Raw genomic sequence first — 72,089 nt, 5'->3', positions numbered from 1 at the left:
ATTAAAGTTTCAACATCATTAGTCATCAAGGAAATGCCAAAAAACCCCATCAGGGTAGGGTGCCTGGGTGGCTCAGTTGGTTGGGAGACTGCCTTTGGCTCAGGTCATGATCCTGGAGTCTCAGGATGGAGTCCCTTTTTGGGCTCCCAGCTCCAGGGGGAGTCTGCGTCTCCCTCTGACCTTCTCCCCTCTCATGTTGTCTCTCACTCTCTCTCTCCCTCAAATACATAAATAAATTCTTTAAAAAAAAAATCAGGGCATTATGGAGTGCTAGGGAGAAATCAGCCTTCTCATGCACTACTAGAGGAAGGAGAGGAGTACCAATTTGTACCACCTCTTTGGAAAAATGGTAACAATGATTACACATACTCTGTTTGTCATGTTGTTTTGTAGTAAACTTTTTAAATAGTCACCAAATAAGTAGCCATTTATTCTTAAGCCAACTTCTAGATGTTTTATGGTTTCATTGCACTCCAAGCTTTTTTCCCCCCTTCTGGTTGCATTTTTTTTTTAAAGATTTTATTTATTTATTTGACAGACAGAGATCACAAGTAGGCAGAGAGGCAGGCAGAGAGAGAGGGGAGGGGTAAGCAGGCTCCCTGCTGAGCAGAGAGCCCGATGTGGGGCTCGATCCCAGGACCCTGGGATCACAACCCAAGCCAAAGGCAGAGGCTTTAACTCACTGAGCCACCCAGGCACCCCCTGATTGCATTTTCTAATTGGTTATTACTGCACTATAGGTGAGCTTTATTTTCTGTTGGTCATGTGTGATTTTCAATTATGTTTTAGGTGAAAACTCTTAGAACCTCAATTAGTATCTGTTCTATGTTTTCATTTCCCACCCTTATTTCTATCATTGCTTTGGCAAGGATCTCAACTAACATGTATGAATAATAGTGAGCACAATTGAAATATCTTGTGCCTAACAATTTAATGATAAGATTTCTAATATTATATTGAAAACTATGCATTTTGTTTTTGGTAAGTACTCTTTCAGGTTAAGGAAGTTTTCTTCCTAATTTTCTAAGAAATTTTTATTAAGACTGAGTAATAAACTTGATAGAATTCTTTTTTGCATGTCTTTGGGTGATTAGCATATTTTATTATACATAATTTTTATATGTAATTTGTCTTATATATTTCCATGCCTTAATGTTGAAAATATTTTCATTTATGTTATTCTTTAATATATATTTCTGTATTTTATTTGGAAGTTATTCACTTGTGTGTGTCTTTCGTATCTGTGTTTTTCTACCCTTCTGGTACTTCTGACTTGTTTGTTTTAGGATGAAGATAATGCTAGGTTTTAAAATGAGTTGAGAAGTTTCTCCTCTTTTTCTGTTCTCCATATCAGAACTATCTTTTTCATTGATCTTGAAGAGCTTGCCCACAAAATGATCTGGACTCATTCTTTCTTAGGGGGGTGCATCCTGTCTGGGGCACCTGGCAAGCTTAGTTGGTGAAGCATGGAACTTGATCATGGGGTTTTAAGTTGGAACCTCATGTTGGGTTTACTTTAAAATCCTTCACAAAAACTTAAGAATATACTTTAAAATCCTTCACAAAAACTTAAGAATATCTAAAAGAATAATTTTTTAATGTACATCTTATGTGCCTTAGACTATTATTTGATTTTATTTATTTTAAGATTTTATTTATTTATTTGACAGAGAGATAGAGAGAGCACAAGTAGGCAGAGCGGCAGGCAGAGGGAGAGGGAGAAGCAGGCTCTCGACTGAGCAGGAAGCCCCATGCAGGTTTCCATTCCAGGGATCGTGACCTGAGCTGAAGGCAGCCACTTAACCAACTGAGCCACCCAGGCACCCTATTATTTTTAAAAGACTTTTAGACTTATGAACTTTTTTGGGGTCATTTATGGTAGTGTACATTGGGAGGCCATGACGTTCTTTCTAGGACTTCAAATTGACATATGTATTTCAAATTAATAGTTTCTTTTTTTATATATGCAGTTAGATTCCTATCTATATTACTTACCATGATATTGATATATTTTCTTCTTTTGATCAGATTTACCAAAGTTTATCTTCTTTTAAACAGTTTTGTTGTCTTTTCACTGATCTAGAATTTTGTCTTAATGATCTAGACTGAAGTATTTTTTATTTTATTTTATTTTATTATTATTTTTTAAAAAAGATTTTATTTATTTATTTGACAGAGAGAGAGATCACAAGTAGGCAGAGAGACAGGCAGAGAGGGGGAAACAGGCTCCCTGCTGAGCAGAAAGCCCGATGTGAGGCTCGATCCCAAGACCCTGAGATCATGACCCAAGCCCAAGGCAAAGGCTTAAACCACTGAGCCACCCAGGTACCCCTGAAGTGTGTGTGTGTGTGTGTGTGTGTTTTAATTACACAACACTCACAGATATTCTTTGTACTTTCTAAAATGATGCGTGATCCTTATCTGTACACATCCACTTGATATAGTAACTGCTTACCAGTGAAAGATCTATTTTCTAAATTTACCTTAGACTCTTTAAAAGTCTATAAAAGCTCAGATGTAACTATGACTTGAGGCCGTCTTCACCTCATGCCAGCATGAGGTCCCTGGCCGGACCTAGTCCAGTAATACCAGGTCACAATTATTACTGGTAGATGTCTGCTATTTGCTGCTTCTCTCCATTCTTTAATAATTAAACAGAATTACCCAAATCCAATATTCTATTGTCCACTGAGGGTGTCCCATCTTTGTTAGAATTACTTTGCTTCCATGTATTGTTTGGCCTTTTGAATATCAGAGGAGACCTTGGGGCACCAAGGTGGCTCAGTCGGTTACATGTCCTCCTTCAGCTCAGGCTGTGATCCCAGGGATCAAGCCCCTGTTGGGCTCCCTGCTCAGCAGCCATCTGCTTCTCCCTCTGCCCTCTCCTCCCTGCCCATCCTCTCTCTCTCTCTAAAGATCTTTAAAAGAATATCAAGAGACCTTAAATAAAGAGATCTTAAATAAAGATTTAAAGATAAAGAGATCTTAAATAAAGGATTCAGGACTACAGGTAGTTTCTGTGTATCTGTAACAATAAAGCCAACATTTCAAGGGCTATTTGCTTATTGTCTTGACCCAGCTCATCAAATTGGAATGGCTTTGTATGAATAAACTCTATAATATAAAATATTTTGCTTCAATAATCCTCTCAACATGTTTGCTCATTCAGCCCTATTAGGAAAATACTTTTAGAAAAACAATGTTTCAAAAGATTCACTCAGATATACAGTCAAAGCACGCTATACATCAGCCACACCACTCCTCCCTCCCCAACCCTCCGCCGCACGCTCTCCCCACCACTGGTGGCTTAAAGTGCCACAAGCCACTGACTGACTAACAAATGGAAAAAAAAAATCCATTCTAATTAGCAGATATTTTCCTTTTTGGAAATAAAAGCAATGTCCCTATAACTGGCAGTAGCCCTACTCAAACTGAGATGTGCGTAGACTTTTACTTCACCTAGAAATGAAGTTGCCATGTCCTTGATGGTTTCAAGTCTCAGAGCAAACATTGATCAGAAGCCTGCAGTCATTCTGGTGCTCACTTCCTGATTTACAGCTTTCAGAAACAGAGGGATTATCCCATAATGAGGATGCTTGAAGTTATGCTGTATTGATAATTTTGCTCCTTAGAGAGCATGCATAAAAATACTGTGCAAAAAGTTGTATACATGGGTCTTCTACCATTCCTGTCTTTTTCTCCGCTTTATACTCTGTCTCACCTTCAGTCAATTTTGCAGAAATAGATGAGGCAGCCTGGGCTGCTCATCTTCACTGGCTCTAAACAGACACCGTAGCTCTACGCTGCAAAAATAAGCTACCTTTTCCTCTTTTGTTCTCTTTGGATCTCTGTGATTGCTGAAGTTGAGCTGATTTTAGTGAAAGAGGGGGGAAAAGCCACCCTCTGCTCTGCTTTGCAAACTGCCATTCATTTCAGGAAATAACTCTCTGCCTGTTGGCTGGAGATCCAGCTGCTTGTCATGTTAGACCATGTGGCTTCGACTGCTGGGTCCAGCTGCACAGCCAAGATCAGTGCCCTAAGGACTGAGCACAAAAATGCTGTGATCCCTGGCGGTGACAGGGTCTCTGCTAACAAGCCTCTAGACATTCAAGATGAAATGTCATCACCCCAGCACAGCTATCACGGAAGGATGAAACAAAGCATCTAAAGACCTTTAATAGCATCCGAGTCTGGGAAATAAGTGAGGCATCCCAGGTGTAGTTCCTCATTCTCTGGAGTTGATGTCAATTCTGTGAACAACTGTAACCCCTTCTTTATCACCTCTATTCTCAATACTCAGAGATGAAAAGATAACTTGTAATAACACGTTTTTTCCCATGATGGGGCATAAAACATTTTTAGAGCTCACTGCTAGTTGTCCTCCATTAATAATTATTAAGTGCCTATTCTGTGTAAGTCCCTCTGCTAGAAGTTGAAATAGACAAATTAATAGAGTCCCTGCCTTAATGGTGTAGTTGGTAAGGATCAGTCCATTTTTAGTTTAGCTGAGCCTATGCAGGCCTTCAACCAATGACAGGTGTTTTTCTAAGAGGGGAATTTCAATGCAGATGCAGGGAAAAGAAAGCCATGTGCAGGTGAATGCAAGGATTGGGATGAGGCATCTATAAACCAGAGGGCGCCAAGGATTTCCAGCAACACAAGAAACTGGGAAAGAGGCACAAGACAGACTCGTTCTTAGCCTCTGGCAGGAACAAACCCTCCTGACCCCTTGATTTCAGGCCTCCAGAACTTTAAGACCAGAAGTTCCTGTTTTTAGCCACTCAGTATCTGGTAATTTGTTACTGAAGCCAGAAGGGAAGTTCCCTAATTCATCTCATCTACAATTCCTGGGATAGGTTATAAAGAGAAGCTTTCAGACGGAGTATAGTCCAAAGGCGTTGGAGTAAGAGACGGAATGCTGGACGCAGTCAGTACGTAGCACTCAACTGTGATGTATTCCTTCAAAGCTCTATTAAGGTCATTCTGTTTTATAACAAGTAAGAGCCAAGATCTCTTTCTGTAACCACCTCTATAGGTCGTGCCACCTGGAGCTGGTTTGTAAGCAGAGCACTGGAAAGTCCCCTGTCAGTTGGAATATTCTCTGGGTCAGTTCCTTGGTTAGAACAGGTAACAAGACAGCCTTAGCTTCTTCCTGGCTGGGGCAAAAAATGTCACATGTGTCATCAGTGGTCTTAAGGCTTGGTCAGGGATGAAAGCCCAGGCACTAGAAAATGATATTATCCTGGATTATGGATATGGCTCAATTTTTTTTACTGGATCCAGCAATATTTGGCACTATATAGTGTGTGACCATAAGCAATGAGTGTGTTTTAAAAACACGCCAGAGCGAATACATCCTGAGTGCTGTCCATCAAAAACAGTTACATTGGCTCCACACACCTCGCCATTGTCCCCACTACCCTGAGCATTACTAGAACTCCTCTTTTGCAATTTTCTTCAGATCTGGTTAATGAGCCACACCAGAGAATCAGCCTCGTAAATTTATAGTCCCCCATAATTTTGACCATTAAGAATGTCATTGTGCTTGATGGATCTTACCCATCCCATCCATCAGAATTGACTTTGAATAACTTTTGACCATTTCCCCAAATAAAATCCACCATCCATGGAGAAATATTTGCCTCCGGTGAGCACATTCGAAAGAATGATAGCTTCTAAAAATCCTTCCAAAAGAATGCTGTGCATAGTGCCTTGCAGATGGTTGGCACCCAATAAATATTTGCAGATTTGCTTTAAATGAACTGTGTGAGTTCTGAAGACAACACCAAGGGAGTAATTCCAGAAACAGTAAAACAAGTAGCTTTGTAACATGAATTATAGGAAGGAGATACTCAATTATATATTTAAATTGTAATCCATGTTAAAAATAAGTAGTCTTACTTTATTGCCATATTGATAGAAAGCCTATCTTCCTAACCATTAGGAGATACAATTTTATGGGTTTTCCAAATGACAAGCACAGAACACATGTACAGCTGTACTTATGATTAAGTTTTGCTTTCATTTAGTTTTTATTTTCTTGGATAATAAATGGCATAGTCAGACATGATTTCAGAAAAATTTTACTTTTTGTTCCATTTTGTTGTCTGACACCATCAATTCGTTTTCTTGTCAAACTGTAACTGTGAATCCAGAGGTTACATTGGTAAAAGCAGCAGGAAAGAGGTTAGGCTGATACAAAGACTAAAACCGCTAGCACTGGGGTAACTAATGCACAGGTTCCATGAATTGTTTCTTCACGCCAAGAACTCTGTTGGATAAGGTTCAGAGAGGAAAGAATGGATTATTACTGAGGGATTAGACAACAAGTGTGACTGGATTGTCAACAGAAAAAGCGACAGAAGATAAGTGTTTCCCTGATTTAGTGTGTGATAATGTAGGTTTTCTTTTAGTAGACTTCTTGCTTAAGCTGACTTCTTGGCTGTTTCTTCTAACAGACATAAAAGGACAGATTGAAGCAAAACCACAATTTTTTTTTAAAAGCAAACATGAGATATTAGGCTTTCAAAGGGGCTCAAGTTATAGGTGTATAAGATGATGCAGTTACTTTGGGAAACAGTCTGGAGAGTTTTCAAAAGGTTAATCATAATTACTGTAGGACCCAGCAATTCCACACCTAGATATATATCAAAAAAAAAAGAAAAGAAAAGAAAAGAAAGAAAACATCTATCCATATAAAAAAATGTGTACATGAATGTTCATAGCATTATTCATAAGGCCAAAAAAAAGGGAATCAGCCTAAATGTCCCTTACCTGTGAATGGAAAATGAAAAGTGACATAAGGATACAATAGAGTATTATTTGGTAATAAAAAATGAAGTCTTGATCCATGCTACAACATGGATGAATCTGGAAAATGCTATGCTAAAAGAAAATAGTCCAGAAGGACCATAGGTGATTCCATTTATAGGAAATGTCAAAGTAGGCAAATCTATAGGGACAGAAAAGAAATTAATGACTTCCAGAGCCTGGGGAAAGAGCAGGAGATGGGGGAGTGACTGTTAATTGTTAGAGTTTCTTTTTGGGGTGATGAAAATATTTTAAAGTAGAACTGGTGATGGTTGTATTACTCTACGTATACACTAAAAATCATCAAATTGCACACTTTAAATTGGGTGAATTGCGTGGTATGTAAATTTTATCTCAAAGTTGTTAAAAGTTGACGCAAATCTTTTTGAAGGACTCAAGCCCTGTGTTCAAAGAACTTTCTCCCTAGGTACTATTACTTCTCCCAGGAAAGAGATAAGGAATGAGATTGAACTTTTGCTATCTGAACAAACTCCAGCTTCTACTACATACCCAGCAATAAAATGGGTTTAGTCAAATTTGAGGTAGAAATGTTATAGCTGCTTTGTCATTTTGTTTGTTTTTCTTTTTGTTTGTTTTGTTTTTTGTTTTTCCAGAGCATATCATACGTACCATGAGTCGATAGATAGGCATTGACATGTGATGTCTTGCAAGCAAAATTAGCTTTTAGGAGACCATAGTAGCTTCTGGTGTTTTAATGTCTCCGATGTCTCAAAAGTTAAGGCCATCACACTCAGGATTTCAGGAACATTCAATCTTTTTTTTTCCCCCCAAATATTTTATTTATTTATTTATTTGACAGAGAGAGAGGCACAGTGAGAGAGGGAACACAAGTAGGAGAGGCGGGAAAAGGAGAAGCAGGCTTCCTGCGGAGCAGGGACCTTGATGTGGGCCTTGATCCCAGGACCCTGAGATCATGACCTGAGCCAAAAGCAGAGGCTTAACCCACTGAGCCACCCAGGTGCCCCTCAGGAACATTCAATCTTATATATATCCTCAAATTCTGGTCTTGCCCTACCTTATTTAGGAAGTCAAATCTGATATCATTTCTTCGTTAAATTCTCTGTTATTTGGCATTTATTTGTGCCAAGGACTTACCTAATTTTATGTGGATTCTCTCATTTGATCCTTATAGCAGCACACTGTATAATCCCAAGGGAACACCACAGAAAATGGATACAATGACTCAATAATTCTTATATTTCATTATCCCAGTGGCTCAGTGAGTTCCACAGCCTTATTCAGGATGACATAACCAGTAAACAGTGTAGCACACTGTGAGCGTTGGCCCACTTGGCTCAGAAACTGTCCCAGGTGAGACTCCTAGCTGAGAGTTAGTGGAAGAAGTTGGTTAGTATAGTGGAGACCATGACCATATAACATAGACACGAGGCAGTATGGCTCTGTTTGCAAATACTATTTGTATCACTTAATTTTGTGGACTGTGATCCGTTATGCTTTTTTGCCTCACTTTTCTTGCCTGTAAGAGCAGTATGTTAATTTTATATATTTTGGGGTTTTAAATAAGATCCTTCTAAAGAGGTTAATACAATGTCTGGTATGCTCTACAGCTATCAACAAGTGTCATCTCTTCAGGTGCCTATGAGTTTAGGGCAATTATATCACTGATTTTGTCCACACCTCGGAAGCAACAGTCGAGTGGCAGGACTGTCCAATGATTTTAGCTGTTTTAATGATAGAATTGGATCTCACAATCATTGATGGATTCGTAAAGAATGAGTCATTAATATTTTACTTACCTAAATTAGCTACAAAAACATCAGTGCACTGATCAAGTATGTCTATTTGTAAGTTCCCTTACTCTTGAACGTCCAATAGTGTGTTGAAGAACAAATAATCTGTGCTCTAAAGAGCTGCAGGGGGTGCCTGGGTGACTCAGTGGGTTAAAGCCTCTTCCTTCAGCTCAGGTCATGATCCCAGGGTCCTGGGATAGAGCTCCACATCAGGCTCTCTGCTCAGCAGGAAGTCTGCTTTCCCCTCTCTCTCTGCCTGCCTCTCTGCCTACTTGTGATCTCTGTCTGTCAAATAAATAAATAAAAAATTTAAAAAAAAAAAAAAAGAGCTGCAGGCCTGGAGCTTATTTTGTCTCCATTTAGTTGTGAGCAGGCATGGAATGTTTAGTTATTTCAATTCCCCAGCACAGAACACTTGTATTTGAGAAAAACGTATTTGAGAAACAACCTATCAATATCAATATGTACTTATCAATATGTACTTAAATATATATATAAATAATAAACAAAAATAATATCTAAATAATAATAAATAATATAGAATATATATTTTATATATAATACATAAATAATATATGAATTATATATAAGGCCAAAAAACAACAACAAAAACAAGCTGTGGAGCAGGTGATTTCTCATAAACAGTAACGGTGGAACAGAGAAAAAGGAGGACACGGTGAATTCTTGTTTGTCACTTAAGAAAGAATGGAAATGAAGAGCCAGTTGTTTTCAATCTCTGTATTTATAATTATGAACTAGAGAATAAAAAAATATAGAGAACACAAGGAGAAACCCCAGGTGGTGGTGGTTAGCTAAGAAGGGGAAAGATAGCTGAGCAGCCAGATTCTGTTCCCTGGGAGAAGATCGTGACCTTGAGACCAAGTGAGCAGGGACACTTACAAGGAGAGAGAGTCCAACTCAATTATATGCACTGACCATTTCAAACCACAGAATTGTTTTCTCATAATTAACAAAAAGCTAAGGTTCAAAAACATGTTGCTTTTAATACAACATCTATGTTATATAATATAGGACATAAGGTATGGTTAAATATATGCATGATGTATTTAGTACAACTTTGAGTTAGTACAAATATATCAAGGAAATCAACTACTTTGAATTGAAAAAAAAAATATCAAAGCTTACCTGAAAATGGAAAAAATATGCAAAGCCAGAAAGACTGTATCATCTCACCACGTGCTGTGCAGTACAGCAAATCACTTTTCTATTGTTACAGGGTTGATTTCGAGGTTGATTATTTACAAACATGATTTAGAACAATTTCACTGCTTGGATTTGTCTGAAGGAGAAATCTGTAAACTTTAAACTCCTTGAGGTCAAGATGAGGTCTTATTTATCTTGTATTCTATTATCAGGCACATAATAGGCCCAAATAGCAGTTTTAAGGATGAATTTAGGGTGACAAACTCAGCTATACCTTTTTTTTTTTTTTTTTAATTAATTTAGGGTTAATAGACTAGCTCTGCTTGAGAGAGCCATGGGAATGTCAGTGGGTTGATGCTGTTTACTGTTCCATGAGGAGCACTTTCCCCCTTTACCTTTCAGAAGAGGGATTAGTCCAAGGATAATAGTCCATCTAGTTGGGGTGCTTGGGTGGCTCAGTGGATTAAGCCTCTACCTTCTGCTCAGGTCATGGTCTTGGGGTCCTGGGATCGAGCCCCGCATTGGGCTCTCTCCTCAGCAGGGAACCTGCTTCCTACCCGCCTCTCTGCCTGCTGCTCTGCCTACTTGTGATCTCTCTCTCTGTCAAAAAAAAAAAAATAGTAATAATAATAATATTCCATCTAGTCTGAGACATCTTGTGTTATAGAGTGAATTACCAAAAACAAAAAAAAAAGAAAAAGAAAAAGAAGTTTGAGATTCACTCGAGTTTCCTCCCTTGACTGTCCAATGACTTGCATGTCCATGGAAGAAAAAAACTAAGTGAATCGCTGAATCATGGAGCCCTTAGCCACATCTGCTTCGAGAGGTGGCTTTCCAGATAAGAGAATATGGCACAGCACACCTAACACACGGATCCAAGTCCTAGCTCTGCTGCTCCAACTGCTATGGGTCTTGGACGATTTATTTCACTTCAAGGAAGGCTTTAGTTTTCTGCATTGGTCAAATGGGGTGAGGGAGAGAGCAGAGATGACGTTGTGGGTTTTGACAACCAGACCACAGAGACCTTTGGTAGATTCTAAGCAATGTATCAGGATATTACATCAGACTGCTCAACAGCTTTTTATTTCTAGTCCCCACACTGTGGTGGTTAATTTGTCGATGCATATACCGCATGGCTTTAGCTGTATGAATTTGCCCTATTTGGAATTTGGCAAATCCTGTTATTCTGAGTCTTGGGCTGGACGAGCCTCCCCCTAAGCTCGCCTCCCCAGGCTCCAGTCATCTTTGTCCTTACCTTTGTGGTGTTGCCTCAATTTTCCCAGACTTCCTGACAATCCTCTGCTCTTTGGTTTGGTGGTTTCTACCGAATTCACAAGTTAACTTTGGTACTGCAACAGGACAATTTCTAGCTCTAAAATGTTATGATTCTCAGTGACACAGCTCCTTGTGAAAGGAAATTATTTTTTAAGTCTTTTTATTTAGAACTAAATGCACTTATCCTTAAAACTATACTAAACACAATCAAATTGTTAGTGATTCAGAGGCATCCGGGATCTTACAGTGACTTCTAGTCATTATTCTGCATATCAGTTTTCATTGTATGCAAGTGTGAAGGCATTTTGATTATTGGAGTGTACTGCAAATTGGCCTATATCCTTATAGTAAATTGGTGTCACTGTTAGCTGGCATTTTGTCTAGCCTTTATATACTTAGGACTACGGTGGGAAAAGACAAACAAATGAAATGCCCAAATTCTGAGACCCCCCAAAGACAACCACCAGAGTCCAGAGTCAAAGCCAAACAGCAAGGGTCATTTATTACGAATTCCAACCCAGACTCCGAGGGCCCGAGCTCTTGATCACAACACCTTTTATACACTATTTTTGGTGAGGCAGGGACTTAGCATGCATCATAGTATCTTGTAACAAATCGCCACGTACCACGGGAAAATCATAAAACAACTCTATAATATGACTGGCGCGCTACAGAGCGGGAAAAGGCTGGGAACAGATTATTGGTTAGGGCAAAGGGCTGTCGTTCTTCAAACTGCTTGGTTGGTGCCGCTAGGGTATGTGTTGCCTCAGGATTGGCTGGGGTCTCCCTGTCAAGCCACGGGGCGCCAGATGGTTATTATCTCTTGCACCCAGAGCCAGGTGGGGGTGTCCGGGAGCAGTCATTCTGTCATGTCCAATTCCGGGTGGGGGTTTCCCTGGAGGCAGATGGCTGTTATCTCTTGGCCCAGAGCCAAGTGGGGGGGCCCGGGAGCGGTCATTCTTTCAGGTTCAATTCTGGGTGGGGCATGTGCGGTTACAGAGTGTCTATAAAAAGTCTGCTGGTATTTTTCCATCTCCTCATGGGTTAGCAAGCGAAGGTACAGAAGCAGAAATAGCGGTTAGGTGTATAATGGTCATAATTTTATTCCCTAAGCTTCTCACAAACAAACAAAAACAAAAAAACAAGGACTATTCTGTATTGCCTGCTCTTGCCTTGAATTTTTCTACTGACTCTATCAAGTGCTATAGAGGGTTCACCTCTTACCTTTAAATTGCTTAATTATGCAGATACAATTTTTGCTAATTTCATCTCTACACTGATTTTCTTCTTCATCACTTAGTTAATATTAGTTTCTCTACTATTTTAATCTACTGACATCCATGGAGTAAGCCAAATGAAATGAGAACGTGAGACATAGGAGTGCACATGCATTTCTTCATCATACAGGGGGTAAATTAAATGTTGTCTCTCTAGGCTTTTGTATACCCTACATTGAATAGAAAAGAGATATTTTCAGTTTACTTGAAACAAACTATAAATAGATACACTATAAGACAATGATGGTTCTAGATGTAAGAAGAAGAGAGTCACTTTATTGTGTTAAAGGACAGTAAAGGACAGTAGAAACGTTATCTTCCCCCAGTCTGTCCCCTACAAATCTACCAGATGACAGGTGTTCCCACCCCCAGACCTACTTGCTTTGTTAAAACACTATATTCAGAACATCTCTATGTTTATGCAGACTCACTCCTCGGGAGAGTGAGACTCACTCCTTAGGAGAATAGGGCACATTTACATACAACCCAAGTGAACACATTTTTGCAATTTCCTTTGTCAGGTTATTTAACTCCCTCCTGAGTGAGAGGACAGGTTAAGTCTTAAGGAAAAGTAAAGACAGAAGACTGATATACCTTGAGGTGAAATAAGAGAGAAAGGACACAAGGGAATATTTAAATTATGAAATACAGAGCAACAGAAGTTGGTCATTGTAGTTTTACTCAGGCTGAAGGACAGCCGTTTGAGTTTTATGCAAGAAAGAGGAACAGAAGATAGGACTGGAACATATGATGATGGACTGGGATATGTGAGGAAATGAAGGGTGGGTGGTCCCAACAGGTCAAGGCCAGGTGGAGTCCAAGGAGAGGCTTAGAATGCAGAATGATCCCAAGCAACCAATGGAAGGAGCCAATAGAGTGAACTTGCTTATAAAGTTTTGCATCATTCCTGCAGAGCAGGAGTTCAGTGGCTACCTTCTCGGGGGCTGCCCAGCTAAGCTTAGGGACTTGGGGCAGGGCAGGGGTGGGGTGGGGGTTTCACCTGGCAGACAGTGACAGAGACTGCCAAGGCCATACATACCACTGTAGTTACCCCTGTAGTGTCAGGTGCACCTCAGACTGTGCCTTGGAAACCTCATTCTGTACCCGAACTATCTAAATATTTCTAATACGTGTCTATCATTTGGGCATCCAAGCTTCGCTTTTGGGATTTACTTTCCTCTTTGCAAACAACAGGCCACTTTAAGATCCTTACAGGACCTGCAAGCCTCCCCATTTTTTGTGGATTTTAGCAAACACAGCCTAAAGTGGCATGTTCATACATTCCGGCCGTCTTCTCTGCTGATGGAAACTTCTGTGGCAGCGTGCAAATAGCTCAGCGGGTGATTTGAGGGTGGATGTGGGATTTCTGCTGCACTGCCATAGGGAGATTTCTCAGGAGCGTCTTCCCTGTCAGTACCCAGGAACATCAAGTAGTGCCTCATGGCAGCCAGACTGACACTTACTGCGTCCTCGCCTGTTTGTGCTTCCATTCAGATAGGGTTTTGGTGTCAGCATCAGGATCGTGCGAGGATAAAGGGGAAGCTATCTGAACTGTCACCTTCTCGTGGGTTCCTGAAAGGGCAGCAGCAATTTTGGTTTGGGAAGTAGAGGATATGGAGCATTTGGGGAGAGAAGACCCTAGCTAAGAGAGAAATTGTGGTGAGCTTATCCTTTGTCCCGGCCAGCTCAGCCGGGTAAACCTTATAGTGAGTGCACTTTGGGAGAGAGATGGTGCAGCCCAGCATAAAATCGCATCTTTGGGCAGAAAAAGGAGAAGGAAAGCCATATGAGAAGGATACCTGGTTAAGAAAAAAACACGAAAAAGATTCAGAACGAATCATTTAATATAGAGTACAATCTCGGTGGTAATTTAAGTGTGATGGTATTGCCTATAGAGTACATTTCAAGTTAGTGATGGATTGCTCTGATTTTTACAAATAGTTTTAGTTCTAAGGAAAGTGGTAGCCAGAATGAATTTGGAAGACCAGAGTAGGAAAGCCTGCTGGATATTTACCAAAATCATTTCTTTTTTTTTTTCTTGAGCTCTTACCTTAGTTGCATTTCTCCACCTCCCACATGTAGCCATGTGACTTCTAGTAAATGAAATAGAGTCCATTTGAGTAATGTACTCTATGAGTAACATAGTGTCCCTCCCAGCCAAGCCTCCAGCTAGCTGTTACAGTAGTAACATGAGTAACCCAGTGCCACCTCCCAGCCAAGCCTCCAGCTAACTGCCTCTAGGGAGGCTGATGCTTTTTCCTCCTTCTAATTGGCTGGAAAGGGGTCATTTTCTCATTCTTCCTCCAGCCTTGGAAGCCACAGTTTGGAAGACAACCCCTGTCCCTGGGATTCATCGCTTGGAAGAAAGTGCCCACTGATTAGGAACACATGGTTTGGACTTCACGTAAACATTCTAGAAATAAGTTTTTCTTGGGTTTGAAACTTTATGCATTTTGGAGTTTGTTATGGCAGTTTAAAGAAGATAGCTTTAACTAATGCAAACAATTCTCAAAAATTTTCATGTGGAAAGTCACTCCTTTTTCTTGCACTTTTGGCTCTGTCTGATCTAGCCATAGGCACTATCTAAGATAAAATACAGCTTCACCACAGTCATACAAAATAAGATTTGACCAAATAAGCCACTAAAATGAAATATTTTTTTCTTTCTGATATGAGCAAACTCACGATCTTAATGAACGTGCACCTAAGGCTATAATTCTCTAGGTTACAGTGACGTGAATGTTTGGTAACCATCTAGATAATGCCAGTAAGTTTTTTCCTTATCCTGCATTCCTCAGGGGGGAATGTACTTTATTCCTTAATATGGAGCTCCAGAAGAATAAGGGAAAAATACATTTTGCTTTTGAAATCATTTGTCTACTAACCACACTTGTTCTTAACATATTGTAGAGGGACGCTCCTTCGGGTGTTCAGCTGCTCTGGATCCTGCCAGCTTACAGTCTTGGCCACTCAGGTGAAATGTTTAGGGAGGACAGTCCTTCCCTAGGAAATCAGTGATAGGAGGCAAGTGACTGAACACTGGTCAGAGACAATAGAGAGTAATCTCTACAGTGACCAAATGCTTTGGGACCTTTTGGAAAACAAGCAAGGGTCCAGAGAAACAATGTTGGCTGGAACTAGTGAAATCATGAGAAGAGCCAGTGGCTGTCTTAGAAGCTCAAAGGGAGGGAAGACATGAAGAACCGAGGAGAAGGACTTTTCTTGAAGGTTCTTGTCCAGCTTTAGACATGCAGAGACTTCTAGGCATGTTATGAAACCTCCAAGATTTAGGGCCCAGGGAGTGAACGTCCAGGGGTGAGGTGTGGCAATGGCTTCATGCCCCTTGACTCTTCAGAAAGAGACTTTCTCTCACTTTCACAGCCAAGGAGATCTCAAAGAGTTAGGACCATTCTCTCCTTTCAGTGCTTTGTCTGTAGTCTGTTTTCAAATACCTTCCTTCCCCAAAGTACTCTTAAGGCATGGCAGAGTTCCATATAGTTATATGTGTGAGTGTGTGTGTGTGTGTGTGTGTGTGTGTGTGTGTGTATGAAAGCTGATACTGATTCAAAGGAAAAACACATAAAAAAATAAGAAAGGAAAGAAACATCTGTGTTTCTGATGCCATTAAAACTCAGAGTTCTATAAACTTGAATGCTTGGTGCACCTCTGTTTTTCCTTCCTGGGGTAACTGGCCCAAAGGTTGCTTCCCTTGAGCCTGTCAGGCCTTCAGAAGGTGCTACCCACTGATCTGCTGACAGGCAGGGGCAAGAGGAAGGGCCCCACTTAAACATTGCTTCTGTAAAGCCCTTTTCTCATTTATAGAGTCTTCTTTATTCTAAGTGCAAATTGCAAGGCTTCTAATTTTCAGGAGCTACTATGTGCTGAGTCATCTAACTATTACCAATTTCCAAAATTTTCTTTTTGACCAGATAATGTTACAGGAAAAAAATATCTCAGTTAGGAAACGCTGGCTAAGGTTTCCTTTGTAGACCTGGATATGATCCTTTTTTCATAAATATTTCTTTGATGTATAAAAGAGTTTCTATTTGGTGGGAATTATATGTATTAAATAGAGCTTATCAGTGGAATAATTCTATTGCTTTATGTCAATGACTTTGTTTTCTGTTTCTTTACTGGACTTTTAAGTTCATATTTAAAAAGATTCAGCAATGCATATGTGCTTTCACTAAAACTCTTTAGGTTCTCTTATTAGCTTGTGGGTCACATGCTTGCATATTTATTTCCTCTAGCAATTTTATTTCACTGGAACCTTGGGTCCAGAAGGTGCAAGTCCTCAGATTGTTGCTACATGCTAGACTGTGGGAGCGTGGGCCTCCAGGTTGTCATCAGTTTGTAGATGCTGGAGGAAGCTGCATGGCTGCCCACTCCCCCTTCAAAATTCCCTCTACTACCAAGGCCACCCCTTCCCGGTCTCAGAGTTTGGGGAGGGGGGAGACACACTTTTTAAGATTTCATTTGAGAGAGAGCAAGTAGAGGAGGAGCAGAGGGAGGGGAGAGAGAGAATCTCAAGCAGACTCCATGCTGAGCACAGAGCCCCACACGGGGCTTGATCTCATGATGCTGAGATCGTGACTTGAGCTGAAATCAAGAGTTGGACACTTAACTGACTGTGCTGCCCAGGCGCCTTGGTGGGAGGGAAGTCTTGTACACCTCTTGGAGGCCAGGGAGACCACCCATCTCATCGATCATCAGAGACTACCCATCTGTCTCATCAGAGACACTCATCTTGTCCAGCCAAGCTCTCCCCAGCACAGTCATTTTGATCCATCACTATCTAGAGCTTACCTCTGGCCCCAGCTGTGAGTGTTCTGGCCCAGTTCTTTCCACTTAGACTTTGGAGGAGCAGGAGGGCCCACCCACAAGCATCCAGGTCCTTCTCAGACACCTATTCAGAAGTCATCCTGATGGTAGAAGGCAGAGGGCCACATTTAATCTCCCCTTCCGCAGCTCCATTTTCTGCCTTGTTGCCACACCCTTTTTTTGGACAATTGGCTGGACAGACTCTAAACCATTTGATAACCTTAACCTCCACAGCACTGAACTTGTGCCCTGTTGTTACCGGGAAGGTCATCCTGGGTGCAGAATGGATCATTTCACTCTTCCTCTCTCCAGGCTCCTATCCTGCCATAATTCAGAGTATCACTTACAGTTCTTTAAGTCGTAAAGCAAATTTCTCACCTTCACGAGACTCACTAGGGAAAGACTATAGTGATGACTATGGCTTTTCAGGGACTTCTGAATATGTAGAGTCCATTGGTAAGCTTAAATTTCTCTTTGTTCTGACAAAGGAAAGAGGGATTCTCTAAGGGGGTGAAATTGTTCCAAGTTCTCTCTCCCTCTCTCTCTCTCTCTTTCTCTGTGTGTGTGTGTGTGTGTGTGTATGCTTAAAACACTACAGAACCTCTTGCTTATGTCATGCAGGGATGAAAAATTCTTTTCCTGATCATAATATTACTCCAGAATGTCATTTGATAATACAGGAAGTTCATAAGCCATTAGGATAATGATTTCTAACATTACTTGTCAGTAAAATATGGAAATCATTTCTTGTTACCCATTTGTACTAATTTTATCTTACATTTATTTAGTCAGCAGCAGAGACATTCAGAGGTGATTGTGTCCTACCGATTAATTCCCAGATCTAACAGATCACGAGATAAATAGTAATATTTTCTTACCAGTGCATTTTTGCAGAAATGAAGATTTGTGTCTTAGCTGATTCACTGAGGTGGTCTCATAAATGTGAGGGAAATGACCCCACCTTTTTTTGCCACTGGCCTGTCCATTCTTAACCCCGAGATACTCAGGCACCACCAGAGCATCCAATGAATTGACAGAAGCTTCTGTCAGAGTCTCCTATAACTCACTCACTCTCCCCCGCCTCCCATGCTGCTCTCCTCCAGACCCTGCCTCTGTTCCCCTTCACTACTCACTCTGGGCTTAGAATTTACCTTTGGCTCCAGATGCCCCCCAGTGGTGTCTGACTCACTGCCCCGTGTCTTAGGGTGCAGATTTCCCATTGTCCTTCCTCCAGAGTTAGGAGTTAGTCCGTTAGGTCAAGTCCCTCTGTTTCATTTACTCACAGTTCTTCTAGCCAGATATTGTAAACTAATTTGAGTTGATACATGGTGGTTTATGCAAGGTGTTAACCCTCTCAATAGTATTTGCATTTTGATGGCTTCAATAGAGCAAATCCTGGGATTATGGGAAGCATTAGTGACTGGTGTGAATGTGTTTGTGTGTGGAGAAGCAGACAGGGAAGGAGACAGGCATTTAGAAAGTCTTTTGCAAATCTCTCAATCTCTACATTGTTCTCCTTCTTGAAGAGTTTGGACTTTCCCATTGGTAGTGTTTTCAGGCACTAAAAATTCATCATCTTAATGTGGTGGGGTTCCCCCTGCCTTTGGAGTAATAATAATTATACTGTAATGATTTTAACTTTACACAGTTCTTAAACATCATTATCTCATTTTATTTACCACCTCTATATAGTAACAGGGAAAGATGAGACTCTACCCCAGGGCTGAGAGTTGAAAGGTTTTTGAGGTGGGAGTCCATGAATAAGAATGCAGTCCCGGGGGGAGGAGTCAAGATGGCGGAGAAGTAGCAAGCTGAGACTGCTTCAGCTAGCCGGAGATCAGCTAGATAGCTTATCTAAAGATTGCAAACACCTGAAAATCCATCGGCAGATCGAAGAGAAGAAAAACAGCAATTCTGGAAACAGAAAAACAACCACTTTCTGAAAGGTAGGACTGGCGGAGAAGTGAATCCAAAGCGACGGGAAGATAGACCCCGGGGGGAGGGGCTGGCTCCCGGCAAGCGGCGGAGCAACCGTGCACAAAATCAGGACTTTTAAAAGTCTGTTCCGCTGAGGGACATCGCTCCAGAGGCTAAACCGGGGCGAAGCCCACACGGGGTCAGCGTGGCCTCAGGTCCCGCAGGGTCACAGAAGGATCGGGGGTGTCTGAGTGTCGCAGAGCTTGCGGGTATTGGAACGGGAAAGCCGGCTACAGAGACAGAGCCGACAGTAAGCTCACAGCTCCGTGTTACCTTGAACCGGTCGCAGGCTCGGTGAGCTTGGAGCGCGGCCGGAGGTCAGGCAGACGGGAGTAACTGGGCGCGGTTCTCTGAGCGCGCACTGAGGAGTGCGGCCCTGGGCTCTCGGCTCCTCCGGGCCGGAGACCAGGAGGCCGCCATTTGTATTCCCGTCCTCTGGAACTCTACGGAAAGCGCTCAGGGAACAAAAGCTCCTGAAAGCAAACCTGAGCAGATTACTCACCCCGGCCCCGGGTAAGGGCGGTGTAATTCCGCCTGGGGCAAAGACACTTGAGAATCACTACAACAGGCCCCTCCCCCAGAAGATCAACAAGAAATCCAGCCAAGACCAAGTTCACCTACCAAGGAGTGCAGTTTCAATACCAAGGAGAGCAGCAGAATTCCAGAGGAGGAGAAAGCCAAGCACGGAACTCATGGCTTTTTTCCTGTGATTTTTTTTAGTCTTGCAGTTAATTTAATTTTTTCTTTTTCATTTTTTTTTTTTCTTGCCTTCGGGTAAAATTTTTTTTTAACTGTTACCTTTTTCTTTTTTAACGATTTTATACTAGTTTATCTAATATATATATTTTTTCTTTTTTACATTTTTCTTAGGTGTATTCTTTTTTTAAAAACTTCTTTTCTTTTCTTTTTTTTTCTTTCTTTTCTTTTTTTTTTCTTTTCTTTTTGTTTTTGTTTTTTTTTTTTTCTTTTCTTTTTGGTTTTTTTTTTTTTTTCTTTCTTCCTTTTTGAACCTCTTTTTATCCCCTTTCTCCCCACTCACGATTTTGGATCTCTTCTAATTTGGTTAAAGCATATTTTCCTGGGGTTGTTGCCACCCTTTTAGTATTTTACTTGCCCCTTCATTTAGTCTTATCTGGACAAAATGACAAGACGTAAAAATTCAACACAAAAAAAAGAACAAGAGGCAGTACCGAAGGCTAGGGACCTAATCAATACAGACATCGGTAATATGTCAGATCTAGAGTTCAGAATGACAATTCTCAAGGTTCTAGCCGGGCTCGAAAAAGGCATGGAAGATATTAGAGAAACCCTCTCGAGAGATATAAAAGCCCTTTCTGGAGAAATAAAAGAACTAAAATCTAACCAAGGTGAAATCAAAAAAGCTATTAATGAGGTGCAATCAAAAATGGAGGCTCTAACTGCTAGGATAAATGAGGCAGAAGAAAGAATTAGTGATATAGAAGACCAAATGACAGAGAATAAAGAAGCTGAGCAAAAGAGGGACAAACAGCTACTGGACCACGAGGGGAGAATTCGAGAGATAAGTGACACCATAAGACGAAACAACATTAGAATAATTGGGATTCCAGAAGAAGAAGAAAGTGAGAGGGGAGCAGAAGGTATACTGGAGAGAATTATTGGGGAGAATTTCCCCAATATGGCAAAGGGAACGAGCATCAAAATACAGGAGGTTCAGAGAATGCCCCTCAAAATCAATAAGAATAGGCCCACACCCCCCGTCACCTAATAGTAAAATTTACAAGTCTCAATGACAAAGAGAAAATCCTGAAAGCAGCCCGGGAAAAGAAGTCTGTAACATACAATGGTAAAAATATTAGATTGGCAGCTGACTTATCCACAGAGACCTGGCAGGCCAGAAAGAGCTGGCATGATATTTTCAGAGCACTAAACGAGAAAAACATGCAGCCAAGAATACTATATCCAGCTAGGCTATCATTGAAAATAGAAGGAGAGATTAAAAGCTTCCAGGACAAACAACAACTGAAAGAATTTGCAAATACCAAACCAGCTCTACAGGAAATATTGAAAGGGGTCCTCTAAGCAAAGAGAGAGCCTACAAGTGATAGATCAGAAAGGAACAGAGACCATATACAGTAACAGTCACCTTACAGGCAATACAATGGCACTAAATTCATATCTCTCAATAGTTACCCTGAATGTTAATGGGCTAAATGCCCCTGTCAAAAGACACAGGGTATCAGAATGGATAAGAAAACAAAACCCATCTATATGTTGCCTCCAAGAAACACATTTTAAGCCCGAAGACACCTCCAGATTTAAAGTGAGGGGGTGGAAAAGAATTTACCATGCTAATGGACATCAGAAGAAAGCAGGAGTGGCAATCCTTATATCAGATCAATTAGATTTTAAGCCAAAGACTATAATAAGAGATGAGGAAGGACACTATATCATACTCAAAGGGTCTGTCCAACAAGAAGATTTAACAATTTTAAATATCTATGCCCCCCAATGTGGGAGCAGCCAACTATATAAACCAATTAATAACAAAATCAAAGAAACACATCAACAATAATACAATAATAGTAGGGGACTTTAACACTCCCCTCACTGAAATGGACAGGTCATCCAAGCAAAAGATCAGCAAGGAAATAAAGGCCTTAAACGACACACTGGACCAGATGGACATTACAGATATATTCAGAATATTTCATCCCAAAGCAACAGAATACACATTCTTCTCTAGTGCACATGGAACATTCTCCAGAATAGATCACATCCTCGGTCCTAAATCAGGACTCAACCGGTATCAAAAGATTGGGATCATTCCCTGCATATTTTCAGACCACAATGCTCTAAAGCTAGAACTCAACCACAAAAGGAAGTTTGGAAAGAACCCAAATACATGGAGACTAAACAGTATCCTTCTAAAGAATGAATGGGTCAACCAGGAAATTAAAGAAGAATTGAAAAAAATCATGGAAACAAATGATAATGAAAATACAACGGTTCAAAATCTGTGGGACACAACAAAGGCAGTCCTGAGAGGAAAATATATATAGCGGTACAAGCCTTTCTCAAGAAACAAGAAAGGTCTCAGGTACACAACCTAACCCTACACCTAAAGGAGCTGGAGAAAGAACAAGAAAGAAACCCTAAGCCCAGCAGGAGAAGAGAAATCATAAAGATCAGAGCAGAAATCAATGAAATAGAAACCAAAAAAACAATAGAACAAATCAACGAAACTAGGAGCTGGTTCTTTGAAAGAATTAATAAAATTGATAAACCCCTGGCCCGACTTATCAAAAAGAAAAGAGAAAGGACCCAAATAAATAAAATCATGAATGAAAGAGGAGAGATCACAACTAACACCAAAGAAATACAAACTATTATAAGAACATACTATGAGCAACTCTACGGCAATAAATTTGACAATCTGGAAGAAATGGATGCATTCCTAGAAACATATAAACTACCACAACTGAGCCAGGAAGAAATAGAAAGCCTGAACAGACCCATAACCAGTAAGGAGATTGAAACAGTCATTAAAAATCTCCAAACAAACAAAAGCCCAGGGCCAGACGGCTTCCCGGGGGAATTCTACCAAACATTTAAAGAAGAACTAATTCCTATTCTCCTGAAACTGTTCCAAAAAAATAGAAATGGAAGGAAAACTTCCAAACTCATTTTATGAGGCCAGCATCACCTTGATCCCAAAACCAGACAAGGATCCCACCAAAAAAAGAGAGCTATAGACCGATATCCTTGATGAACACAGATGCGAAAATACTCAACAAAATACTAGCCAATAGGATTCAACAGTACATTAAAAGGATTATTCACCACGACCAAGTGGGATTTATTCCAGGGCTGCAAGGTTGGTTCAACATCCACAAATCAGTCAATGTGATACAACACATCAATAAAAGAAAGAACAAGAACCATATGATACTCTCAATAGATGCTGAAAAAGCATTTGACAAAGTACAGCATCCCTTCCTGATCAAAACTCTTCAAAGTGTAGGGATAGAGGGCACATACCTCAATATCATCAAAGCCATCTATGAAAAACCCACCACAAATATCATTCTCAATGGAGAAAAACTGAAAGCTTTTCCGCTAAGGTCAGGAACACGGCAGGGATGTCCATTATCACCACTGCTATTCAACATCGTACTAGAGGTCCTAGCCTCAGCAATCAGACAACAAAAGGAAATTAAAGGCATCCAAATCGGCAAAGAAGAAGTCAAATTATCACTCTTCGCAGATGATATGATACTATATGTGGAAAACCCAAAAGACTCCACTCCAAAACTGCTAGAACTTATACAGGAATTCAGTAAAGTGTCAGGATATAAAATCAATGCACAGAAATCAGTTGCATTTCTCTACACCAACAGCAAGACAGAAGAAAGAGATATTAAGGAGTCAATCCCATTTACAATTGCATCCAAAACCATAAGATACCTAGGAATAAACCTAACCAAAGAGACACAGAATCTATACTCAGAAAACTATAAAGTACTCATGAAAGAAATTGAGGAAGACACAAAGAAATGGAAAAATGTTCCATGCTCCTGGATTGGAAGAATAAATATTGTGAAAATGTCTATGCTACCTAAAGCAATCTACACATTTAATGCAATTCCTATCAAAGTACCATCCATCTTTTTCAAAGAAATGGAACAAATAATGCTAAAATTTATATGGAACCAGAAAAGACCTCGAATAGCCAAAGGGATATTGAAAAAGAAAGCCAACGTTGGTGGCATCACAATTCCGGACTTCAGGCTCTATTACAAAGCTGTCATCATCAAGACAGCTTGGTACTGTCACAAAAACAGGCACATAGATCAATGGAACAGAATAGAGAGCCCAGAAATAGACCCTCAAATCTATGGTCAACTAATCTTCGACAAAGCAGGAAAGAATGTCCAATGGAAAAAAGACAGCCTTTTCAATAAATGGTGCTGGGAAAATTGGACAGCCACATGCAGAAAAATGAAATTGGACCATTCCCTTACACCACACACAAAAATAGACTCAAAATGGATGAAGGACCTCAATGTACGAAAAGAATCCATCAAAATCCTTGAGGAGAACACAGGCAGCAACCTCTTCGACCTCTGCCGCAGCAACATCTTCCTAGGAACAACGCCAAAGGCAAGGGAAGCAAGGGCAAAAATGAACTACTGGGATTTCATCAAGATCAAAAGCTTTTGCACAGCAAAGGAAACAGTTAACAAAATCAAAAGACAACTGACAGAATGGGAGAAGATATTTGCAAACGACATATCAGATAAAGGACTAGTGTCCAGAATCTATAAAGAACTTAGCAAACTCAACACCCAAAGAATAAATAATCCAATCAAGAAATGGGCAGAGGACATGAACAGACATTTCTGCAAAGAAGACATCCAGATGGCGAACAGACACATGAAAAAGTGCTCCATATCACTCGGCATCAGGGAAATACAAATCAAAACCACAATGAGATATCACCTCACACCAGTCAGAATGGCTAAAACCAACAAGTCAGGAAATGACAGATGCTGGCGAGGATGCGGAGAAAGGGGAACCCTCCTACACTGTTGGTGGGAATGCAAGCTGGTGCAGCCACTCTGGAAAACAGCATGGAGGTTCCTCAAAATGTTGAAAATAGAACTGCCCTATGACCCAGCAATTGCACTATTGGGTATTTACCCTAAAGATACAAATGTAGTGATCCAAAGGGGCACATGCACCCGAATGTTTATAGCAGCAATGTCCACAATAGCCAAACTATGGAAAGAACCTAGATGTCCATCAACAGATGAATGGATCAAGAAGATGTGGTATATATACACAATGGAATACTATGCAGCCATCAAAAGAAATGAAATCTTGCCATTTGCAACAACGTGGATGGAACTAGAGCGTATCGTGCTTAGCGAAATAAGTCAAGCAGAGAAAGACAACTATCATATGATCTCCCTGATATGAGGAAGTGGTGATACAACATGGAGGCTTCAGTGGGTAGAAGAAGAATAAATGAAACAAGATGGGATTGGGAGGGAGACAAACCGTAAGTGACTCTTAATCTCACAAAACAAACTGAGGGTTGCCGGGGGCAGGGGGTTTGGGAGAAGGGGGTGGGATTATGGACATTGGGGAGGGTATGTGATTTGGTGAGTGCTGTGAAGTGTGTAAACCTGGTGATTCACAGATCTGTACCCCTGGGGATAAAAATATATGTTTATCAAAAATAAAAAATTAAAAAAAAAATAATAAATTAAAAAAAAATTAAAAAAAAAAAAAGAATGCAGTCCCGCTCACCCACAAATATAAAGAAACATATTTTTTTTTATCTTGATAGAGAAAAAAAGCAACGTTAAAAACTGGCCCATTTGCAGGGACTTGCACCTACTTTGTAAAAGCTCTAACTTCCTACTCAAGGCTGACCTCTACTTAGCCACACTCAGCCATGCAAAGGAGGCATTTTTCCCTTTCCCAGGAGAAAAAGGTGCAGTTTTAAAAATAGAAAGATGATAGAAAGACAATGGGAGAGAAATCATGCATCATCCCTTTTCCTATTTCTAACAGTATAAGTCGGTGGGGGGCGGGGGGCGGTGCAGGCAAAAAAAAAAAAGAAAAAGATCAAACTTTTGCAAGGAGGAATTTATAATTCCCCAGCACGAGTCCCCTGTCAGACAGACACTCTATTCCACTGTAAGCAAGAGTGGCACCCTTGGGCGATAAGAGGTGGATAGGATTATGCAGAAGATGGAAAGCCAAGACAGGAGCATTCAAACAAATTAAGTAATCCTAAACCCATGTCCTTAGGATCAAGATCAGGCTCTGTTTCTGAGGCAGAGAAAGGGGCTGGAGTCCTCTGCTTGGGTGGATCCCAAGTGGCAATCACAGCGCTCAGTCACGGATCTCAGCGTCCAGTGCCATTCCGAAAGACAGGCAGACAACCTATCTGTATGTAGATAAGAGAATATCTAGCATGTTCTTTCCTAAGTCTTATGAGGGTAAAAGCTAAGTATTTGCTTACCTTAATGCTCGGCTGGAGTAAATATACCTAATACATAATTATAACACTAAACTGTCAATTAAACATGACAAAGATTTCTCGGTTGGAATTGTGTTGGAACACAAGGTAATCCCAACTGTCACCGAGCAACCGTGTGAAACTTGCCTTCCAAACAAGGTTTTCCCTCCAATGTCTCTCATGTGTTACAGTGAAATTCCAAGGGGCTTTATCAGTTAATTGGAAGGCAAATACTGACAGTTGCTTCATGCACACTACGTAAAATTTGACTGTAATAACACCGAAGCACCAAAAAAAAAAAAATTTTGTTGTTGTTGTTGTTGAAATTGAGTTCATAGTGAAACGTGACTGTGACTCATTCCTGATGGACAATAAGGAGGAATGTCACATGGAGGAAAACAGGATAACTGAAACTGTCCCCCAGAGGCTTCCAGGTAAAAGTGCATCGACCCCTAAGATGGCTCAGCCTTGGTGGGGAAATGGTATTTTGAAGTAAATAGCTGTTGACCTCTCTGAATTCTCTTCTGTGAAAGTCAGCCTGTGAGCTCTCCTCTTAGTGTCTAGGGATTTGTTTTGTATTAAAACGTTAATGGGATTGGCTACCATGAAGGATAAATACAAAGATTATTGAACATTGCCTGTCTAGTCCCGATATTCGTGGAAGAATCTTTTTTGATCAGGCAAGGTTGCTGAGAGAATTAGTGACACCTATTTTGGAGTCTCTTATAGTTGTATAAACACAAAGAAGTGGCAATAGGCAAAGACGGCAGAAGGAAATGGATTCTGGTGTGGAAGTCAACCAACCAAAGGCTTCAGCTGGAGCCCCAGTCCACACTCACAGTAATGAGAGCAGCAGCAATTTCTCTCCACAGACCCGGTTCACACACTGTAAACCCAATAAGCAGGAGGAGCCAAAGCTTCAAGACCCACAGCTAAAGTGCAAACAGCAACAGTTTTGCGCATTGGGAAAGGCGTTTTCATTTGAGTCAAAATGTCTGATCCACAGCCCCTCATAACTCCCAACCGTCTGAGGAATGCGGGGCAGCTGGGCTGGGCTATCATCTGTAACAGCTCTTGGTATTTGAGAATCCCCAGGGTCCCTGAAGGCATCAGACCCTGCATTCATTATTATTCCGGTAGGATGGTAGGAGTCATCATGTATATATCTTACAATCTACTGATTAAGAAAAAAAAAAAATAACAAAACAAAAAAACAAGTCCTGAGAAAATAAGTAAGCTTTCCTAGGTGAGGCACACAGACCATGGTAAAGAATTAACACCCAGATATGAAAACAGTATCTGTTGGCTGTGGCAAAATGGAGAAACGTGATAAAGTTTACTAGAAGGTACTTAAGGCTAACTACTCACGACATTAAAAATAAAACCACCCAGGCAAAATGAAGAAGGGCCACCAGTCACTGGCCATTCTGCATTTTTTTTTCTGTATTTTTAAAAATAAATAAATTAAAAATAATTTTATGTTAGGAACATTAATGTGCCAATTAGCCATGCGTGTGAAATATTAGGCAGCAAAAGTGAGTAGGTGCTGATGTGACCGGATTGTGAGGACTGGTTTCTGGTTGCAACATTTCTCTTTCTTTAACATGCCTGGGTAGGAGGTCCCTTTGTGTCCATCACCCTCTGCCTCTAACCTCAGACAAAACAGATGCATTCCTCCCTGAATTCTCAGACACTTACACTCTTTTAGTAGAAGTATTATTTTTTAATGCTGCCTATACCAAAATCATAAATTTTGGTTTATATTTTATTTTTCCTGCTAAACAGCAGATTTCTTAAAGATAAGCCTTCATTCATCTTCATCCTCCAGTCCTTAACATACCACTTAAACACCTTGCTTGTCATTAGTACTCAATACATGTGTGCTGAGAGAGTGAATGAATGACTGTATCTAAAGCATATTCCATGAAAATTGATACTATGAAATGACAATGAAGTCACAATATAATTACAAAGAAAATGTGAAACCAATTGATAGGTCTTCTAGTTTTCTCACATGGCATTCAGAATAGATTATTTAAAAAAATATATATATATACATATATATATATACACACACACATATTAGTGTGCATTAATTTTTTTTAAATTTAAAAACAAGTAAGGTCTATTTAAATAAGTTGCCCATTCCAGGTTCTGTCATTGGAAGGCTCTTATGCTCCTCACGAGAATTCAAGAACAGAAGTGTAGTGAGTCACACAGCCTATTTTTATTAAAGCAGAAGTATGCTCTCAAGTTGGGAGAGTGGGCAGGCCAGGGAAGGCAAACGTGCCAGGGGTAGGGGGCAGGAGGGTAGGCAGGGTCACAGTAGTCATGTATGGTGGCTTTCATGTATATATGGGTTTGGGGACGTAGCTAGGGCAGTTTTGACTGAGGCTTCCTCCAATCACCTAAGGGTTTTCTCCTACAGAACAGAAAGGGAAGTTTTTGGCCCTGTTTGGTCCTTAGTGGAACTGTCATGGCAGCTGTCCTCCACAGAGGGGGTGAAAGCCACAGTGCAAATGTGCTTTCTGGGACTGAGCCAGGTCATTTTCTACTCCATAATAGTCATTGTTGCAGCCCTGGTGTAGCCACAGGGCGGATGCACCGGTACCATGTCTGAGGTGTTATGTCCCTTACTTCCTGCTCCATGATCACATGTAGACTCCTCCTAGTGAGTCCTATAGTTGCCAGGGAAAGTAGAGGATATCTAGTTAAATTTGAAGGAAACAATATATAATTTCTTAAGAATGTCCCAGATACCGCACAGGCTATACTTATATTAAAAGCATTCATACTGGGGTGCCCGTGTGGTTCAGTCATTAAGCGCCTGCCTTCGGCTCAGGTCATGATCCCAGCATCCTGGAATCAAGGCCCACACTGGGCTCCCTGCTTGACGGGAAGAAGCAGAAGCCTGCTTCTCCTTCTCCCACACTCCCACTAGTGTTCCCTCTTTCACTGTGTCTCTGTCAAATAAATAAAAAAATCTTTTAAAAAAATTAAGAAGCATCCATACTAAAAGCTATGTATTTATCTGAAATTTGTGTACCTATACTAGAGAATCATTCATTGTTTATCCAAAATTCAACTGTGTGTGGCTGTATTTCTGTTTGCTAAATCTGACAACCCTAGGAGTGAGTAAAATCAAAGGGGAACCGAAGATGACCCGCACCACAGGTGCAGCAATGCGAAACTCCTTGCTTACATCTGATCAGACATTTCAGTTTGTTTGATGTATGATTTCCCTGAAGAAAGCTATGTGAGACTCACACTTCTGAGTGCGATCCCTCTTCCCGGCTGTACCAGTGTGGTCAAATCTTCAAGCAGAAGTGGCTGTGTTGTGGCTTGCTCTTGTGAAATCCTCGAGGAGGACGCTGGAGCTAGCTCTAAGATACCTGTACCATTCTACCTCGCTGCCCTTTTTCTTCCATAGGTCTTTAAAGGATGTTCTTTTAAATGGATCAGTGGAGATTTTCCTGCTGAATAAAGTACTTTTTTTTTCTCCCTAGATGAAGTCCTCAGTTTATCATAGCCTGGGAGCAATAAGACAGACCTTTTATCAGAGTTTCAGGAGGGACAGGTTTGGAGGCCATCTCTGTAGGAAGGAGAAGAGGAAAGGCAAATCTAGCAAAAACCCTGGAGGGGAGGTAGGGGAGGCTTTGTGGAGGACAGAGCTGCCAGCCAGCCAGCCCAGTCCTAGTCACACTTCGGCTTGGTGGCTGTGTGACTTTGAGCAAGCCACTCGGCTCTCTTAGCCTCAATTTTGTCATTTGTAAAAGAATAAAAATAGCTTTATCCTTCATGATGTCTGTGGATATGAAATGAACCTAGCTCTTCCTTGGCATGTGGTGAGCATTCAGTGAATGGTGTAGATGATGATTTCTCTGGTGGTTTAGTTGCTGTGCTCCTTTTTTGTTGTTTTATTTGTGGCTGGCTGAACAAATTCCTCCCAGCGATGGTCAACTTCCATTTCTCCAGGTTCAGGTGACATAGGCTTACATTAGCTTCTCTGAATTTCAGTGGTTCAGTGCCCTCTACTTCATCATTTTTGAATATCATAGAACCCAGTTTTTATCCGCAACCTGGCCCCCCAAATGAAAGTATACATATCATCAAAGGGCTCCAATCATGGTCCCTGGGGTTAGAGGAAGAACTAAAGGTGAAGCCAAAATAGAGACTGCAAATTCAAACAACAACAAAATAAAAAATAAAAGAGGAAGGGGGATGTTTCAGATTTTAGGAAAAAATTTGAGTCTAAACTCACATGCATCAAAAGAACCATTTGTACAACAAAGTGGAACTTTCCCTTCTCCCTCTCAAGAATGCTGTGAAGACCAGTTGGAAGAAAGAATGCTCCTCTTCCTTAGGAGGAAGAGCAAATCTGCCTTCATAGGGACCCAGGACACCAAGGGCCACTCCACAGAGGGTGTCTAGTTTTTCTTTCAAATTTTTGCCAATCGACCCTTGAGTAAACAGCGCAGGTGGAGAAGTTTCATCCTTTTTTCTCCTTTTTTTTTTTTTCATTCTTATTCCCTTCTTCTGTTCCTCCTTCCTTTTTCTTTCTGGTTCATAATAGATGCACCTTCTCATCACTGCCTTTTCAGATCATCAAAACGACTCCCTTGGCCTCTGGTAGAGGATTCATTTGAGCAAAGCACTAAGGACTCTTTGTTTGCTAGATTCCTTTGCTCATTAGGGTTCAATGCAGCCTTGGCCAGCAGACAATAGGCTTGATCTGTGGCCTTTCTGCTTGGCTTAACTGCTCCTAAAATGCTAACACTGAAAGGCCTGGATAAGATTCCTATTACCAAAACCCGAATCAGCAACAAAAGAATCAGCCAAAGGGTTGCACAAACCAGGGAGATTTTCTGCCATGAAGCTATTGATTGTCCTCCTCCCTGTAATCTTTCTACAGACAAACAAATGGCCCTGCCTAACCACCGCACTGCCTACTTATATTATTGTGAACCCAAAGATGGTCTGGATGTTGTCTCCCTGAGAGCGATGATCTTAAAGCCCTCTTTCTCCTTACTGACTCTAATGATTCTCTAACGGCATCGCTTTCATTACGCTCCTTTTGTTCTGCCACTGAGAAATGAATTTAAACAACAGTTATTCAAGAGCCATGGCATTTATCGATTGGATAAACACAAGCCTGAGATCTGGTTGTGTTCCTTCTAAGTCGGCCAGTCCTCTTTTCCCACTTATCAGCCAGCCTGGTTTACCTCCCAACTGCTGGAGGGGGAATTTGCAGTTCTGCTCCTGCTTTGTGAAGGCAGGCAGGGAAGGGGTTGCAGAAACTTGCCTGACAGTAATCCTGAGTCTCCCTGTGGTACAGTTCTGAAAACATCCCCTGACTCACATAGGGTCCATTTAGGGATACACGAGAATATATGAAAATTAAAAACACTCTGCTTTTCAGGGGATTGTGGACAGGTCCCCTCGAATAGTGAGCCAGCAGAATCCAAATCCAGTGAAACTCGTGGCTGAACATCACGAGAACTACAGCATTTCATAGGTCAGAGGTAACAAATGTTGGCATTTCATGAGATTTACTAGGTTTGTGTCTGCACCATTTTAAGAGAATCCATCAACTTGGACGAAAGAGATGTGCATTTTTGATGAAGTTCTAGAACCTAGGTGAGGTTCGGTGGGCTGAGGTCCGGAGCCGATGACCAAGAAAGAGTTTTTGAGACATCTTTAATGCAAAATGGTGGCTTATTAAAGCACGGGGACAGGACCCGTGGGCAGGAAGAGCTGCGGCCCCGGGCTGTGAAAGATGGCAGGTTATGTACCTTGCCATATGGCGGGTTACGTACCTTCCCCCAGGTTGGGGGAAGGTGAGGGGAAGGGAGGTTTCAACGGAGCTTTCATATGCTAAAGAGAGCCTACAAGGTGCCAGGATACCTGAGGCCTCAAGAGGCTTGATCAATGTTGTCTTTTGGCCAGCCATTAACCTCAAGATAGTTGGGAGATTTTTGGTGGGATGTCACAATCCTACTATCAAGCGTCTTTGTTAGTGAGATTTAGGTTTAGAAGAGATTTAACTATATTTACATTTCCTTCTACCTCAGCCTCCTTCAGTTTTGTTTATGGTGGGGAGGGTGACATTAGGGTTTGAGGAACTGAGTTATTTGCTTCTGGAAATTGTGCTATTGATAAGGTAACTTCTTTGTTTGTAGATCTTCAGGACATTTGTAAACCAAGGGAGACTCCTGTCTTGGAGGATTGTGATTTGGGCAAGTTAACTGTTTGTTTCTCGCTTATAGCAGTCAGGGGTGCCTGAGGAATGTCACACACATTACTGAGCTGAACGGGTGGAGAGGGGTGTAAGGTGCCAGCTTTTGCTTTGTCTTCAGCCAGCCTTCTGCTCCCTCATCATTTTGACCCCATAGAGATAAAAGCCCCAGCTGAAATTTGCTCTAGAGTGGTCGTTCTCAACACTCACTGTAGATGAGAGAGGTCTGAGATTTTATAAAATCCCAAATGACCGATTTGGAGGCCTCCTCTCTTGAAACTCTGATTTAATTAGTTTTCGCTAGGTCCTCAGCCTTGATACTTTTTTTTTTTTTTTTAAAGTTCCTCAGAGGACCTACTGTTTCGTCTACTGTGATCTTAATGCAGAACTGCTGGAACTCTGCAGTGTAGGAGGATCACCAGTAGAACTTTCTACATAGACCCACGTCTGGGTTCCTCTCAGGCCAATTGAAGCCAAATCCTTGAGGCATGAACCTTGTCATCTCTTTTAAAAAGCCTCAGGCTGTGGTGCCTGCAGTGAGAGCTGAGGGCCACCACTGTAGGTAAAGGGGATCAGAATATGCCACCCCAAAATATGACACTTTGGCATGAGGGTTAGTTTGCGCTGAGGGCAAATGAGAATCAACTGGTGCAGGAAGAGTTCTCCACACATATCTGCTTGAAAGAAGAACATAAAATTCCCTGAGGAAGATACTCCCCCACCGTCCCCCTACCAGAAGGAGAAGAGGGACTCTTAGCATGGAAGCTGATACCCAGCTGAGTTTGCATTAATGGACCTTACTCAACCAGTCCTGATCTTACATTAGTTCCCCATTAATTCCTAGTCATTTTCCCACAGTTTATCACCCAATGAAGTCCAACCCCCCTTCCTTTGTTGAGAGGATACATATCCCCTGGAGTCTAACTGCTTTTTCAAGTTTATTTCCTTTCTGTGAACTCCTGTACATAAAAGTATGAATAAGAATTATGTGCCTAATCTGTTTGTTTCATTTGCAGGCCCCCAGAAGGTTAACTTAAGAGGACAGAGGAAGGTTGTTCTTTCCCAACATTAGGATTCGAGGCAAAGATAGGTTTTGATTTAATGTTAGAATCAAAGCTCTCATAACTGAAAATTGACTGCTGTGGACTGAAGTCTGTCCCCTCCCACATTTATATGCTGAAGCCTTAAATCCTTACATGGTGGCAATGAGAGATAGAGCTTCTGGAAAATAACCGAGTTTAGATAAGGTCATAAGCGTGAAACCCTCATCACAGGATTAGGGTTCTTATAAGAAGAGACCAGAGAGATTGCTCTCACACATGCTGTCTCTTTCTCTACCACCTTCCCCCAACCATGTGAGGATACAGAAAGAAGAGAGCCATCTGCAAGGCAGGAAGAGAGTTCTCACCAGAGCCCCATCATGCTGGCACCATGATCTCAGACTTCCCAGCCCCTAGAACTGTGAGAAATGAATGTCTGTTGTTTAAGCCACCCAGCCATAGGTATTTTGTCAAAGCAGCCCAAGCTGACTAAGACACTGACCCAAAATATAACTATTTGATTTATGAGATTATGATAAGTTTCCTCTCAGTGTACTTGACACTGATAAAACTTGACAAAAACTAGCTAACAGATAAGCATTGCATAAGGATATAGATCAAAATCTTTTCCAAATTTAGGACTTCAGGGCCACTGCTAGGTCATCTGAGGCCTTGGGTAATTTTTTTTTTTCCCCTGGTCTCTGCCTATTGAGACTGTTCCATTTAAAAAATGCATCATTAAATGTAGATAGGCATTCATGAGGTATAGAGATTTATTGAAGAAGATATAAAATAATGAATAGAAATACTTATATATTTATACAAGGAATGCTCATCCCTTCTCTAGCACCACTTAGGATGGTCCGTGGAGAAATACAGCAGCCCCATGGATTAGAGGCCTGTTGGCACTGAGGAACCCTAACCTCCAAAGCCCTGGGAGGAAATAGTTATACCCACCCATAAGAGAGAGTGATGCTTGGTGTGGAGGCTGTAAACGGAGTGGAGATGCACTGAGTGCCAGGAGCACTTGGAGCTGCCTGGCATGACATGATAGCCCCAGGTATGGAAGACCAGAGACATTGTTGAGGTCCAAATATGGATGGCCAGAGTCACACATGAGCCTACATCCATGGCTCAAGTCTTACCTTAAGTCTGAAACGGTTTAAATTCCTGCAAAGCAGTATGTCATCACCATTCTGAGGGCCAATCTCATGTGATCCTTTGAAGGAAATATGATGCTAGAGAACCGGAGTAATCTGCTTGCCATGGTGTTCCCTGGAATCTGGGCCTGCCACAAGGATGCCCCCATAGACCAGAATCTCACAGTTCCTCAGATCATCTGGTCAACCCATGTGTGGAGGTAGTGGGTTGGAAAGTACCCAGAGGGCATCCTAGAAATCAGGTCTGAGGACCACGTAGTCCTTGTCTGGCTTGGAACACCACTGCAGGCCTTAGATGTCCCCAGGTATTGAGGGTTCATTAAATGTGGGACCCTGAGCGGTGCCTCAGTTGCCAGGACCTAAGTACAGTACTATAGGAACATTATAGGACCTTTGGAACTGAATTTTGTAAAGCCAACTCTAACTTCAGTTTTTGGATAGCAATTCATGTTTATGCCACACAGAAAAAAAAATTTTGCATTTTATTTTGATTACAATGACTCAATGTTGATTACATATTGGAAATATATGCCTCTTGGTGGTTTGGTGGTGGCTTACTAGAATTCCAAATATAAAGGGACAAGAGAGAGAATCCAACACGTGGCTCTTCTGATAAACTTTGTAATTGTATGATTGTGGTTGTGTATAAAAAAATCTTCTTCCTTACTAACAAAAAAACACACTGGGTGATATCTTAATCTTATTCTTTCCTTAGACTTATTGATCTCCTAGATATCATGCTTTCACATTTAAAAATTAAAAGTGCTAAATCAGATTCCCAGGAGTAATAATTTCACAGTTAATCTGAATCCTCCTACAGTTCACCTAATCATTATTTGATCAAACCTAATTCTTACAGAGTTATTGTCTCATAGAAGTGAAAACATTAATGATTTCCCTTTCAAAGTGAACTCATTTATTAATGAATCACACCTGCTGGTATGAAACATTCGCTCATTGGCAACCATGGCATTTCTTCTTTGTGTGTGTGTGTGTGTGTGTGTGTGTTCTCCTAAAGTCATTTATAAATTATATGTAACAGTGGTTCACAACTGAGGGGTGCTTAGAACGAAGATGAAGGGGAAATGACTTAAAACCCAATGAGTAGTTATTAACACAAAATACATAATAGATATTGGGAAAGCAATTTGCCAATCGGCATCTAAATCCAAGCTCAATAATATAACAGGAACAAATGAAACTCACTAATCAGGGAAAGGTGCACATGAATTGGAAAAGGACTTAATGGGAGCTATTAGGCGATTCACATGCATTATCAAAATCACTTGCTCTAGTTTCAGCCTAAGTACATTTCACTTCAAAGAACAACAGCTCAAATCAATAAATATTTATTAGTGCCTACCATGTTTGGACAAAGCAGTAAGCTGAGTTAGGGGGATATCAGAATGGGTTAGTCATATCTAATTTATTTAAATGGAATTGACTGAATGGTTTACTTAATCACTGAAATGTCTGTCTAGACTTCAGACTATTGGGTTTTAAAAACAACTTCAGCAGGTATTCAATATTTGGACCAACAAGGTTGTGATTAGACCAAAGGTTGCCATTTTTCAGTATTTCTCTGAAAAATTTGAGAAACTTAGAAAAAACAGGTAATGTGTAAAGAAAGTGGCTGTCATCCTAGAAAATATGATGTGGGTGATTTTTTAAAGTAAAAAAGAAATGCTTTTATGGGAACTGACTAAAATTCACTTAGGGTTTATGCTGTGTTCAAAAGAATAAGGAACTATAGGAACTATCATATCGATCGATAGATAGATATAATTTCCTATAGTTCCTTAGATAGATAGATCTATAGATAGATAGATAGATAGATCTCAATCATTCATTCCCAAAACTTCACATTATTATTTTTGGCCTTCTCAAAATGCAATAATTGAATAAGATTTCCCATTGGAGGGCAAACATGGTGTTGTATTATTAAGTGTCACACAAAGGGCATTAGGAAATATATAATCACCTTAGGGAAAGCCAAGGAAGCATGTGATTCAGTGTAGGGCACTAAATGATTAATCAGCTCAGCTGTGTTGTCTTTTAAATTATTGTCATCCACTTCTGTAAGTGCTCAAAGGGAATACAATCCAAGTCTGGGACAGTTTATCACCCAGCAGGAGTTGAATAATATTTTGCAGAATTTTGTTGTTAAGTTCCAATCATATCATTTAAATAAAGAGAGCTGGGGAAAAAAGCCTTGAAAGAATTAAATGTCACCTTTAAGAAATTCACCTGGCCCTGAGCTAGGTAGGTTCTCTGTGGATATTGATCTATGTAATGTCAACACAATTGTGCAAAGGAGAACTCATCCCTATTTCACTATGGGGAAACTAAAACTCAAAAAATTTAGGAATTTGCCTACAGCTTGTATGTAATAGAGACAAAATATGAACTCTCATCTACCTGGTTACTCTGAAGGAAGAAAGAAATTTGGGTGGCATTAGCCTATAATTATAGGGCAGGAACCATGTCTAAGGTATTTTCTTTGATCAGTTAATTAATTGATTGATTCATTCATTCATTTAACAAAATTACATTGAGAACTTATTTTAATTTGGAAAATAGCCAGGGCCCTAAAATGAAAAAGACCCCTCCTGCTAAGGAAGTCAAAGTCTAGAGATTACATTTTAAATTAGCATTAACTCTCTCAGAATTCATTTTGTACAAAAGCAGTATATAGGTGCTGAGAACCCTCCTAGAGAAATTATGTTCCTAGCATAGGACTTCCCCCAACTAGTTGGGTCCTCACACCCAAGAAACAATCCCTAAATGTTTTCTGTGTATTCTAGACATTTTCTAGGTATATTGGAATACATAGATAATATATTTAAAAGCAGCAATAGCCACGGTCGCCACACTGTGGAAAGAACCAAGATGCCCTTCAACGGACGAACGGATAAGGAAGATGTGATCCATATACACTATGGAGTATTATGCCTCCATCAGAAAGGATGAATACCCAACTTTTGTAGCAACATAGACGGGACTGAAAGAGATTATGCTGAGTGAAATAAGTCAAGCAGAGAGAGTCAATTATCATATGGTCTCACTTATTTGTGGAGCATAACAAATAGCATGGAGGACAAGGGGAGTTAGAGAGGAGAAGGGAGTTGGGGGAAATTGGAAGGGGAGGTGAACCATGAGAGACTATGGACTCTGAAAAACAATTTGAGGGGTCTGAGTGGCGGGGGGGGGGGGAGGTTGGGGTACCAGGTGGTGGGTATTATAGAGGGCACGGATTGCATGGAGCACTGGGTGTAGTGAAAAAATAATGAATACTGTTATGCTGAAAATAAAATAAAATAAAATAGACAAAATATTTTGCATTTTCTTAGATGCAAATGGACAAAGAAATAGAGATTTTATAGAGATATTAGGTATGTTGTTTTACCTTCCTTGCACTATCCATCCTTTTGCTCAATTACTGTTGCTTTCTATAATTCTCATGTTCTATGAGCGAGCAGGGGCTCTGCCAGAGGTTCTGAGAAAAAGGCTGGTGAAGATGCATTTTAGGGTCCATAAAAGACTTGCACTCGGACAGGTACTACTTGATTACAAAATTCCATTCTTGGAACTGTTTTAATTCCCTACCTCTGCACGCTAGGCAGCCTCACTCAATCCAATCAATGGAAGTTGACATAAGAGAAGAAACTATTTGTCATCTGGAATCTAGTTTCTGCTCCCAAGAAATGCTCATTTTCCAAGTGTATAAACAGAATTTGTATGCAAGTTAGAATTTCATCAGCATCTTAGAAGGAGATCCTCCTCCTCCTCCTTAGAGCAGGAGGATTTGGAAAAAGAAAAACAACAGTTTTAGACATTTAGAAACTTGGACACTGGTGGGGTCAGAGGTAACTGATTTCCATCACTTCAGTAATCTAGTTATAAACAGTACTATAGTTTGGAAGTGAGAGGGGATGGCAGGCAGATGCATCTTAAATTTTCTAACAAGGAATAAATGCCTAACATAAGCAGGTGCTAATATTTTCTGATTAGTAAGAGCTGGTAGCCATCATCATTCTCTCTCTCTCCAGCTTACTGGACACAGCTATAGACCTGCTGGTAGTGTCTTCTGATGGGCAGTGCTGTCTTCATGCATATTGTAATCTAGCGTCATTTCCCAAGGACTTGCTTTGTAAAGCACATTGCCCAGAGAGGAGAAATGCTGCATTGAACTATACTCATTACAACCAGTCTTTCTTTCTTTCTTTCTTTCTTTCTTTTTTTTTTTTTAGGTAGCAAACTTTGCAATAATGCTACTTAGGGCTGGGGATGTAATCTTATTCTGCATCTATAAGCAGAATATTCTGCTTATTCTGCATCTAAGAGCAGAGGGAAGCAACTGACCCATTCAGAAAGCAAACATAATGTGAGGTAACTTCCTTGTTAGACTTTAAAATGACTTAAGATGTTGAAAAATATAAAATAACACTGAGATCTGGAGTGACCTTATGCTTATCCAGGTAGGTGCTGTGCTCTTGGAACACTCAGAGATCCAAGGGGCCAGAGTTCCTTGAACATTGAAAGTTTAATTATGGGTCTGTGTGGCTTTGACAGGGTAGAGGAAAATGACCCATAACTTTTTTTCAGACTCCCAGAAAGCCTATGGCTCCAGTGAGGCTCATATACCTCTCTTTATTAGTTCAACTTCCTAGAACACTTGTAACTTACCCAAGACCTTGTCTGTCACCCACAGCCGAATCTGAAGTGGTTAATTGAAGTTGATGTTGTGCTTTTTTTACAGCACCACCTTCCCTGCCTTCAACTAATCTTAGAAAATATGTATTTTTCTTATACAAACCTTTTGTCTTAAAGCATCACTTTTCAACTATTTATCACAGAGACCTAAAAACCCTTCTAGAAAGCTAAGAAGGGGTAGGCTTAAGGGATTCCCCACCTACCCTTCCAACAGAGCATTTATACTTATATTTATGTGTATTGGCATTCTGAATAAGTTTTTTAAAAAAATTTAATCCTCCTAGAATGAAAACTATTTCTTTCAGGTTTACAAAATGATAAAGATGGATTTGGGGCCACAGTGTTGACATTGCCCTGTACACTAAATGATGGAAGTTTCTTAGAGCTGTGTAGCACAGAGTTGCACAGTAGTTCATGACAACTCTAAAGAAATCGTGGTACTTTGGGGCATAATTTTCCCAGAGGGTTTTGGAAATTAGAAAAACCTTCGTAGGTTGCCTTATCTCAAGACAAACTCTGTAACGTCTTACTCACCCATCCTGTTCTGTGATTTTATGAGATGTTTAGTCCACTCATAATGGAAAATGTACTCTTGAAATTTCTGAAACTTCTCAAAACAGAACTTCTGCTAAAATCTTCCATGCTCACAGAAATAGGATTGCAAGAGGAAAAAGATACTTAGCAACATCTGTCTTTAGATATGAAAGTTGAGAAAATGATTAGGTTTATGGAAGAAATTTATTATTTTTTCAAGTGAAGTGGAACAAAATTTCATAGTGATTTTCTTTGAATGGTCTTTTAGGTTGCCCAAATTAATAATAACTGCTTGAGATGAAGAATTCTATTCTTTCAGTCTGCCTCCCCATCCCTACACTTTACCTCTGGTTCTACTGATGTTAACCTGTGCTCATAAGTCAGGGCTGGAATGAAGCATAGGACATATTGAGATCTCCTAAGAGATCAAGAAGACCTCAACATACATATTTATACCAATTCATACTTACCCCCATTGAGCCCCCATTTATTCTCTTACATATTTTTGTATTATTCCTCTTTCAGAAAGTAGTGCCAAATTTAGTAGAACACAGACTACTTATTTCCTCAATGACCAGGCCCTTAGCAAAAAAAAGATGAAAGAGTTCTGAATTTATTTGAAAGAAAAGCTGAACTCTGTTCAAAGGAGATGTTTTCTGAATTCATTTGTGTGTTCAAGTGGAAGAAAGAAAGACATCTCTCAGAATGTCCATGGTTATCTCCAACCTCTCAGAGAAAGTATTTGGCATACCACCATAACTACAGATTTCTGAAGCGCACTGGGCATGTACTGTGATCATTTTAATGGAGAAGAATTACCTGAATAGATTGAACTACAGTGCAGTGGGGACCTAGCAGGTATTTACACCATCTATAGTAATCTGGAGGAAATGTGGAAACTTGGCAAGATGAACAAGCATTTGGTACTGTCAGATAATTATGGAACACTTGAAAGCCCACAGGTAAGTACCTCTTCAGAGCTGGCAGGCATCAAAGGATCATTAATTATTCTCTTCACTGTTGTTTTTCTTTGACAAGCCATCTCAAATCTCCTGGGGAAACCGGGAGACGAGATGGGCTGGATACAATGTTCTCAGTCAGCCAAGGAGTAGGAACAAAAGGGAAAGAATTTGGGCAGTTTTCAATACATCAGGGAACTCTGGTTATCTCAGATTCCAAAGTGCTTGAAAGGACTGAGATTAAAATAGAACAGCAATTGTCTTGAGGGCAATGACAGCAACCAGAATAGGGAGGGCCTCCTCTACTTGGCTCAGGGAAGAGGTGCCAGGTCTATTCATACACCTGAGAGAAGTATGTTTCTTAAGAGCTCTTTCTCCAGGGAACCAAGCAAAGTTACAAAGAGAGAGTATGCACTTGCTATAGAAATGTTTGTGAGAAGAACTTTGCAGTATAGTTTCAACATTAATTCACTTCACTCAAGGATTTCACTTTTTATATAGTTAAGATGGGTATAGAATGAAGATGGGTATGAATCTGGATCAACAAGTGTTTCTTCTTTTCTTCCTCTCCTTCTTTCTTCCCTCCCCTCCTATCTTTCCTCCCCTTCCTTTTCTTTTCCATTTCCTTTTTTTCCCCCCATCATTTGCTTTCTATGGAACAAATACTGTATTGAAGATACTGAAGACAACGTGCCCATCCATCCTCAAGAATTTTACAAAATTAGCAACTTGGACATGAAAACTAGTATTGGGGGAAACAAAGAGTCCCTAGAAGAGGCTGATTGTTGTTTTCAGATACAGCATGGTTGAAATGGGGATCTACAGCAGTGAGTGCATGGTATTGCTTAGTAGCTCATCACAGCTCCTGGAGCTTTGATTGAACTGCCTGTGAATTAAGGGTAGGATATTGAGCAAAGTATATTTCATCCAGTTCCAAAGTTTGCAAGTACTCTTTTGTTGTCTGAAAAAGGAGACAAGATTGTCAACATAGCTTCAACTTTTTATCACTTCGTAATTATAAGAAAGGTAGACAAAGTTGCAAAGATTTTATAATTTTTGACCTATCACCTATAAAAAACATCAATATTATAGCTTTAGTTTAAAACCCAGTATTCAATAAGGGTAATGAAACAAGACCTATGGCAGTCTTACCCATATATCTCCTGTGTCTACTCATCTTTTCTTTCATAGTTTATAACTAATCGGTTGTCTTCTGCATTACGCATTTTTGTGTATGATCCTTTCTTATATGAAAGTAAATTTGGGGAATGCTAATTTTATAACAAGAAAGAGTTGAAGGATAAAACAAAATAATGAAGACATATTGGGGCCAGAGTTAAGGTCTAACCTTAACCTTGAGTTAAGTTCCAAAACAAAGAGTAGTCATTTATTGATCTGATTAAAGTCAGGGCACCGGATACAGAAAGAATTCACGGGGCTTCAAGGGGAAAACCTTACATGTGAGCTAGTTAACAGTAGTGAGGAACTTGGGCTCAAAAATGGAGTCTAGCCAGAAAGAATCTAAACACTCAACATATTGATACTGTGGCAGACATGATACCTACCAGTTTTAGGGATAACATGTATGTTAATAATGACAACAAAATTTGTACATTAAATTATTCTAAATGAACTTCAGTGATTAAGCAGAGTATCCCTACGTGTCTGTGTTTAGTTTGTGTTCTTTAGGAATGTTTAAAAATTACTGAGAAAGTAGGAGAAATAAAGAAGAAATAATAATAGATGTAATGTACTGTCATTTGCAAATATCTTCTCCCCTTCTGTGGGTTGCCTGTTTGTTTTCTTGACTGTTTCCTTTGCTGTGCAGAAGCTTTTGATCCTGATGAAGTCCCAAAAGTTCATCTTCGCTTTTGTTTCCTTTGCCTTTGGAGACATATCTTGAAAGAAGTTGCTGTGGCTGATATCGAAGAGTTTACTGCCTATGTTCTCCTCTAGGGTTCTGATGGATTCCTCTCTCACGTTGAGGTCTTTTATTCATTTTGATTTTATATTTGTGTACAGTGTAAGAGAATGGTTGAGTTTCATTCTTCTACATATAGCTGTCCAGTTTTCCCAGCACCATTTATCGAAGAGACTTTTTCGACAGTACAGACAAAAGGTTGATATCCAGGATCTATAAAGAACTCCTCAAACTCAACACACACAAACAGACAATCATATTAAAAAATGGGCAGAAGATATAAACAGACTCTTCTCCAAGGAAGACATACAAATGGCTATCAGACACATGAAAAAATGTTCATTATCACTAGCCATCATGGAGATTCAAATTAAAACCACATTGAGATATCACCTTACACCAGTTAGAATGGCCAAAATTAGCAAGACAAGAAACAATATGTGTTGGAGAGGATGTGGAGAAAGGGGAACCCTCTTCCACTGTTGGTGGGAATGCAAGTTGGTGCAACCTCTTTGGAGAACAGTGTGGAGATTCCTCAAGAAATTAAAAATAGAGCTTCCCTATGACCCTGCGATTGCACTCCTGGGTATTTACCCCAAAGATACAGATGTCCTGAAAAGAAGGGCCATCTGTACCCCCAATGTTTATAGTAGCAATGGCCACAGTCGTCAAACTGTGGAAAGAACCAAGATGCCCTTCAACAGAAGAATGGATAAGGAAGATGTGGTCCATATACACTATGGAGTATTATGCCTCCATCAGAAAGGATGAATACCCAACTTTTGTAGCAACATGGACGGGACTGGAAGAGATTATGCTGAATGAAGTAAGTCAAGCAGAGAGAGTCAATTATGGTTTGATTCTGGTTTCACTTATTTGTGGAGCATAGAAAATAGCATGGAGGACAAGGGGAGATGGAGAGGAGAAGGGAGTTGAGGGAAATTGGAAGGGAAGGTGAACCATGAGAGACTATGGACTCTGAAAAACAATCTGAGGGTTTTGAAGAGGCAGGGGGTGGGAGGTTGGGGGAACCAGGTGGTGAGTATTAGAGAGGGCATGGATTCCATGGAGCACTGGGTGTGGTGCAAAAATAATGAATACTGTTATGCTGAAAATAAATGCAAAATAAAATTAAAAAAATTATTTGGAAATGACATTTAAATCAATTAAAAATAAATTTAGGTTGTTGCTGAGGGTGGTGAGAAGGATGTGGTGGCTGAGTGATGGACATTGGGGAGGGTATGTGCTACAGTGAGAAAAAAAATACTAAGAAAAAGTTTAGGTTGAATGCCAAAAACAGTTTTTATAAATGCTAAACATTGCTTATTATAATAATGAAAGGAATAAGAGGCTATTATAAGGGAATATAAATACTTCCTAAATATCTAGATTTATATTGGTAGTATCAAAAGAATGTTTCATACTTGACTTTGAGAACAACAAGAAATGGATACTTCTAAAGAACTTATGGTGGCCCACAGAAGTTATAAAAAACCAAGAGTAGGCCTACTTCAAAATCCTTAGATAATGATGCAGATCTCTAAAAACAAACAAAAAAACCACAGTCCACATAACAAAAGACAGGATATAAAGAAAACTTAGAATAGTAAAACTGTAAGCAAGAAATAAGATTTCAAAATTAAGTTTAGACATATCAGATGCTGTAAGAATAAATAGCTTAAAATTCCATAAGAAAATATAAGGAATTAATAGGATAAGGAAATAAATTCTAACCATACTTTCTTATAAGAGATAGAAATAAACCTAAATAACACAAAACATTAACAATATAAAAATAGACAACGATTGGGATGCCTGGGTGGCTCAGTCAGTTAAGTCTTTGCCTTTGACTCAGATCATTATCTGAGAGTCCTGGAATCTAGCCCCACATTGGGCACCCTGCTTAATGGAGGGGCTTGCTTCTTCCTCTCCCTCTCTTGCTTCCCCTGTTCATGTGCTCTTTCTCTCTCATAAATTTTTCTTTCTCATTCTCACCCTCTATCTCAAATAAAATCTTTAAAACAAAAAAAGCAAATATTAGAAAATATGAAAGGAGAAAACTAACTAGTTGATTGGTTAATTTCAGTCTGGATAAAAATAATTAAATTCAAGAAGGTAACCAAGAATCTCTTCCCAGTAAGAGCAGCCTAATTCTTAGATGTAGATATATCTGAAGCATGAGGAGCCTGTTTTCTTTGTAAGAATGCTTGAGATATTATTTACTGTCTGACTATACTTGTAAATCAAGACATACTTTGTTTTGTGGTATGTTCACTCAAGGGAGCCTAGCACTGCTGTGAGCTACTAAAAAAATATCAATTTGATCTCATTCTAGAAATTTTTATACTTGAAGCATATGCATTTTCAAATTCTTATTTCAAATTCGTAAGGATTTGCAGGCCTACGTACAAATACACATCCTCAAGTCACTGGGCACCCTAATGTAAAAGAAAAAAAAATTATTCACAATGAATTTCCCAATCTCGTATGTTGCATCTCATTCATTTACTGGAAGACCTACCCACCAAATCTAAGTAGTCTAAAGAAACTTTCACAGTTTTCCAAGCAATTTCTCTATAGAGACACGAATGACACTGTATTTTTTTCTTCTTTCTGCCTTTTTTCTGTTTTTTAATAGAAATAAATGATTAAAAACAAAGCTATTATCAACACAGAGAAACTGAAAACCCAGAGACAAGCAGCATTAATTATCCTTTTAAAATGGGTTTATGGGCTAGATAATAGATCCAGGAATAGGTAGATTTTTAATTGGAATCATTGCTATCATTCTAGAACTGTGGGAGTCACAGTGTTGCTGAATCAGTGAATTTTTATTCTAAAGTAACCAAGTGGGTAAGATGGGCAGCTGCGGCTGACCATTAATTTCATCCTGAGGGAGAGTAAAGGACAAGGAGTCAGAGAGGGAAAAAAAAAAAAAAGAATAAACAATGAAGGATTGCTGGACTCTTTAGTCTCTAGAACAAAAGAACTCCCTGCCCACTTAATTTTCCAGACCAATAGAGGGTGTGTTAGGACTTTTGAAAGTAAATCCTTACGTCTTTTAAGAAATGTCTTCTCATGAAGATGAAATCCTCTGTTTTATATATGCACTTATGTGACTGGTTTTGAGTAGCCTGTGTTAAACGTATACAGGTGTATTGCCTACATTTTGACAGTTCAAAAAAATGTGATTGAATCCCATCGCTGACCCATTGTTTTGTTATGTTCACTGGCTATGAAAGATGGTTTGGTGCATTTAACTCATCAGTCCCTGTTTCTACCCAATGACTTATGTCAACACCTGGAATGCATCCTTCCATACTTTCCTCCATGTACAGAGTTTCCATTGTTATTGTTCATTTTCTTAAAAATTGTGTGTTATACATTTTTATGTACCTTGTTTTCATTGTTGTTGTTTGTTTGTTTGTTTTGAAGGATTTTATTTGTTTACTCGACAGAGATGACAAGTAGGCAGAGAGGCAGGCAGAGAAAGAGAGGGGGAAGCAGGCTCCTCGCTGAGCAGAGAGCCCGATGCAGGGCTCAATCCCAGGACCTTGGGACCATGACCTGAGCCGAAGGCAGAGGCTTAACCCACTGAGCCACCCAGCCACCCTGTTTTTGTTTTTTGCTTGAAAATACTTCCTGGAAGTTCCTCAAAGACAAATTACTATAGATAACCTTCATTCTTTTTAATAGCTGCATATTATTCCCTACAGGTAAGCCAGCATTATTTAAATAATCTCCTTTGAATTGTTTTATATTCTTTAGGGTTTTCTTTCTAGGAGAGTCATTGCCAAGAACGAGACTGCTGGCTCAAAAGGTATGCCAATTATTAATTTTATGAAATGCTGCTAGATGGATTTCCAGAAAGTGCCAGCACTTCATATTCCCACTTTATTATTTTCTCACATTCTCACCTACAATACATGTTAAAGTTTTGCCCTCTGATGGCTGTAAAAAGATATCTAATTCCTTTAGTTTATGTTTTCCTCTTAGTAATTAAGCTTCTTTTCATAAATTTTTGGCCGTCAATACTGCTTGTCTGTGAATTGTTTTCAATATTCCATTGGTTTACTTTCTTGTCAACATGAGAAGTAATGTTTATATAAATTTAAGTATTAGTCCTATGATTATTTGCTTTACCAACTTTTTCCAAAATACATCATTTATTGACTTTGTTTTTTATAATTTCCCTGTGTATCTATGTTGTCTTTGGTATTTTTCTGGATCTTCTAACTGAATAAGAATCTATTTATACATTTTTGTATGAATTTTATTATTTTATATTTTGCACTGAAATATTTATTTCCAGTTTTGTTTTCTTCTAGATAGAGGACCAATTGTGCCATTTACTAAATAATTCCTTTTGTATGTAATGGAAATACCACCTATTTCCTATATTAAACTTAACAAATATATGATATATGAATAATAGGATATACTCTGGATTTTTCCAGATCAACTTTTACTACTACTTTCTAATTTCACTGGACTATGATCAGACAGAGAGACCTGGGAAGTATCAACTTTTGAGCAATTATCATGGTTTTCTCTGTGATCAGAATATAGACTGTTTTGTAAATGTTCCACGGACAAACAAAAACTATACATTTTCTGTTAGATATGAAGCTCTATGTAGCTATGAATCAAGTTTACTGATTGTATTAGTGAATTCTTCTAGGTTCTTAGTTTTTTTATTTATAATATGTCTAATTCAATATACAATGTTTATAACATTTGGGTAGTGGAAACCTTGCATTATACTATATTGCAATTCTATAAAGTCTGCCTTGCATTTCTAATAGTTCTAATAGTTTCTAATAGTTCTTGCTTTATATACAAGATGATATGATGATATGTAGTACACATGCACTTAGGTCTGTGATATTTCCTTTATATGTGACTTTGTATCATTACAGTGTTTCTCTTTATCCTATATGTACCTTTAATCTAAAACGTTACCTGGTATGGTATTAACCATGGCCACTCTGTTTTCTTTTTGTTTTATATTTGCTTGTTAGGTCTTAATCCACCTTCATACTCAACCCTCCTTTATTACTTCCCTTCAAGTAGTTTCACGTATATGGCATATAGCTGTGTTTTGATTGTGACCTACATAACCATCTCTCTTTTCAAAGTGAATTCAGTCAGTTTACATTTAGTGTAATGACTGATACTCTTGTTGTCATACCTTACTTTCCTATTTGCCTTACACTTTTCCACTTTTTAACTTTCTTTATGTCACTGATTACATTTCTGTTAATTTAATTTTTCCTCTCATAAAATAGGAAGTCCTTTATTACTTTCCTATTCCATTAATGGTTGCCTTTCTTTTCGTTCAGCCAATGACAGATTTTTCTACTTGTATTTGAAAACTCACTCATTTGGATCTTTCACCTTTCCCACCTGTAATTCCTTAATTTTTATGAAATAGTTTTAAGCTTTCAATTTGAAAACTATCAAGTTTATTGATAGACTTATTTAATTTATTATTTAATTTCTCTATGTCTTTACTTCTTTTTCATTTACTACTCTCTATGACATTTTCCTCAGAGTAGGTCTCTTGTGTTCTAGGAGGCCTCATCATCAGTCCTACAACACAACACATTTTAAATCCTCCAATGCATCTTTAGTCTGATGTTTAATATTAACAGCAGTTAATATTAACTGCCTTTGCATATCATTCTGTTTGCCCTGTTTTGCTTTTAATCAGTTGCTTTTTGATTTTGTGATTCATGAGGTCAGTTGAGACTGCCAAAAAATATTTAATATTTTGTTATCTGTAACACTTTTAATAGTGTTTCTGAATATTTCAGAGACAAGGTATTTATTTTCCTTGTTCAGTGACATTTCTCCTTCAAATCTTTTTAATGTTTTTTGTTTTCTTTTTCTTTCATTCAGTTTTCTAACAAGGAGCCATCTCTCCAGAATCACCATTTGTTGGCAGACCGAATGTATTTTCCTTGCCTACTTGAATGCCTAATTCCCTTCTTAGACCTACAGCTGAGAAGGTAATCAATGGCTACGTCATTTCTGTGGTCTAGATAGCGTTTATCTTCTGTGGCCCTGCTAAGTCAAAAATAGCATCTTCCTCTTCCTCACCAGTACATCGCTGATATTTGGGATCACTAAATGTAAAACAAAAAACAAAAAATAAAAAACTGCAGTGACCATTAAGCAGTGCCAACAGAAATCACCTAGAGTTCTTTATGATCAGGATGTTGAATGCTGGCATTAACTTTCTACTTCCTACCTTGGTAGTTTTCTAAAAGTTGCACTTTCTAACGGGACACAGTAAGAGATGTTCCATTGGTAATAGCAAGGGGGAGGGCAGTGGGATGGTGACTTCCATGTATTCTGAAAGGCAGCAGACTGTGGGGAGGAGGCTGGATTCTCTCCTTATACACCCTCACGCAGAGATAACATGAGGGGCCACTCAGTACAGCTTGAAGTGAACCTCAGTTTATCTGTAGGATGACAGGCAGTGCTAGGCTTTTAGCAATAATTTTTGTTTGTGTGTATTCTTTTTTAACTTTTTCTTCACAAAAATGTTACTAACAATTTAGGGAAGGCTACATGGTGGCTTATGAGCTTTGAACCATTTATCCTCCTAATTGGACTCCAAATTCAGCCCTCTATCAAAACCTCTACTCTTTTGTTCTATTAATCATGAATTTCTTCTGATATATTTAGTATTTTCCTCTATTTTCTCTTGATAAATTGAGAAATTCTACAAATCCTTTTTTTAATGTTGGCTATATTATTTGTATGATAATTTATAGTTTGTACAATTATATTCATAAGTCATTTGGTTAAATGAAATGAAATGGACAGAGAACAATCTAAAAGATTAGACAATTATATTTGCATTATAATTTTGTGGTCTATGAATTAATGTGGCTTATCACAAATGCAACTTTCTCTATCTCACTAGTACCACCTTTTTAATTTCACATATTTTGTATTTCACACTAGGAAACCAAGGTTAGCCAACATTTCCACACAGTAATACTTTTCAAGAAGGATAGAGTTTCATGGTATTTCTTATACATTGTTGTTGAGAGTGTAATTTGGGCATTATCTCCTGAAGCTAAGTGTTCATTTTACCATGACTCAGCAAATTCTAAGTTAGGGGAAATCACCACTGAAGAGAGAATTTTGCATTTCACAAAGGAAACATATGCAGAAATATCCTTAGTACTATTTCTAGTAGTATAAACTGAAAACGACTCAGGTGTCCATTTATGAAAGAATGGATAAATAAATTGCACATTCACATGGTAGAATATTATCAACAGACAAAGTTAATGGATTATAGCAATAAGCAACAACATAGAAAATCCTAGCAATATAATAAGGAAAAAAATGAGTCCTGAAAGATTACATGTAGCATGCTATGCTTTTTATAACCTCAAAAACAACTAAAATAAACTAACAAATGTAGATGCAACTAATTATTTTTAAAGGGAAACCAGGAAATGATGAACACAGAATTTTGGATGATGACCATCTTGCAGAGTAGAGCCAAGAGGGATGTGCTGACGCAGGAACCATGCAATTAGGTATAAGTTATGTTCAATATAGTAACTTTTGTTTTGAGGTTATGAGTTAACAGGTGCTTGTTACATTATTCAACAAACATGAGCAACCAATATAAGCAAGACATATGTGGATCAATGATGTTAATGTCACAGTACAGAGTTACAATTCATCTAATACTGTATCTGAGGTTGAATGGGGAAATGTTGTTTAAATGAATAGTTTACTATTGAAGCCTAAAGGGTAAGTTGCTAATTGTTCTCTGTTGTGATTATTAAATAGTACTGTGTTTTTAGCTGAAACATAAATTTTCAGGGTGTATGATCAGACTTGGACAAAAACCTCTTGTTCAGAAATGTTACCTCTGTTGGATTCAGAAGTATTTTAAATAACTTGTGTTGAGATCTAATACAGAAATCATTTGCTTTATTATGTTTGCTTGAGTTCAGGAGGAGTTCATTTCAATTTGATTTTTTTTTCTCTCTAGATAAGATGTTCCTGAGGCTCATAAAATATTGTTGAAAACCATAAATTCTGAATCTTTCAAGCCAGAGTTTGCTTGCTAGTTTCCTTTCCCCTGTTTCTACCCCCTCCCCACTTCGTTTCTGTACAACTGTGGTTGGAACAATATTTTCATGCAGTGTCATCTTTCACATTTTAGTTAATTGCCCAAGTCTGTGGAAAATTATTTTGATAACAGTGGCCGCTCACCCTATATTTCAGTTTTAAGCAGCTACTAGCCTCTGAATTCCCTTATGGTACTTGGAGATTACAAACCTTTCTAGCAACTGGGTATTTTTGTTCACCTTTTTATTCAGTACTCAACACAGGGTGAATTCCTTGTGTGTTTATAGCAAAGTATAAATAAGGAGGCATTTCAATCAGAAGGCTTTTGTATTTCAATAGGCATGTTATATTCATTTATGTTGAGGAGTGGCACTCACATCACCTGGGGACTTATTCTTTTGTTGATAGTCATTTTGCTGGATTGAAAGCATTTCTATGTTATATTTTAAAATTATCCATATTCATGCTTTCTTCGAAAACTTGATTCTCAAGGAAAGAGTGCCTCTTGGTAGTTATTTTATATGCTGTGGTGATCCCATTGGAAACTACATTATTTGTATTATAAAAGGAAGACATATACACAGTGTTCAAGATCTTTGGCTAAGTCAATATTCGGTTGGTATGCATCAGTAGGGCTTTACTGATTATTAGAGTATTGAGATCCTTCTGAACTGATTGTTAAATATCTGCTTCCCTGAGACTCTCAAATACTCCTCCATTGTTCCAGACTCTCCCCAAGACCTGAAACCAAATGGTTACTATATGGCAAACAAGATTTGGTATAGCTCTATAGCAGTGTCTTTTATTACAATCATTATAATAACAATCATATAATACCTATTGTTAAATTATTTTGACTATCTCCCCAAATATCAATAATGGTTTAAATCTTCATAGGAAAATCTTCAAGAAGCAAGAGCTAATTAGTAAGGTTCATTTAGGTTGATAATTAATATCATGGCAATGAATATAATCCCTAACTTATAAAAATGCAATTTAATAAATGTATTATAAATAATACTTACCTCATTTTCTATATTATCCAGCAGATTAACACATTACTGGTGTGCATGGTCCAAGAAGTAGACATTGAGACAAAGGTTCAAGACCAAATCTTTTATTTGGGAGATACAAGGAACACTAGCAAGGAAACAGAAAAGTGAAACAGGGAAGGAGGCAGCCCATGAGGGATCTGTGTTAGCACTGTGTGAGAGAAGCTTAATCCCACAGGAAATCTCTGAGAATTGTTGAGTTGTGTGCTTCAGAATTACCCCACTCATGGGCCAAGGGAGTTGAGGTATTTACACACTCACATCACCAGTCACTGGTGAGGGCTGCTCTTCACAATGTTAATTCCTTGACACTGCTGATCTGTGGGCCCCAGAACAGAGCAGCCTTCTGGAAAAGCCTGCAGGCACAGAGAACCCAATACGAGTGTATGGAAGTCCTGCTTTCTGAAGGAATAAGGACTGTGGGATATGGGCTGGGCACTGAGAGCAACTGCTCTAATTACTTCATTATCATCGGAGTTAGGTTTCATGTTCTGCAGTTCTTCAATTGCTCTTTTAATCTATCCCTGCCAAAGATCCATTTTGCTATGTTAAAGAACTATTTATTTTAGCCTTTTAGGGAGAGATGGAATTGAGAAGCTTCTTTTAGAAAAGGTCATGTTCCTTAAAATAAAAAGGCTTAGTAAATTTGAAATCTTTGAGGATTTAACTTGCCTTCCAATTTCAAGATTGCCTCCTATACATGCAAGGCAATATTTATTTCCATCTGTGCAACCATCAGTGTGTTGAGTGGGTAATGGTCTACCTTTATTCTCCCAAGTATTTAAAGAATAATAGGGTAGGGTTTTATCTCTTATGTACCCCACATGTAGATGTTGCCAAGCAGAATGGAAATTGAAATGGTAGTGAGTTCAGGCAACTTGACTGTACAGTGCCATCATGAGAAGCCACTCTGGTTTAGCTGACAACATACTTTAAAAGAATAAAGCATGGGGCCCCTGGGTGGCACAGTCTGTTCAGCATCGGGCTCTTGGTTTCAGTTCAGGTCGTGATCTCAAGGTCATGAGATTGAGCTCCATGTTGGGTTCTGCGTTCAGGATGGAGTCAGCTTATAACTCTCTCTCCCTCTCCTTCTGTTCCTACCTCTCAAACTCTCTCTCAAATAGTTTTTTAAAAAATAAAATTAAAAATAAAACCCAAAATGTGTTTAATAATAAACCCAGGGAAGGAGACAAAGCACAAGAGACTCTTAATCTCAGGAAACAGAGTGAGGGTTGCTGGGGATTGGGACGGGGAGTGAGAGGGTGGCAGGATTATGGACATCGGGGAGGGTATGTGCTGTGGTGAGTGCTGTGAATTGTGTAAGACTGATGATTCACAGACCTGTAACCCTGAAGCAATAATACATTATATGTTAATTTAAAAATGTCTTAGTAATATTATCTCTATGCACATAATATAGTTTACTCAACCGTGACCTTAATTTCATGTTTCTAATGAGTATAGTATATTATTAAAATCTTCATATTAATGTATTAAGTTCTAGAAAATTTCAAATTATTTTATAGGAATGAAAGTACAAGATAAAAATGGGTATAAATATTTTAGGACTATAGGTACATACTGTCATAACACCTTCCCCAAATTGTAAAAATTCATATTTCAAACAACAGTTATACAATTTCTTGTTTGATTTGCTGAATGGGTGATTGCATTCTTTGGCTAAAAGTAGTATGGTATTTTTCTTCATTGTCAGGTAGATTTTTAATATTTGAAGTGTAAGTTAAATGAGTGAACGACCTATATGGTTTTCTTGTGCTGTGCTTTCAGGACTATGCGTGGCAGCGTTTTTTGAGAGAAATTCCTTGAAAACATCTACATAGCTTTGTCCTAGATAAAATGCTAAAGATTAACTATTTAGTTTTATAATTTAAATATTAATATTTAATATTTTAAGAGTTAATACTATAATTTGAATAAACCCAATAATTTTTATGTTCTCCAGAGTACTTCTATTATACTCTGGTCAGAAAAAAGTGAGAGGTTCTCATTAACTTTGTTCCTTCCTTATTGAAAAGTGAAACCACCATTATGTGACGATCAGGATTGCTATTTATAAGGCAAAAGCGTGGAGGAAGAGGATTATCACAGCTCCACTAAATATGTTTAAAAATAAATGGGGTCCTTAAGTTCAGCTCTCATTGAACCACGCATTTTTAAAACATTTATTTTTAAAACATTTATTTAAAAATAGTCATTACAAATAATCAGGTTTTGTGTTTATCTTTAACTGTGTGGTCAACACAATGCATTGTATTGGACAAAAGTGTTTCAAAATAGCCTTTGTTATAAATAAAAAAGAAACAAGCAAACATGATTTTCCTTAGATCCTTGAACCCAAATATTAATACGGATTGAAAGATGTTTTCAGTACATGTAATTTTTCTATTTCAGAGAGAATTACAAATATGGCCATCAAATATTTCTGTGTCATTCTTTTTGGTTTGGGGGTTTTTTGTTTGTTTGTTTTTTGTATCCAGTAGAAATTTCTTACACGTCTGGCAAGTAGTTGGCTCTCTCAGAGAGTTAATGGAATAATTTCCAATAATTGCCACTGTTACCTGTTTCTCATGATTAGAGATTCCAGGTAGCACTGCTGCATGTGTTTGGGCAAGAAGGAACATGGGAAGTATAATGTGCAAGTGGAATATTTAAGAAACTGACCCGTAGTGGGTGCTCAGTCAATATTTGCTCTACAAACACATTACAACTAAAACTGAATATTCCTTAGTTGGAGCATGTTTCTGGGATAGAAGAGCAAAGTTTTGATGATGGACTGCAGCTGCTCATTGTATCCTTTTAAAATGTTTGGGAGATGAATAATAGGGGTAAAATTTGACAATAAGAGGAAAAAAAGACGATATGCTACGTTCTCCAATTATTGCCTGCTTCTTGCTTCTCCTTTTAGCTGGATGTTTTCCCTTAGCTTTTGCACAATCTGGATTTAACTTATTAATAAAAATAGAAAACACCTAGAGTAATAGTATAATATATATATATATATATATATATATATTAGGATTCTATGTTTTCCTCTCAAACTTTCTTTTTACTTTTTATTCTTTTCATATTTATAATTTATAACTAAAATATCAGCTGGATCTATCATATAGTTGCTATAAAAATTTGATAAAATGATTTATAATAATGAAAAGATAGTGAAATCTGTGTGAGTAAATGTCCTTGGGCCTTCTCTCCTTTTGCTCTCCAGGCACTAGTTTTATTAGGATTTGGAAAAGATGTTTGGGTCACATTTTACCATCTGAGAAAAGTTCTTAAGAGTGAAAAAGGCAGTCATTTACAATAGTATATTATGACCTACACTATAATACCAAGATGTCATAAGGTATACAGCAACAGGAGGCTATAGTAGAGAATTACATCCTCTTCCTCTATCTCTCTCTCTCCCCATATAAATAGATACAGATATATAAACATTATATATATATTATCTTTCTATATATATAATCTATATATAGATAGATATATATATATACAGATATCTATAGATAGATAGATTTTGTGTAGATATATACCACAGTTCATCTACAAGCATCACTGAGCACTTTGCAGCCAATTACTGGACTTAAATGTCAGCGAGAGGATGTGTTAATTTTTAAGCAAAACCAAAATGAGTTTCCTATCTGAGCAGCCAATGAAATTCTGCATCTAAGGGATTTTCTCCCGTAAATGCCAAACTGGATATATTTGCATATGTTCTTTCTGATACATGAAGAAGTTGGAAATTGCACACGAGTTTAAAACAATTCAAGGAATTGTTTTTACAAACTAGGTGTTTACATCTGTGTATGATTATTTTAATTTTTGATGTTAGATGATTTTAAAAAGTAATAAAAACTGATTTTTTTTCGTTGTCTGTTACCTAAATATGTTAAACGTTTAATGTTGCTAACTTGGTACTCGAGTTTATAGACTTAATATAAAGTATAACTATTCCTAGACCAAAAATGTAGGCAGACTTGAAATTTGATACATCAGGTGAAGGAATATTATGTTGGAAAGCAAACACATCAATTCAGGTTTTTTAAAAATATTTTATTTATTTATTTGACAGACAGAGATCACAAGTAGGCAGAGAGGCAGGCACAGAGAGAGGGGGAAGCAGGCTTCTCATTGATCAGAGAGCCCCATGTAGGGCTTGATTCCAGGACCCTGAGATCATGACCTGAGCCAAAGGCAGAGGCTTAACCCACTGAGCCACTCGGGCGCCCCTCAATTCAGTTTTATTATGTTATTTGTGACATTTACATTGTTGGGAACTTCTCCTTAAACTTATAGAGACCAAATATTCATATGGATATTTCTCTTTTCTGATTAATTAGCTGGTTAATTAGCAGCTAAAGTTCATAAGTAATAATGGTCTCAACCCCTCTTAATTATAGGAAACCATTTGTCACTAAGTTAACTCCTTCCATATTATATTCAGAGAATCTTAAACTTCTGTTTCATCAGGTGCCTTTTATGTAACAAAAAACTCACCACATACTTCCTATAAGCTTGTGAATAAAATTTAGATTTAAAGGGACAACATTTATATGTGCAGAATATACGACTAGCAATGAGGTTATTCTGGTGCATCTCAGATTATTCGTATGAAATTATACAATAAAAATAACAAATATGTAATAAACACTATGATAATTATGCAGAATTGCTTACTAGCCCATTACTATTAATGCCTAAGTTTTAAACACTAATCTTTTCCTGCCCAGCTACCTAGGACCACCCCATGAAGTACCACCTAGGATGCGTACATAATGTTTTTTTAAATTATGTGTAAGTGTCTAATTAAATGGGTAGTTTTGCTGATGAGCAATCAAAGAAAAGGAGAAGAGGAGGAGCAGCCATTAAAAAAAGAGAAACTAAAATAATTAAAGGGGGAGTGGAGAGGGTAAAATGAGAAGACAGGTCTTTAGTGCTGGATGCCTCTGATTTCCCTTGCTAAGTACATGAATTTTTCTACATACAGTTTTTCATAGCAGAAAAGAATTTCCTTGAATTTGGAATTTATATTTTGACAGAGTGTGTGTGACAAAATCCATCCAGAAATAGGATCTATACGGTGCCCCCTTTAATAATTTCTTATAATTATTATGCCATAGTAGCAACTGCATGATTTAACTTCAGCCAGCTTGAAAGGAACTTTTAAACTGATACAGATCCTTTCTGTTCGTTCTTAATTTCTGCTTCTAGTAGATTAGCTAGTGAATATACAGTGAACTGTTGGATGCAACAGCTCAGTACATCTTCATTTAACCTACCTGCTCTGTACTGAGCATTGTTGTTTTTGTTATCAAGAGAGAGGGCAGAGGAAAGGGAGAGAGAGAATCTTAAGCAGGCTCCGCACTTAACTCAGAACCCCATACCGGGCTCTGTTTCATCACCCTGAAATCATGATTTGAGCTGAAATCAAGAGTCAGACGCTTAACCAACTGAGCCACGTAGGCACCCTTATACCAAGCACTGTAATAAAGGGGATGAAGAAGAAAAGAGAAATGTTGAGACCTTTTCCCTAAATGGTATTAACTGTATATTAGAGATTTAAGGACTCAGAGCTAAAACAAAACCAGCCAAACAAAACAGTAAGTAATAGCACTGAAAGGGAACACATTTTCCAAAGTATGGCTTTATTGGGATTGAAATATTCAGTGACTAACACAGATCTTCCCTTCTTTACACCAAGGGATGGTTTATTCAGATCAATAAACCCACGCATTTACAGAAATGATTTGCACAGCAAATATGAAAGACAGCTCCTTAAACAGCTTCTATTGTGGTGATTGCGACTGGTCCATTAAGAACCTCCGGGGGTGTGCATCAGTCACTTCCAAAGTGTTGCTGTTAAAAAGGAGTCACGAGCTAATGCCTCCTGAGATGGAGGGTGCTTGACCTTGTCTGGGCTCCCGCACTCTCTCAGAGGAAAACATGTTGCATTTAGGTAACTGCAGGTGAGGTCTATGTTATGACCAGAAAACCGGTTTACAAGAGAGGCCATTTTTCTGAGACCAGATAATTTTAAGTGCCTATTTTTTGAATAAGGTGGGGGATCTCTTGCTTTTTCTCTTCTGTGGTTTATCTGAACTCTCTGATGGAGGACCGAGAACTTCATGGATTTTAGCAATGATAACATTTTGTGTTTCTTATGTCAGGATTTCAAAGCATTTTATTAAGAACATGAGTGTTCTCACTGGGTAAAAATGAAGAGTGGATTGGTCATAAATCCGAGGGAGGGCTCTGCTCACTGGTTCATGCTGCCTCACTCAGTTTTATGATCCCCTGTGCCAGACATATAGCAGCACAATGGTGTCAGGGACTTTCCTCTCATTGTCCTCTTCCTCGAGACAACATGGCCTCCTTACAGCGTTTATGAAGTAGGAGCCCTCCCTGGGGATGCAGGTTCTTTGTTTCATTACACAGCCAGAGGAGTTGTCTTTCCTCTCTATTGTTGCCTTTAGATACATTGTTGAAAGGGCTGAAGACCGTCACGACTGGGCATTTTCCTTCACAAACACACACATCACCAGGCAGAGAGCCCCTTGGCAGGCATTGGACATTCCAGGACCAGCATCTCCTCTCTCTATATGAAGTCTCTTAAAGATGACATGACATCAGATTTTCTTCCTTATGTTAGAATTTTGAAGGGTGGAGGTGTGAAATCTGGCTTCCCCTGAGGCTCTCATGTGAGTCTGAGTGTTGGTTTCACAAGCCATCTATGAAAAGGGTGTATGAACAGACTGTACAGATGCCGCGTCTAGCTTCATTGTGCCAAAGAAATTAAGGGTACTTCTGCCACCAGGTTTTCTATTTTAAGCCAACTTCTATGTTTTTGCTGCTTTCATTTTTTACAAGATGTTTTGTTGTTGTTGTTGATCAATGACCTATACCTGTGGTCAGTGAGATGGAAAATGGCTCACACATTCCTTTCTAGCCAGATATCTCAGATTTGTGAAAGAAGTAAAATCCTCAAATAAAGTCATATTTTCATGACAAAACATGACTTGAATATTGAAAATAAATGGGATTAATATCTTAGTCTTTAGTATATCTTTACTTAAATGCAAGTTACTCATTTCTCCTCTCTTCTCCCCCAGTTCCTTCTCTTAGAGATCACATGCTTATGAACATCCTACTCCTTGGGCCACACAGCTTGAGATGCCCTCGTACCACAGTGAGGCTAATATAAGGGCACATCTCTGGCCCTCTTGTGTGTCATTCTAGGATCCAAGCCCTATCAGGTTCCCCTTCACCTTTAGGGCATTTTCGGTGTCATAAGATCACTGATGAGTTAGCCCTCAGCTTGTATTTGACTCTTAACATTTCCTCCCTTTCTGTGTTTTTTTGTGTGTGTGTTTGTTTTGTTTTGTTTTTTCCCCTTGTGCCTTTCTGTCATACGTGTGGGGTGGTACTACCTGCTTCTCTGACCCTATGTCCTTCCTTTGTCTCAGTGGGTTCAACATCACCCCAAATAGAGATTCTGGCCAGAATCAGATATAGGTGGGCAGTAAGGTCATTCTGACCCAACACCTTATTTTAGTGAATGTTTTTTTACATTTTTATCACATTAGTGGTACTTTATCTTTCCAGAGCTCAGACATTACTTTAGACATCAGTCAGACTCTTTCCTTTGGAGACTGGCCCTTGGTGCCCTGGACCAAACATTCCTTTAGGATGAGTTCTTTCTCAGGAGAGACCTGGTCTTCCAAACAAATCATGGCAGAATAGAGGGAACATACACGTTCCTCGTCCGTGGCATCCCTGATCCCTTAGCATTACTCCCTCATTGATGGGTTAAATATAATAAATAGATAAAAACTTTAAAAATCTTTATAAACAATAATTAATGTTGCTAATTTCTTAATTTAAGCACCTTTTATTCACTCTCCTGAATACTGATCTAATAATCATATTCAAAAATATGCATGTCTGTGTATTATTTTTAAACATGTTTCTTGTTAACTTAAATGGCCTAGCTGCATGAATACCTTGTCATTGGAAGGTAGGGAGGCAATAGACTCATGAGACAAAACACACTTTTGCAAAAAGTTTGTTCACTGCATGGCTAAATTCTTTGCAACTCTGACACCATCAAAAAAAAAAGTTCTGTATTGCGGGACGCCTGGGTGGCTCAGTGGGTTAAACCGCTGCCTTCGGCTCAGGTCATGATCTCAGGGTCCTGGGATTGAGTCCCGCATCCGGCTCTCTGCTCAGCAGGGAGCCTGCTTCCTCCTCTCTCTCTCTCTGCCTGCCTCTTTGTCTACTTGTGATCTCTCTCTGTCAAATAAATAAATAAAATCTTGAAAAAAAAAAGTTCTGTATTGCGTATACAAAATTTGTTAAAAGAGCAAATCTTGAAAGTCCTCATCACAAGAAAAAAAATTGGTAACTATTTATGGTGACAAATATTAACTACACTAATTGCGGTGATTTTGCAATGTATACAAATAACCAAATCATGTTGTATACCTGAAACTAATATAATGTTTTATGTCAATTACACCTCAATGCAATTTTTTAAAAAAGATTTTATTTATTTATTTGGCAGGGAGATAGCGAGAACAGGAACACAAGCAGGAGGAGCTGGAGAGGGAGAAGCAGGCTTCCCGCAGAACAGGAAGTCTGATGTGGGGCTCAATCCCAGGACCCTGGGACCATGACCCGAGCCAAGGCAGACACTTAATGACTGAGGTGCCCTCTCAATACAATATTTTAAAAACTCTGGACATTTAAGGATGCAGATGGAATTGAAAGAACATTTAACTAAAGCCTAGAGTAAAATCAGCTATATATTAACCTGAGAGTAATAATAAATATGTTATTAATGCAGAAGAGACCTAAATTATGTGACCTTATTTATCTATTTATACAAATATGTTTTAAAATAAATATGAAAAGAATAATGTAAAATATATTTATATATAACAAATATATATATTGTGTCTCTATAATACATAAAACAAAATATGTATTACATAATATATAATGTAACAATATATAATAATATAAACAAAGCATATATGCTTTGTTACTTTTGAATATAGAGGGAAAATTCAGAAGAAAAACATGGTAATTGCAAAGTTATAAACCTGAGACATTGGTTGTAACAAAGATATTAGTACTTCCCTTTTAGCAAATAGCTCTACAGACGAAGCCCCCTAATTAACAAGAAACCCTGAATCTGAATTTTTCAGCAGAGACTACTCACTCACCACATCTGTTCTTTTCTTCTTCCAGAATGATAAAACCCCTGATTTTTAGCTAGGTACATGGCCTCCTGAAATAGTCTACAGTTACCAGCTTCACTTGAAGTTAGTTATAGCCATTGAAATATAAACAGAAGTGTCATATGTAATTTCCAGAAAGGAACATTTAAAAGAAAGGGAGATTAATATCCAGAATATACAAAGAACACCCTACAATTAACATCAACAAAAATCAACCTGATTTAAAAAAAATAAGGACTAAGAGACATTTCTCCAAAGAAGATACATAAGTAGCCAATAAGCACATTGAAAGTGTTTAACATCACTAACCATTAGGGAAATGCAAATTAAAATCACAATAACATGCCAGAACATATCCATTAGAACGGCTATTATTAAAAAACAAAGAAAACAGAAAATAACAAGTGTTATTAAGAATGTGCAAATGTTGGAAATCTTGTTCATCACTGATAAGAATGTAAAAATGGTGTAGCCACCATGAAAGAGTATACCAATTTCTCAAAAAATTAAATATGGACTTATCTTTTGACCTAACAATTCCGATTCTACTTCTAGATATTATGTAATAATATGCATATTCTCAGATATATATATCATAGTTTAATATATAACAATATACATAATTATATATTCCCCAAGAAATTGAATGCAGGGACTCAAAATAACAATAGCCAAAAGACTGAAGCAACCTAATTGTTCCTCGATAAATGAATGGATAAACAAATTGTGCTATATACATAAAAATGGAATATTATTCAGCTTTAAAGAGATAGTAGGTTCGCCCGGGTGGCTCAGTGGGTTAAGCCTCTGCCCTCTGCTCAGGTCATGATCTCAGGGTCTTGGGATCAAGCCCCGCATTGGGCTTTCTGCTCGGCAGGGAGCCTGCTTCCCCCCCCCCCCCACTCTTTCTCTCTCTGCCTGCCTCTCTGTCTAATTGTGATTTCTCTCTCTGTCAAATAAATAAAACGTTTTTAAAAATATATAAATAAATAAATAAAGGGAAAGGAAATTCTAACACATTCTACTGTGCAGATGAACCTTGAAGATATTGTGCGAAGTGACATAAGCCACTCACGGAAGAACAGATATTATATGACTCCACTCTCGTGAGTTACCTAAAGTAATCCAATTCATAGAGACCAGAAGTAGAATAGAAGTAACAAGAACTGAGGGGATGTGAGGAGTTATGGATTGATGAATGGGCAGAAATGTTTGGGATGATGAAAAAGTTACGGTAATGGATGGCAGGTGAACAACATGAAGGTACTTAATGCCAGTGAACTGCACACAAAAAATGTTTAGAATGGTAAATTTTGGGGGCGCCTGGGTGGCTCCGTGGGTTAAAGCCTCTGCCTTCGGCTCAGGTCACAATCTCAGGGTCCTGGGATCAAGCCCCGCATCAGGCTCTTTGCTCAGTGGGGAGCCTGCTTCCCCTCCTGTCTCTCTGCCTGCCTCTCTGCCTACTTGTGATCTCTCCCTCTGTCAAATAAAATAAAATAAAAATCTCAAAAAAAAAAAGAATGGTAAATTTTGTTATGTATATTTTATCACACAAACACATTTAAAAAAAAAAGTGTTTCCATTCCTTTCTCTTTCTTTGCCTGGAATGTAGACTCGGTGGTGGAAGTTGAGGAGACACCTGGAACTCTAAGGAGAAGCCATGTGTTGAAGGTGCTGGAGCCACAGGACATGAGGAGTCTGGGTTTTTGACCATCACGGAGTTGCCATTCTAGTACTGGGCAACTCACTTTTCGATTTTGAGGGAGGAATACTCTATCTTGTTTGAGCGACCAGTATTTTTCTATCACTCTTTCCTGAATTCAATCCTGTTTTTAAAAAGATTTATTGGTTTGAGAGAGAGAGAAAGAGAGAGAAAGCAGTCTGCGGAAGGGGAAGAGAAAGATGGAATCCTCAAGGCGACCCCTCACTGAGCATGGAGACCATTGCAAGCCTGGACCCCAGGACCCTGAGATTATGACATCTTAACTGACTGAGCCACTAAGGTGCCCTGAGTTTAATCCTACTTTAACCACCTTCCTACTGATTTGCTTTGCTATAAATGAATACCCTTCACATTTTTGACCAGAATATTCGATCTGTGCTTTATATGGAAGCACACTATTATCCACTATGACTGTGAGTGACATCAGCAAATAAATCCACAGGCGTAAGTCATAAAAATAATGATTATCATTCTCCTTCACAAAGAGAAGGTGCAATAAAGCAGGTAAGAATATGTAATTTTAAGTTTCTCTTGAACTTGTCTGTGTTTTGGGTAGATCGTTTCTGTAATTGGCCTCTGTCACTTGTAATTTTAGTTCATTCTTCGGGGATGTTAGCAGTCTGGCCATCCTGGTGTCATTCATTGCTTTAATTCTCTCAATTTTGTAGTTAAGATGTTCATAAAAAATATTAAATGATACTAGAGGCAGTGTCAAATCTTCAGAAGAGCCATTTGAATTTCCAGCCAGTTGGAGACTGACCCAGAGATTGCTCATTTGGGGGCAACAAATGCGGGCACCTTGAAAACAAACACAAAAAATAAAGCCCAGTTCTTTGGACAATTTGTCCTCAGATCATTACTAAAAGTAGGTTTAAAAAATTAGATAGCATGTATTATGATTCATACAAGTTATATGACATTTTATTGAGTGCTTGGTAGACTGTCCATTAACTATTATATATTTAAACCCACAATAACTTAAATTAAAATTATACCATTATTTAATTCTAAAGGAGACCAATTATCAGACTCTTAAATCCTTGAAGTTTTGGGCTAAAGGCCATCATTTGCACATAATCATGATCACTTCTATAGTTTTGGAATATAATTATGCATAAAATGCAAATATATCCAGTGAAGAAAAAAATATCCCTATGTCTGTTCTGTGTAAATAATTCTTTCTTTAGTCTATTAAATGCTGCATATCAAAAACAAAAGACTAAGCTTCCAGAAGCCTCAGGGATTATTTTGTGTTTATTTGTAGTGTTCCAGGTGAGCTGACATTTGACCATTCCCAGATTACTAAGTGACCTATTTGGAATCTTGACAAAACAAAAGTGTTCAGTCTGGTGATGGCTAGAGATACAAAAGTGAGAGAGGAACGGGAAACAGGGAGACTCTGGGGTAAGGACACTCCTCTGCCTTCACATCACGTCCCGTCCCTGAGAAGATAACCTTATCACCACACTATTCCCCCAACTCCTTAGAACTCCATCTGCCATGCTATCTTCTCCATTCATCCATGCTTCACCTCTCCTTTCCAACTCTGGAGGACCAGCTGTTTTAAAATTCAAGGTTAATTCTCCACATAAGTGTATCTCATCCCTCCTCGTCTCCTCCGGGTCATTATGGCATCTCTTCACCTTCCTTCTCTCTTGGCTTATTCCCCTCAGCTGATAAAGTTGTTTATGCCTCTCCCTTAGTACAAAAAGTAGACCAATTTTTTTCCTCAACTCCACACAGCGATCTTGTGGCTACCATCGCTCTGGCCCTTCACAATCAAGCTACTTGAAAGTGTAATCTATACTCACCGTTTCAATTGCTCACCTATCAACCACTCCTAACCTGGCTTCTGTGGCTCCCACTCCACTGAAAGTGCTCTTGACAAGGTTACTGATGATCTCATAAACACTAAGCCCAATCGGTAGTTTTCTGTCATTATTTTACTAGAGCTCTCAGCTTCATCTAGTAATGTTGAATCCCTTTTCCTCAAAACCCTCCTGATGTCTAGATTTCCCTTGATCCCTCTTTCTTCTCCTGATTCGGTGTCATGTGACACTTTTCCTCCATTTCTCCCTTAAATATGTTTGTGTTACCTGGGACTGTGTCCTTTGCATTCTTCCTTCTCATTCTCTGCCCTCTTCCTGGGAAATCTTAACAGCCCTCACAGCTTTATCTCCTGCTTTGTCTTTCAGATTTGTTTCTCTGTCAAGTCCAAGACAATTATGATGACTGCAGGACCCATTCTTTCCATTTGGACATCCCATAGACATCTCCATCTCTACATGCACGAATTTAGGCTTATCACCACTAAACCCTCTTATCTTCCTATATTCCCTCTCTTGATGTATGATGTTACCTAGTCTTTCTTACAGCTTCCTAAATAAACTAAGAGATATGTTCTTACCTTTGTGCTTTTGCACATGCTAGTCCATTTTCAAAGAATATTTCCCTAGCCCCTTTTACATAGGTAGCAGTTTTTGTCATTAATATCTCACCTGAAATATTTATTGAATCCCAAGTTTGTGCTAGAAGATTCTACTGCATACTGCACTTGACCCTTTTTACTTACTCATAATCCCCTAAGACTGTGAAGTCCTTTGTTTGGTTTATTATTGTACTGACAGAGCCCGAGATGTAGTACTAGATATAGATCTTAAATAACTGAAAGAAACTAGAACCCCAGGAATTATCCTAGATCCCTTTATTCCACAATGCATTAGATTCTAGAATTCAACTTCTTGAATTACTATTGAATCAGTTCCTTTAATTTCTTTTCCTAATGTGATTTCTTTTTTTTTTTTAAGATTTTATTTATTTATTTGACAGAGATCACAAGTAGGCAGGGAGGCAGGCAGAGAGAGAGGGGGAAGCAGGCTCCCCACTGAGCAGAGAGCCCGATGTGGGGCTCGATCCCAGGACCCTGGGATCATGACCTGAGCTGAAGGCAGAGGCTTTAACCCACTGAGCCACCCAGGCGCCCCCCTAATGTGATGTCTTGTCAAGTTATTGCAATGATCTTCTTGCTCGTCTTGCTGTTTCTAGACATATTCCTCTCAAATTTATCACATGTGTTGGCACCAGAATTACCTTTCAAAATACAAGTCTGATCATGCCACTTACCTACTCAAAATACTTTCATGGCTCCCCTCTACCATGGTTGTCAAACTGCAAACACAGTATACGAGGAGATTCATGCTTTGTCCCTTGCTACATTTCTACAGCCATCTCTGACCACCCCCCCTTCCACTCACACTTAAGTCTTGCCATACTTGGCATAGTTCCCCAAATGAGATGTTGTATTTACCCCCCTGAGCTCTTCCTTCTGCTTAAACATCCAGCTCAAAAGTTAACTTTTAAAATCAGGTTTTAGTTCTTCAGGCAGAACTCTCTTGACTCCTTTAGACCAAGTGAGATGCCCTTCCTCTATGTTTTCATAGAATCTTCTGCATAATTCTTTATTTTAATGTGGGCTAGAAACTCCAAAGGGTCCTTGGATACCGACATATATGTACTTTTGAAGGCTGAGAGTCCTGATGTTACCCTATAGCAATTTTATCTCTCCAACTAAATTTATTTCCTTTGAGATTTTTATGATTTGTCAGGTTTAATGATAAAATCTTCTCACATTTTTCAAGGCTGTTTTCCATTACTACAGACTGAATGCTTTCAGTCTGCTGAATGTTAAACATCAAAATAGAAGAAAGACCTAGTACTTTTCCCTGGAGCATGGCTCTGCATTTCCTTTGTAAATGTACTCATTCCTCATAGCTGTACTCTTAAGGGCAATTTTCTTTCCTTAGACGTTCTCCTGGGATTGCATTCTGTACCTGCTTGGGAGAGAGAACACGGTGGCACATGGCAGTGTTTTGAGAGCTGCCAGGAGAAATAAAAGGGAGACTTCACTGAGCAGTCATGCCAAGGAGCACCTCCAACCATGTGTTGGAACTCTGATCTGATATGCTTCATTGTAGTGCAAAAAAAAAAAAAAAAAAAAAAACACAGGTACGCTGTGGACCTCACTTCACTCCACTTGTTCATTTGTAGTTCCCAAATAATTATGGCTTTACTAGTTGCTGAGGATACAAAAACAAAGAAGGCAGAGCTCTTTTCCCTAGAGGACTTACAGTTTAGTAAGTAGAATAGATGAGTTTTCTTTAAAAATGCATGCAGAAAGGTCAGTGACAGACAAAAAATATTCCCTCAAGGCACGCCGATCAATTTGAAGCAGAAGAGAGAATCAGGAATGAAAGATGATAGCTTCAGTTTCATCCATAGAGGGTTTGAAGTGCTTATGTGACATTCAGGTAGAGCTGGTGCACAGGTAGATGGCATTACAAGCGTAGGACTCAGGAGATGATCCTCTCCTGATAACATAGATTTGGGATTCCCTAGGGGAAAGTAGAAATCTGAGGCTGTGCAAAAACTGATAGAAGATTAATGGCAGCAATATTTAAGGGATATTAGAGGAGGGAAATAGTGATCTCAGAAAGAGCTTGAGATGAGGAAGATATTTCAGAAACCAAAGAAGGATATTTATGAAGGAAAAAGTGGTCCCCATTCAGGTGCCAGCAAGAGGTCAATTGCAAAACATCAAGGAGAGCCCATCGGTTTTAGCCACTGGTTACCACTATCTCCGGGCAAATAGAGCAGAATGTGGACCCAGAAGCCAATCTGGGAACCAATGGAAGGTAAGACGGTTGAGATGGTGAATACAGAGTATTTGTCAGGAATTGTGTTTGTGAATGGAAGAAGAGCAATGAAAGAGAAGCCAGGAGAAGCTTGGCTAGAATATATCCTGTTACATTTAAAGTTTTTGAAGATGTGAGAATGTCTAAATGTTGAGGAGGCTTCAGTGGAGTGGAAGAGATTGAAGATACACGAGGGAGAAGGAAGAGGTGATGATAGAGCAAGGTCCTAGAGCAACAGGCAAGGATTCTGTCATGCTCCCCATTTCACACGTGGGGCTGGACAAGGGAGCAATTCATATCGATACACAAGAGCTCTCCAACACCGAACATCACAAATGCCCCAATGAAATCTGCCTACCCCCTTTCAATGATATCTTGTTTAGAGACCTCAGCAAATGCGATGCATTTATTTTTTAGTTCCGTTAGCAAATAAGAAAAATGTTCCCCTGAGTGCCACGGAAGTAGTTCCAAATATTCATTTCTTTAACTAGAACAAATCTCTTTGGTTCTCTCTGGCACTGCCAAGATCACTTAACTGCTGCACTGAGAATGTTCAACCTCCCTCACTTCACTGATCATCCAAAATGAGCTTCTGCTGCATCTCAAGCACAGCCCAGACAGTCTTTACAGTTCCTAAATCAGTGAAAATCGTATCGCCACTGCCATATTTATTAAGTGCTCAGACCTCTCTGATCGTTTTCCTTACCAATTGTCCATAACTCATTCCTAAACAAATGCCCTACAAATTCGGATGACCATAAATAATTTTGTTCTCTCTTTATTTAAAATAGAATCCATAATAGTGTGACCATAGCCATCACTAGTGCACAGAATTTAATCAAGAGCTGATTTGATTTGCACGGGTATTTGATATCTCTAGATTATAGTAAATAAATACTTTTTTTTAAAATATGGTTGGCATATTTTGTCCTTGTGGCTCAATGAGATTATAATATGAAGTGAAGATTATTTATATTACTGTACCCACTAGAGGGTACACAATGTTCTTTCCAGGTAAGTACCTGCAATTGGAAAGTCTTGGGACATAGGAATACAGTGTTTAGGACAAAGAGGGCTTTGGCTTCCATTGCTTACTGGGCTGGAATACTGCTACTTTAGCTTTAAGTCTGAAAATGTCTCTTTCTGGGACTCTCTCTGAACCCTCCAGAGTGGGTGAGGTGTTCCTCCTCTGAGCTCACTTCTCACCCGCACACACAGACAACTTCAGCGAAATTACTGCATTGCTTTGTCTACACCTCCCAACTAGATGGGTTTCATTAACTGTTAGAACAACTTGATCCTAGAGCATGCTCTGGTTTCTAGTCGCCATTGAAATAGGTACAGAATAGTGAAATGAATGTTCCCAAATCTTATGATTTGGATTTGGAAAGTTACAAAATAATCTGCCTAACAGGAGGAGAGGTTAACTCCCCACTGTGTTGTGTTTTCTGCTACTTAAAAGTCATGATTCTCTTGACAGTATGGAGCAGAAATCTTCCTATCATTTTGTGTCCTCAGAAAATCCCATATTCTCAGAACACCTGGAGGGCTAGTTCCTACCTCTCAATTTAGATAATTTTCTCCTCCTTTCTTCACATTTTCATAGCCTTTTGTGTCGCCCCCCCCCCACCCCCCGCCCTTTTTCTCCCTTTCTGGCATTTCCTAGAATCTGAGATGTAACAGTGCTATTTTAAAAAAATCACCCTGTTTTCTTACTGGTTTGTATTTTACTTGAAGAAAGGGATTGCACTTTTTTTTATTACCTCCAACAGTGCTTAACACTGTGCTTTGCTTTAGGTAGGGATTAATAAATATTTGTCATATTGAACTTCATCAGCAACTAGCACTGAAAAGAGGCAGCAAAATGCTTGGTGACTTTGATGGAGCGGTGGAAGGGGGACCAAAGGGTGGTGCTGATCACTGCCAAGTGATGGCTCTTGAAACAGCACACTCCCTGGGCTCTGACACAGCCAAGTGCAGTGGCCCCCGCCTCCTGCTTGGCAAAGGCTGATGATAATGACTGAGCTAATGTTTATTGCAACTGCCAGCCAGTCATTTGCAAAGTACAGCAACATGGCAGTGAGAGAAACTCAACCAAATGGGAAGGACCTACAGAAAGAATGAAGTCCTTTTTAAGCTAAGACTTCTTGGAGGAAAATAAATCCCCAAACTCCTTAAATAATAGAATTTCAGTTGAGATTTCTCAGGGCACCTGGCACTGATGAGCGAGGAAGGGTTGAATAAAATAAGTGAGAAACTTACAGGGTGTTTGTTTTTTGTTTTTTGTTTTTGTTTTTGTTTTTAATGACAAAACATACCCATTATAGCCAAATAAAATATGTACAATTAAATAGTCAAATATCTATGTGTATGAAAATGGGATGGGGCAAAGTACATTCAAAGTTAATGCTAGATAGTCCCTTTGTCACATTATGTTCCTTAGTGTATTTAAAATCTGTAAGAGTCCATGCCACAGAAATAATTGGATTTCAGCAATGCTAAAAAGATAGCTTAATGCATTATCTTTCCATTTGCTAAAAAAAAAAGTTAGTCATCCTATAAAATTTTTCAACATCTATAAGACTTATGAAGCAGAACAAAACCACCTTTCTAGTTATAAGCAGACTAAGAATACAAAGATAAACCTGTTACCCAGCCCATCATTTATCACACTTAAAAAATCAAGGTGATTTAGAGAACTGTGGGGTAGAAAATATTTTCTGCCAAACACTAATTTTTGGAAACCTGAAATTGTTTAGGAGATAAAAGTGTTTGTATCTGTATCTCAAATTCTGATTATGTAGAAACAATCATATTAAGGAAGGATGGCTATATTTGAATTTGAGTTCAAGATACAAAGGAAATATTAAGAGGGAAATATTACAATTAAACTCTGAGTTTAATGATTTCTGTTACAACTACAGCAATTACGCATAGATTTCTGATTGTTGAGGTAATTGTAGTACACAAGCTGGTTAAAAACTCTTATGCATAAGAACAAGTGGTTAGTTTGAAAGTATCACTCTCAGATTATTTATTAATTACAAAGGAAAACATCTTCACAATAAAAAAATCTGGTGAACGGCACAGGAAATGATAAAACCAAATTATACCAATAATGGACAAACGAATACACATTATATTAATAGAACATTTTAACCTAAGTCTAGTCATCAGGAAGCAATAAAACAAATCCACATTGAAGGACATTCTTCAAAATGATTATTCTATACTCTTCACAGATGTCAGTTTCATGAAAGACAAAAAAAGATGAGAGAGGTATTCTAGATTGAAGGGGAACAAAGAGATGTAGCAACTAATTGCAATGTGTGATTCTTGACTTGATCCTGGATATAAAAAGCAAAACAAACAAACAACACAACAACAAAAAAAAAACCCTAAAAAACCAGAAAGCTATAAAGGACATTTGGACATTATTGGGACAGCTGAAGAAATAGGACCATGTATTGTATATCTGATAGTATATGTGTATCAATCAGTCTTAAATAGCCCAGGTGTGACAATTAAATTATGGTTATAAGTGAAGATGTCTTTGTTTTAAGGTGAAATATTTGAAGGGTCATTATAACTGTAATTTACTCTCAGTATTTGATGAAGAGAGAAAAAAGAAAAAATTTAGGAAAGTGTTAATTATTGAATCTAATTTAAAATATATGCTGTATATGGACATTTAAAATATATACTGTATATGGACATATATTTTCAACTTTCTATAGACTTGGCATTTGTCAAATACAAAGTTGGTAGAAAAAAGACTCAGTTTGAATAATCATCATTTGAGTAAAAATCACCAGAGATATTTATTAAAAATATAAACTCCTGAACTCTACTCTCGTACATTCAGTGGGACTGAAGTGAGGTCTGCTTGGATGAGAACTGTATAAGAATACATAAAACAGAAGTCTCAGCTTTCTAGAATACTCTTTATGAATATATTTTTAGTCTCTTGATTTGGTCCTTTATCTCTGTCTTCTCACCAAGCTGCCAGCAGAGTCAACAAAATGGGAAGGTGAATACAAAGTTCTGGGTTCGGTGGTCTGGGACCTTCGTATTGCAAACAAATGCAAATCCCAGGTGAAAATTCTAGGCTGTCCACCATCAGTGGGGTGAGGATACTTTCCTATTTGTATCCAGGCTTTCACCTGCTTTAGGCCCACCTGGTTATCAGAAACAGTCTTGACTGTTACCTTTTTCTTTTCTTTCCTTTTTTAATTAATTTTTTAAATTAATTAAATTAAATTGGACTTTTACTTGGTTTATATACAAAAATGAACCCAAAATGGATCAATGACATAATGTGAGAGGGAAAAGAAAACATAGAGGAAAGACTTCATGAAACTGAATGTGGCAATAACCTCTTGAATGTAACACTGAAGGCACAGGCCACAAAATGGAAAACAAATTAGTATCCAATGTAGAAAGAGCTCCTACAACTCAATATCAACAAAAAACAACCTAATCTAAAGATGGAGAAAAGATTTGAAAAGGTATATCAAAGACGATATATAGATGGCCAATAAATACATAAAAAGAAGTTCAACATCACTAAGCCTCAGAGAAATGCAA

The sequence above is a fragment of the Mustela putorius genome, unplaced genomic scaffold (assembly GCF_011764305.1).
Source record: "Mustela putorius furo isolate JIRA1106 unplaced genomic scaffold, ASM1176430v1.1 tig00003858_pilon_pilon_pilon, whole genome shotgun sequence".
Taxonomy (NCBI): domain Eukaryota; kingdom Metazoa; phylum Chordata; class Mammalia; order Carnivora; family Mustelidae; genus Mustela; species Mustela putorius.
The sequence above is the reverse complement of the archived record's forward strand: the minus strand, read 5'-3'. Positions refer to the sequence as shown.